Here is a 55,979-nt window from a genome sequence, read left to right on the forward strand (position 1 = left end):
AGGACTAATAGAGTATATAAATGGAATAGCAATCAATAAAAAGTAGAAAGAGTTACGTTATAAAGTGTTGTGAGTAGATGTGCACTTCGCACAGGTTCCAATTACTGTACCCTAGGCTAGGTATAGATAATCTTATGGATGGAAGTAAAATTGACTATACACACTGGGTTATTTCTTGTGTTTTTTATTGGGTAAGTAAGGGTTATGAGATACTTATAAGCTACTAAATATGCCTATTAGATATTACTTTCTTCAATTCAATTAAATTAATTCCGATGATACCATACAGACATTGAACTTGATGGTGATGATTATACTCTTCCATTACTCTTTTTCGCTTTAAATAAATATTTTGACGAAATTACTTAAGCATTGAAAGATAAGTTATCATGAGGCAAACAACAATTGTTGCTGTATGTATGCCTGAATAGCGAAATTACAGTCGTCAGAAGGTATACATGTAAGTATTCAAAAATATACAATAGTTAATCTAATTTCGTTTATTCTTTTCAATTCATCGATAATTTTATGATTGCATTGCTGCGATACGTAAAGTCCACGAAATAAATTAGATTAATCTGATAACTATTGTGCAGAATCGCTCTCTGCTTAACTAAGCCAAATTATTGATTTGTAAATTAAAAGTAGTTTTTATTGTAGACATTAATATAAGCTTTAGCCACCTTAAAAATTCGAGTTATCAACCCGTTTATTTCGTCATGATTTCTTTATCGCTACTAACTTAATCCACCAATAATTCAATGATTTCATAACTCCCTTTTTAATGTCGATATCATAGGAATAATATAAGCAAGGGTTAATAATGCTGATGATAATATTAGTAGTGAAAGATAAAAATGCTAGAATATATAGGAATGCATTATCATAGAGCAATTGCTGATATTCTTTCCCTGTCAAAACGATAGCTAATATTAAATAAATAATGGTCGCGTAAAGAGGGCATCCGCTGTCACTATCAGGATCGCCATCTTGATAAAAATCCTCTTCATTAAGCGGTCTTGACTGAGCTGGATGGGTAGAGCTTCTTCCGGTCTAATGTATAGTTTCATGTAAGCTATAATCCTACTCTACCATAGTTATTGGCCATAATTGCTACAGGTAAAGCGTAAAAAACTGCAGATGTTGTCCCTATATAGTAGCGTTAGCGGTTTGGTTACAGATAGATCGCAGTGTAGTGGATGTGTAGGATAACATCGAACATAGCTGATAGTTGGTAGCGTAAGAATAGTGGTTGATAGTTGGTAGCGTAAGAATAGTGGTAAATATTATTACTAAAGTTAAATTAATAGTTACAAAGCGTCTCTCGTTTCGAATATAATAAGATGACGATGGTTTAGCAATGGCATAATACCGATTAAAGCTGATTAATGCCATTAAGGCTATAGACACTTTAAATGATAATATAGCAATATGCATAAAGGAGCGACAGGAGTGACGCAGTATTTTGCCTGGCATCTGTGATAATTTTGTAAATACGAGTACGGTTGAAAATGTTATTGCTGAAAATGAAAATGCCGCATCGACTATAACAGAAATGAAAACAATTCTGTAAGTTAATGATTGTAGCTTTTTTCTCTCATAATGGCATATGCTAGTATAAGGTTAAACGTAAATCCAGTGATCGTTAGTGAGATGCTAATTGCAGAAAGGACTTTGTAATTATAGGACGCTATAGTGTAGTTATGATGATTCATATAATAAAATAATCGACGTACTTCTACTGCTCTAGGGCTAGCAGGCTATGCTAATGCAGTAAAGCCCAAATAAGTTTAAGGCTAAAATTATAGAATAATGCGAAAATTGATAAATTGTACGCTAGATTGTAAGACTGTATAAGTTTCTAATTGTGGAAGATATTTACAGAATATATAGTAGTAATTGTATTGAGATGCTTACATACGTAACATATATATAATTAGCTATTATAGTATATGTTGACCGCAGGATGATACGATTGCATTATTGTCTACGATTGATATTACAGATTGATCGTTTAATTCATGCTCATAATATTTTTGATTACTAATTATGGATGCATGAAGTTATTTGGGGGTTAACTGATGATAAAGTATACTTGAAGACTATTGTAAAGTACAAATAATGACTCCGAACCTATGAGGTATGAAAAAATTCAAAATTCTAAGCCTTAATGTAAAGAAGTTGTGATGAAGGGTCTATTTGGTTCGATTAATTTCGAAATTTTTTTATTTTAATTTGGTAGTAATACATTCACCGCTATACTGTAGCATTAATGTTCTACCATATTAATTATTCTCCATTTGGTAATCATTAGAATTGCTAAGAGCCAATAGCCTTAATATAGCTAGTAGATTAGATGTAGTGTTGATAAATTAGAATGAAGGTGTTTGCCGTGCTAGCTTGGTTTTCTGTATTTTTTTGCTTCCACGATTAACTTTTTTAAAACCCCATATTTAGAGTATAGATAGATCACAATTATTAAGTACGATATCGTTATTTTTTTATCAGATTGCTTCAGCTAAGAAGTGTTTAAGGCGTTATGGGTATGGATTAAATTTTATAATTAAAGCCTAGTAATCAAGCATGAACATAAAGTTAATTTTTAACACCATCACAAACACTACTAGTCCTCGAATCCCAAAGATCATGTGAAATTTTAGGCAACCTAACGATTCTTGCAGAAAGAACTTTGAGGATATGGCATTTCACTATATGTATTATCAGCAATGTAAGAAATGCGATAGCTTAATCGCACTACAGTACAATACTTCTTTGATAATGATAATCATCCCTTTTGCAGTTCTAAATTTATTCTTTAAACAAAGCTGTTTGAGTTAATGAGCTCCTGATCCAACAGATCACGGATTTTCAGGTTGTTTGTATTGTGCTAAAGAAGGCATTTACAATGAAATGGCTTTGTTTCAACTGATATCCAGGTCATTTATTATAAAATTATTTTTTACATTTTGTTCTACAAATTCTGTGTAACCAAATCGGTGATTCTTAACTTGCGAATATCTAGTTTATTAATTTTTCGTTTTACAGATTTTGGTAGGTTGCTTTATTATAGTATTGATGCAGCCTACAGATTCAATTTTGGCCGTCATATGCACTTATATAAGCAAATTTAAACAGAATCTCTGCTGCACATGCTAACCTAAGTATTTAGATATGTCTTAAACTAATACGCAGAAATCTAAGATTTATCTTGTTTTAATTGATCTAAAATCACAACCGATTTTTACACCCCTAAGTTTGCAAAGAAGAGTGTAGATTATCTTGAATTGATACAGCTACTGCATTGAAATAAAGCTTTTCTTTAGATACAGATAGATCACCTTAGTTCCTACACACGAAAGTCTACCAGAATGTATGAGAGTACATGAGTCTAGATATACTGCAGACTAGAAGTAGATTTAAGTTACAAAAATGATTCATAGATGAAAATATACCATATCATGATTTGATAAAATACTGCCTAAGATCAAAGTTTTCGATATTGTGATTCTTTTAATGAAAGAATTATAATGAATAGCAATGTTTAATACTTAAAATATAAGATTATCTTCATGAAATAATAAAATTTACGCCATTAGTTTACTTTACTTTGCTGTTCTTCAGATGCTTCCTATTGATATAGTCTGCCGAGAGAGCGCCAGTAATCATAACAAATCCAAAACTCAGTTCACTTAATCTGAAATCTTTGATGAGATAGTTAGCTACTAATGTGAAGAACTCTCCCATTAGCCTTCTTTGAAAATAGCTTTCTTGCAACATGCCAAGCAATTTTGCGAATATTGCTATCAAACTGTAGATAAAACAATGGATTTATTACCGCAATACTAGTAGTACCAGCAAATGAGAAAAATGCCAAGAGGTAGTAGACAATATTGATATTTTGAATTTGCTTTAAAGATTTTCCTGTAATTGCCATTCCTACACCCGTGGCAAAGAATGGCCAAGTTGAAAGTAAATATGCGGCTGTGATACAGAATAAAAATCTATTTAGCTTTTTCTTTTGGCGTTCATGACTCATGTTGTGACCGATCCTAACACCAGGTCTTACGTACGTAAATTGGTATCTGATGATGCTGCCATAAGCAAATACAATGATAATACATGGAATAACATACAAGACCAGCACGATGGCTACTAAATAAATAGATATTGCTATTGTAAACTCACGTATGTCACAGAAATCTGTTTCATTTCGATAAACATCATTGTACATTGCGGTAGGAATGGTAGTTATAGTAGCAATAGTGCAAACAAGAAGTTGTGCAATTTTAAGTATTTTGCTTTTATTTTTACGATAAAAGAATGATATTGGCTTGACTGCGGCATAATAGCGATCTACGCTAATAATGCATAATGTATAGATAGAAATAGCGTAAGATGTCAGTATTATATAAAATAGGCCTCGGCATAGAATAGATGCTAAGACGTAGTTCACATTAGTCGTTACTAAAATTATGAAAGCGGTAGCTGATGCTATATTAGATATTATGTCCGAAATAATATTGACACGGATTAAGAAATAGCTTATATTATGAAAGCAAGAATTTGTACTAATGATGTATAAAACAAAAGCATTTAAAACTAAACCTAGTAAAGAAATTGGTATAGCAGCTGCTGCTGCGTAACTTCGAAGTGCTTGAAAGAAAGAAAAATTGATACCTGAAGTGTTCATAACTCATTCTATGTCTTCATTGAAGGTGAATTCTGATGATAAAGCATAAAATTTTTTTACTCTCGTACTTCTATCTTGTAATTCTTTATATAAATATATTATATGGGCAGTTTTCGAAATGAACCCTTTTGCTTTAAAAGTGCTCGAGTAATGTTGGCTTGAGGAAAGTAAGCAAATAAGCTTTTCTTCCAAATATACACGTACACATCTGATTTCAAGGTCTGCTCACTATGGCAACCTTCACAAGTACAGAATAAGATTGGTAGGCTTATTAAATTTATTGATCAATAATTAACTCTAATCCACGGCTTATTTTAATTAACCTATTTGTCGAAATTATAATGCCATCTTATAAGATTTCAATAAAACCAACGTCTTTATGTATATGTCAACCTGAAGACAATTTCATTGTCATGGTGACAATGATTAATCTATTAAAAACACTAATAAAAAGCCATAAATTGCTGTTTATCATAACCTTTCTAATCGTAAGTAAAATTTTAGTTAATACTGACATTCAATGGTGCTCATTCAATTGCTCTAAAGTCAATCTTTCTTGCATTATGATCTCCGCAATAAGAATGGTCTGAAATTGATGTAAAATCATGCATGATTTCTAGAAAAGCTGTAAATTAAAATCACTTGATTAACTATGTTAGATATTATTGTTTAATTATTATTGCTAGAAAATGAGTCAAAAATTTTTCTTCATTATTTCGATCAATTCTTGCTCTATTGAATCAGATCTTAAATCAGTTGTAAACATTCGTTGTGATCGTCTATCATCTTGGCTTAAGTTTGTCATGTATGTGGATTTAGACCGAAATATCCTATTTATTTGCAGCTAATGCCAAGTGTTATAAATTGTCTTACCAGTTATTATTATTAGAACTATGTTTACTATATCACGGATAATAAAACCATCTTTACTAGAGGTTACGTAGCATTCGATAGAATTATTTTTGAGCTTGATAAAAATCTTTTAGCACTATAAGAAGTTATGTGGCAGATCTATTTTGTTGCTTCTAATATTCTCGCAATAGATCAATAAAATAGCGGTTATCAGTTAAAAATTTAAGCTGCTTGTGAGTTACAGCTATAATCTAGCCAGTTTCTCAGGTTTTGGAGATTCTTAAATTAAAGTTCACTTGGTAAATAGTCGTAACTCAAACTTTGCTAAAATAATACATAACAGACAATATTTTAATATTTACATTAAATTTGAAATAATCCATAAAGTATAGTGCGCTCCGTGTAAATACCTATGTGTATGTCACAACTACCCTTGCGACACAAGAAAACAACACAATACTTATAATAAACTTTACATTAATCCGCAGAACTACTTTCCAAGCGTACGGTATAGTAGCTGGAATTCTCGCGAAGTACTAACTCGCTCTACATAATATACTACACAAAACTATCGCACAACTTAACCTTAACCTGAATCACTTTTTATTGATCACAGTCCTTCTTATATACTCTTTCCGGTGTTATAAACATATTTACTATACTATCAACACATTTCAATAACAAAGATGTTATTATGATTGAATTATCAAATACGGACATTCGAGGTAATAAACAATTTCATACATAAATCTTCTTCGACTGTAAGCCCTGTTAAGCTCCTATGTTCACGATACTTACTTGTAACATATTACTATATCATCATAATATATCATAGTAACTTAGCTTATAACTAGCAATAATAATTCCTAAAGTAGTAGTTCATACTTATGAAAAGTTCAAAACAAAATGTTATCATAAACTACACATCCATATTCAAGTTATTTTGATGACTGTGGCAGTGTAGTTCTTTATAAACTTATTATTGGTATATTATAAAATCATCTTTGACCCTATAGTACATTAGATAGCATGGAACTGGGATGTGAATGGAAAATTTTAAGTGTGGTTTAAAAGAATTAATAATTTAACTCTAGTTCCGCATCGTTTTGTACGCTCTTCGTAAGCACGAAATAAAGTAAACCTATTCTATAACTAAGGCTAAATAGTTCTTCACTGACTGTAATCCTGACTTATATATATCCGATATACCACATTACACGATATCCATCCTTGCATATCGAATTCCAGTGCGACATAGAGCAAAAAGACAAGTTAAACTATAGCTTGCAATACGAAATAATATTATATGTTATACAGACTGCATGAGTATAATTAATACAGTACCTTGCTACTACATAAACTCATAACAATTTTATTTAATTATAATTGAAAGACATAACTATACAGTTTTTAAACGTATATTATACAACTTGAGCATGGGAATCACTCGTAAAAATCCGAGAATTGTTTAGTACAGTAATAATTATTTAATTTTCCCGTTTTTTGAGTTAATTTAGTTACACGTTATAAGTATAATTACCTGTGCAGATGAATACGAGAATAATAACTGCAAATACTCTGTCTATTAAGAGTTACAGAATTGGTCATCAAAATCTTGATTATTTTCCTTTCATCTGTCTCAACATAGCAATCCTAGTTATTTAATAGGGATTCGATGTTTTTTATTAGCGTTTCCTTACAATGCAAATTAATTGTAAATTTCTTTGTCATATCTTTATAATAATTATCGGAGTCTATTTCTAGTTATCAAATATTCACATACTTTAAATCAATCGCCATGAAATGACATCTTTAATTGCATCAATTTTCAATTCATAGCACTTATGTTTGAGGTAATTATGCCCAAAATCGCGAGGGAAAATTTTAAGTCATTGGTTACAGTATAATTCTGGCTATGTACGGAGGGGGGGGTATTCGATAGTCATGTTAAGCATTGGAGGTGTAAGTTGAAGTAGATAATTCATCTGATGGAGCTCTTGATTGTTAACAATTTCTCGTACTACATTTATTGAAAGAATCGCATTGCCGTATCAAAATGGTATCTTATTTTTTAATTACATCTCATCATTTGGATACAATGACCTGGACGCATTGCTCCTAATTTACAATGGTATACTTCTCTTCACTTACTTTATAAACGAATATTCACTTTCTTCTCTGTACAGGAAAAAATTCTAAGTATTGCTAAATATTTAATCTATCAATTAGTCGTATTATTACGATGACTAGTGGACACTGATTGCGAAATTTTAGTGATCATTAATAATACGGCTTCATTTAACACATTCTGGCGCAGTAAGTAACTAGTAAATAAACAATTAACATGAGTTAGATGCAGAGAAGTACGCAATTACAAAATAAGGATGAGAATATAACCTATTAGGGTTCTAGTCTTTTAGTAATAAAGATTATTATATGGTGATTAGCTTGAAATTTATAAAATTGCGAAATTCAACAAATTTGATAATTAATCCTTTAATTTTATCATCGTCGCCTGTGTAAAATTAATTTCCAATTAAAGTAAGGTGCTTGAAGAGGTATTGTACGCACCATATGGCCTTTACCAGTGATCATAGTGCATCAAATGAATTTCCTTTTCGGTAGCAGCCTAATCATATTACCTTTGTTATTTGTTTTATAACATCTGCAATGGAAAGGCTCTGAAAAATAAATCAGTAAATGTAGCTAGCAGTGCAACAGTTGCTTTCTTTCAACACCAAAATAATTTTACAAGAATGAGAATATAAAATTTATGTACACGAGTATGTATAGAAGAAAATTTCACTTTACGGTGTTTTGTTTAAGAGTGAAATACATTTGAAAGTATAGAATTTATGAACAAATGAACAAATATATAACATGAACGCTGTGCATGTACTAAGTATTAGCGTCGTATCTAGTATTTATAACCGGCTAAGGAACTACGTACTAATAATTTTAGTATTGATTGACATTTGAAATTCTCGTTTTTGCATATTATTGTACAGAGTGTGCTAATAGCTGTTGCAAGGTAAATTATAGCAATTGATCATTAAATCCGATCCTATCAATAGATGCGAGATAAACAAAGTCTTGTATTTCTGAAACGCAAAATAAAGTAAAATTATTAATTTTGCTTTTCCTACACTTAAATATTTATAAACTATTTCGCTTCCATGATTAACAATTCGATTTAAGAATTTTATTTTATGATTATATTAAATAAGATATCTCGACATAACTGTAACTAATTAGATTGAAATATCAGTGCTTACAGAATGTCAAATATGCATGATCTTCATTGAAGCCTAAAGTTTACTGCTGTTGTTTGGAGATTAGGATTATGAGCTACCACTTGAATTTTTCTGTTATTTTGCTTTAGCAATAATTTCCTTATGAGGTCGTATGACTTATTTCTGATATTTGTATCAAACTTCAAATAGAGATATGGATTTATGACACTTATACCCGTGGTTATATCGTATGAAAGAAAAGCTAGAAAATAGTAAGCACAATTTTCATGGAATAACTTTCGAAGCGATTTTTGGGTAAAGGCTATACCTAAGCTTGTTGCAAAGTAAGGCCAATTCAGAAGTAAGAGAGAAGTTGTAATGTAAACCAAAACTTTTACTTGCTTGCTCTTTTTAAATTCTTCTTCTTGTTTCTTTTCAATGGTTACTTTTCCTGGTCTTACATGATTTTTTAAGTAGTCAATAATTTTCCAGTAAGTGTATGCTAAGATAGATGAAGGAATGATGAATAGCCATACGGTACTCAGAATGAAATAGATTGAAGTTGCGGTATTAACTTTTATAAAATCGCAAAATTTAGGTTGATCAGGATATGTATCCATTAAAATAAGTATAGAAGCACAGACTGACATAGCAATAGTAACAATCATTATTTGTCCAATAAGTACTATTTTAGTTCTATGTGTCCGATAATATCGGATCGATGATTTTACAGTTACAAAATATCTATCAATGCTGATTAAACACAGAGTAAGAATTGAAGTTCCATACGATACAAGTACGATATAAACTAAAATACGACATAATAATCGACCTGTTTCATATTTAAAGTCTACTGCAATAAATAAAAGATAGCCAAAGCTAGCTATTAATGTTATGATAATATCTGATACAACTGATACACGAATTAAATTGTAAGTAATTTTATAAAAGTAGGCGAATTTAATCATAACGTAGAATATAAATAAATTAGTTAAAAAGCCAACGGCAAAAAGTGGTATTGCAGCTATAGAGGCATAACTGTTGATAATTATAAAGTCAATGCTGATGTTAGATTTATTAGCCATTTTTAAGAGAGTTTTAAATCGCCGCCGAAGAAATGTTACATTAAAGATCGGATAATAAATATAAATTCAGATTATGCGTATATGATACATAGGAGATTTAACTTTTTGTCTTCCAGTGCTGATCTTTATAATTGTTATATGAACAATCTAATTTTGAATTACAAATAAACAATATACAGAATGCTCATAATGGATCAAACTAGACTGATTGTCACCTAAAACTAAAGATGGCAAACAAATTTTTATAATAATAGTAATGAATGTGCATATTGTACGGTGCATTGATTAATGTATCTCTGATCTGCTGTGTCCGTTAATAATCCAAAATAGGTAACTTTTCTAAACGTAGAATCTATAAGTACAAAGCAAATTTTATAAATCAAAACAAAATTGACAAATTTGTGATATTCCACGAGTTAATTTCGTCATTAGATCATATATACCGAATACTTTATTAATTGAGGACAAGCTCTTGATTTGATATTGTCCTTATTATTGTATGAGTAGTGAGAACTTATATTTACCGTAAACTAGCGCCAGCTACGGAATAAATATTAAACAATACTAAGATAACATTAAAAGGTTGATTTTATTTCTGCAGAATCTGTTTATTTGTCTGATAAATCAGGAGGTTATTTTGCATAACTAAATGAGTAGAAGTTATTAAACAATAGCTGGTGTCAAATTTTCTTCTCATAAATATCCGACTGATGCTTTCTATGATCCGGCCAGAAATTTCTATCTAGGCAGTTAACGTCTTGATGTCAAAGGTCAAACGTACAGCAGCACTTGTTCTTATGCAATGAAGCCGTAATTGCGGTATTTTGAATCTATATTGCCACATTCACAAGTCTAAAATAAGCTGAAAGAGGTCTGTAGAAATCAGACTGACAGCAGAATAAGTAATACATTATGTTATATAGTAGTATAAAGTAATATTAGTAAGTCTCTTATAACATTTTGTAATTTAGCCAAAAATCGTAGTTAATATTTTCGTGTAGTTGTTGGTCACCATATTCTAGCCTTAAACTGCTGTGCGACTTGTTGTCTCAGTTGTTTGAAATATTAAGTAGACGCAGATTTCCTGAATGCAGATTTTAATGATCCATAAATTGGTTTAAATTCTTAAAATGTTCTAATATCAAAAAATTATTTTATTGAAAATTATATCCTTTGTGTTACAATGAATCAATGTTGATTATTTCTCTTTGAACTGTTATCCTGATCTGCTCCAATAATAATGTATCAATGAGGTATTAAATAAATACATCCAGTTTTTCATAAATAACTTATTAATTTTACGTTTATTAGATAGATTTTCAACACTCAATAGTCAAATTTATCACGTTTCACTTTCATGAACGGTTACGTTAAGTACAATATTTGTTTAATTCGTCTCACTTGCGGCTTTTAACTTTCTAAACTAATAAATCACTTTTAATATTTCAATTATCAATGTAATTTCAATTATGCGAACGAATTAATGAGCTTAACTTAAAATATTTCAAGTCGGAAAGACCGTAAGCGTAGGTACAAGAGCTCATTTGAAGATTACTTTATCTAAATAATTTACAAACATAAATTCTTATCGGCCATCATTATTATGTATTTTATAAGCATGTTGGTAAAGTATAGTCTACAAAGTTTAGAACATTGACTGGATTATTGTCTTATAAGACAGCAAGAGTAAATTCATATCTATATATGCAAATATCTCATAACAATGGAAAAGAAACGAAAAGCTTTATTTGGTACAATGGAATAGACATCATTGGCATAATTTAGCAGAACCCACGCTTTTTCTGCAGAACTATTGGCCATGATTATAAAAATTACAGACATACATATACTATAAAATATTAGTACTAATCTTCAATAGCCCTTTTCTTTATGTAAGAGTTAAACGAATGAATTCTTTGTTATTTTATCGTAGCCAGTAATAAATTTTTTTTAAATCATTAGTATAACTTGCACTATCTGATTCAAAAAAAGGAAATAGCAGTTTTACTAGTAATTGTACTAAAAAATTGTAATGTTAGTCTTACTAGTCTTAATATTATTAAAAACTGCATAAAACCTACCAGATATAAGAACCAAAACTTAATTTACGACATATATCATGATATATATATGCTGTAAATCGTGGAAATCCAGTATATGGATTAAAGTTTTATATGTATTCGCTTTAGTAAATCTGATAAAATGAATTGAATGGAACCTGATATAATGCATAAATATATTATAATTATACTCATTACATTAATTTTCAGATGCCTGACAAAGAAGAGTGTGTCAGTGTAGCGCAGCTTAGAAATACATTTATACTTTTTTCAAAGTCTACATACTAAGCACTAAGCAATTAATTTTCGTTTCATAATATCTGACTAACAAAACTAAGTTTTAGAGAATTTCGACAGAAAGAGCGGTATCAAACTACTGTACTCATACATTGTATCTCTATCTGCGACTAATTAGTTGCATTACGGTACCTTCGGAAGTGGAGCCGAAAAATTTTTTGAATTTTTTGTCTAATGTTGGCGTCATAGGCGTAGTACAAATAGGGATTTAAAATACATATAAGGATATGACTACAGGTCAGGAAAAAAGTTATCAGATAAACGGAAGTAAATTTAAATTTTAAATTAAGATACGAATTTTCATCAAAGGAATGAATAATCAAAGTAATAAACTGCGGTAATATTGAAATTGTGTAAGATGATCCAATAATAATCATCATTTTCGTGAAAGCTCTCTTTAACTGAAGATCTTGATATTGTTTCGGTAAAATCATACCCGGTCGTACATGATTCTTCACAGTCTTAAGTATTTTCGCGTAAGTTATGATCATAAAGACCGTTGGTATAACGTAAAAAGTTATGAATATACAAGCCATATAAGTTCGTAATGGTGGGCTCTTATAATATATATCGCAATGAAGAGATCGATGTGGTCTGTATATAACATAAACCACCGCTGGCACTGCCACTATCATGCTGATTGCTAAGGATAAAATAATATAACTAAGTACGAATTGTGCTTTATATTCCTGATACCATACAGAAAAAGGCTTGACTAAAGCGTAATATCGATCCATGCACATTAAAGATAGTAGCAAGCTTCTAACAGCCATCGACATGATAGCAACAAACATAAATATTTGACAAGCAGTAGAACCATATTTTAGGCTAGGTACGACCAGTACAGCACTGAAAGAGAAAATTATTGTCGTTAATAGTAATATCAAGTCTTGTACCAGCAATAGTAAAATGGTGAAGTAGGACATAGTTTGTAATTTTCGACTAAAAATAATAATGTAAACTATTATTCCATTAAGGAAAAATCCAGTAATTTTAATAGGTATAGTACTTAAAACCAGAAAGGTATTGATAGTAGTTATGTTACTAAAAGAATTATTATAATCCATTTTTTCCTTTTCGATGATGCCGTTTACAACTTGAAAAGAAGGATAATAAATTACTGAAAACTGATGCTAGTGAGTGTTTATTGATTGATATCTTTTAATAAGCTAGTTTTGAACTGCTAGTAACAACTTAGTCCGTCAGAAGTCTGTGGAATTGAAAATTTTAGGGCTTGAATAAATAATAGTGATTCACGCGATATAATTTACTATTCATGGTAGCCAATAAATAAATATCGACAATGTAATAATTCTTCAGCTCGATATAGACAGTAGCATACTGGATTCAAGATTTATTTTGACATGGTATTTCTTTTTGAAAATGATAGGAATTCTTCAGTTTGGAAGTGGTTTTATTGTAGGCGCTGTAATAAAACTAAACACACTTTAGTTGATAATAGCTTCAATTGAAGCAATCGCTAAAAATAAAGGACTTTCAAAAATTTCAGAAAATACCCAGTGTGTTTTTAATCAAGATTGTTGTATGTGACGGACATATATGACGCTGTAAACTAATAGACAATAGCTTTTTGTCACTGATTTTAACGATCTGATTATCATACAGAAATAAACTAATTTCTTTATGTATTCCTCACTTATCTAATTTATGACACCTTAAGGAAGTAATTAACTATATTAAATAACGAAATTCAGAGAAATTACTTAATATGACACAAAACTAAATTGTACTAGAATGATTAATAGTTCAATAAGAGGATTTTCTATTGTGGTAATTGCATTAATTTCAAGAATTAAGTATGTATTTATATGTAGTTTAAGATTTATAAGTATGCGTTATTTATTCTCAAATCTTTCTTAGTATTCATTAAATCTTAAACATGTTGAGTCTCATAATTTCTATTGTACTTTATATTTGATTTGAAAGTTTTTTGACTTTTCTTCATTTCTCGTTTGCACATCTAATAAGATTAACTTCAACAATATCTAATTAAGACTGGGCGTAGATGTAAGGGTGATGTAAACGATCGTAGCACGTACTTTATCTACTGTTTAGATCTAATGTTTCTATGCAAAGGTTCTATGATAAGCTAATGCAACTTAAGTATCGCAATTTAAACAAGTTATTTAGTGTAACAGCACTATCATATCATGTTGACCAGACTTAGCTACAAAGGGTAGGCTTGCGATAATATTTTAAAAGCGACTTTGACCAATAGGAAAGGTTACAAAGTATTTAAAGAAAATATCGGTAAAATATATCTAGAATCTTCAGAGGGTAGCCTAGAAAAGGTGCACTTGTAGTTATTTTTTATATTACCGCTACTCAGTGTTCATATTCTTAATGAACTAGAATAAAGTCGCTAGCAAGCTAAGATAATGGAATTGTGCATACTGTTGAAATTCCTATCAAATTATAGTGAACAGTAAGTCAAACGAAGAAAAGTAAAGAAATTAATGATTCATTGATTAGCTAAGATATGGAATAGTGGCTGAATGGATTTTCTAAATTATTATATGAGCTATTGCTTGTGGAGCTATAAATTTTAATAAAATTCCTAACCTTAAATGCTGACGCATCCAAAATGTTTCATTCAGGAATTTATAGAAAGATCGATCTAATCCTGTAAATTACAGTATTTCTACGAGGTATTCATTGTTCCTTCAACTACAGCTTTAACAGGATTTTCTGTAGATTATTCATTTATAATATTCAATCAATCAAAAGCATTGCTAATTTTACACAGAATTCAGGGGTAGCGATCAAGGTTAATTCCAGTACTGCAATACTTAATATCTATATAGGAAAGGAAACGAGTTCAAATTTAGGAATTGAAAAATATAATCACAATAGAAATTACCACGTTCTATGAAATTCATTATTAGGAATTAAACAAACTTAAAAAGAGCGGTCAGTTGATGAGCAACGATAACAAATTTATTTATATACTAATTGTTTGTTGCTCTCCGCGACATCTAACTACTCTGGCAATCTCATCAATAGAAGATTTCTACCGTTGCAAAATTAATTATTAGCAAATCGATGTGTTAAAGTAAGAAGATGATTATGAAACCAAACCTATAATGGACCTTTATCAAGAACATTAACGACTAGAAATTGTTTTAGATAGTTAAATAGCTTAGGTAAGAGCAACAAAGATCTGAAATTTGCTGAAATGATTATGATTTGATAAATTTAGCATTTTAGTAAAAAAAACTGTAATAAATCCGATAGAGCCACCACGCTATATTCTTTGTTACTAATTTTAAGGTAATTCATAACTATTCCATTGTTATTCACTATGTAATTTTATATCAATGATCGATTTGATAAATTTGTTGCATTTCATCTTCTGATCTATCAGATTTTATTAAATAAATAATTATCTTGCCATACAAACATTTGAAAATATGCAGATATTGTAGTTTAATCAGCGTTATAAATTGAAAGAAACTTACAGTATACGGGCAATAACATAGGGTTAGCAAGATAAAACTATCATTATTCATATTGATTGCATCATATACGAGTTTAATGCAATCTTGCCAATCAATTCTTACTATTTTGATCTTATGATATACTTGTATGATCTTATGAGTAACCTTTAGGAGGAGGCATACTATCAGTAACCTCTTGTACTAATACTTGGAGTACCCAAAATTCTCTTAGTTGAAAAGTATTATCCACTGGCAACATAAAAGCACACTATGCATGAATAATGAGCAATGCGTACATTATGTAGTGATATAAAATAATGATGATAAAAACTTCCAGTATATATAATACAATATATTTTTATACAGTTTTAGAGTGATTAGGAAGTTAATCGTATCATTCCATCTATAAATAGTAAATCTTTAAAAGTGATTTCGATAATTAAAATGGGGAATTTTCATTTTCTTTTATACTGTTATAAAATTTGCGCAAAAGCCAATATACATCGCTAAAACCTTACGTTACTATGCAGAATTTGATAGATGCACAAATTCTGTAAGCGCGATAATAAACTTTAGCACGGTACTATTTGTATGATAATGTCACGGCACGAACTACCGCGAAGAAATAGCTATCTAAATTTGGTTAATATAATATAGTTATATTATATTACAACTAGTTACTTACGATAGGAATTACTCTAATTATAAATGTGTTACAGTAAATTTAATGCTGTGCTGAAATGTGCACTGAAATGATTCTGTGAATGGACATATTGTAGTCCGACTGTGAAAAATTAGTTAGTAGATCACAAGTATTTTTATAAGATAACTCGTGAATGTTAGCTGCTGTAGAAGGGTATTGTCACAAAACAGCTTTGTAACAAGATAACGCAATCTACGATCAATAAGTCAATTCCTTGAACTACGTATCAAGGAACGATATCTGCACTACCACAAACACTTTTGCTCTACTAGCAGACTACACAAAGACTTAAACGCCTCGTATTTTACGTTAAACACTAAGTTGGAGAATTCTCTTTATTTCACGATATACTGCATTTATATACTACTCCTCAATAGTTCATGAGTCATAGTTAATACAATTAACATTAGAATCATTTACTGAATTAGATATTAATTTTAGCTACTGCTCCCTTAATGCAGACAACAGTATTTACAAACATAGACATGTAATGACTAATACAGAATAGTCAGATTACGATATGTCCTATCACGGAACATTTCCATGATAACTTACAGTCTACCTTAAGTAAATTACAATCACAATGATTCGAACTGTAAGCAGATGATTTGCATTCCCTATTATAACTATTAATTTCAGTATGTGTATAAGTGTCACTGTCATAAAAAGTCAGTGCTATATTAAAACACAGTATATCCAAATTAGAAGTTAACTAAATAAGGATAGTCTAACAGAATTATCCTAACATAGTTATTTCTACTGTAATACAGTATTTAACACTGTAAAAAATGGCTATATAGTATCACAATAAATTCGTAATGGCCCCAAGTCTAAATTTATCTCATGACTTCACCCATAAGCCTTTTTGTTTCTTAATTATATTAAGTTGAGAACTATGTAAACATGATTATGTCATTGATTTAGAAATGTACAATCGTATAAGAAACATTAATGTTGTGAGAATTTTTTTAATACGATTAAGTAGATTTCTACAACTTTTGTACCGAAATTATTCGTTTTCCTATAGATGCAGATATTGACAACGGTATTTTATAATAGACTATTTGGTGATTTAGACTTCATTTTTACATAAATTCGCGTACTTTAGGTCGTTGAAAAGTACAGGGAATATAAGTAGATAGGTAAACAACCTATGATCTCTTACTAGCTAAGAGATGGGAATTATTAAAATTCCTTGTCTAATAAAGTGTAACTAATTACTCAAATTGCAGTTAAAACTAAATTAGGCATAAGTTTTAAGACAATCTAACGCTATAAACTACTAAATATTAAAGAAATGAATATTTTAGATATATAAAGTTATATAAAGTTCAGCAACGAGAATTTGTGTCGTTAAATTCAGCTATCTTACTATCACATTGATCCTAACTACTATCTACAATAAAGTATTCTCTTTTCTTAAGCTCCAAGTGCAATTCTCTGCATGACAACTAAAACCACATTATCTGACCCTTCGAACCCTCCATCACAATTGGCGACGAGGATGGGATCCTCATTCAAAGCTTTTCCTGGTCCGTATGATATTAACTCAGATTCGTGGTTAATATATAAAAAGCAATTCGAAAATTTCCTGAAGGGAAACTACGTTGACGATGGAATAGCTCTTCACTTATTTTTGACATTAGTTGGGGCTGACACTACAATGTAGCCACTAGTTGTGCTAACCCAACTGCACCTGAAAATTGCACACTAGACGAACTGCTGGCGATGCTTACGAAACATTTTGTGCCTAGCAAACTTATGCATGCGGAACGCTATCGATTCTAGACTAATGTGCAAAGAGATGGAGAATCCATTCCTAACTACTTTGCCAGAATTCGAAACTTAGCTACCAGTTGCGAATTTGAAGCCTCCTCGCTTCAAACAAATTTGTTGGATGCCTTCATACTGGGGCTACGTGATATACTCACAGTAAGAAAATTCTTGCTAGAAAGAAATCTAAGGCAGGAAACGGCGGTATTTATAGTTACAGCATTAGAACACATGCAAAAAACATGATTGTAGGATTAGATATAAAATATACCATAACAGGTTATAGAATAGCAGATGATAGTAGAAAATAGCAAGGACTGTAATAACTAAATGTAGTAAGCCATATTTGAATGTAGAGCGAACAAACTGTAAATGTGTCTGTATTTAATAGCAATACAAAATATCTATATTTAAGAGTAGATTACAGTAACAGTACAATCAAAATACACTACACTTACTTACAATAGTAAATGTTAAACCAGGTAGAAAGAGACAAAGTTAATAAATGAAACAAGCAATTATTTCATTGTTATTCACAAGAAATTATTATATATTTCAAGAAATCAGTAAGAACAGAACAACACAATAAACAATTTTGCTGCCATCCTTTTTGCAGTAAGTTGCTCAGTAAATGTCGTTAAGCTTTCTAATCTTTACATAAATCTCGTGGAAAAGTAGTTATAAGTTAGTAAACGTTCTATAGGATTTTAAAACTAAATGGCCTCGTTTAAATAGCATAAAGGCATCTGGGAAAATTTCATTATTGGCTGAAAACAAATAAATTTTGTGATATTATATCGAAATAACGCTACCCTACTTTCATTTTTTTCTGGGCTAGCGATAATTAAATTAAGTTCAGAGCAGAATATCTTCACTAGGAGAATTATAAAGAATAAACCTGTTCGGCTGAACTGCATTTGTATGGCCAGTTACTACTGCATCACGATTAATTTCTTGAACTAAATTGTGTTTGTAATGCATTAGTTTTCTTAAAATTTTTAAGGATTTTTTTCTAACATTTTGATCAAATTGTAAACATAAAAATGGATTGATCACAGCAATGCCCACTGTTGACGAAAATGAAGCAAATGCTAAAATATACAAAATTATATGACTTTTTCCGATTTGCCGCATTGATTTGCCTGTAATAGCCATGCCAATGTCAGTAGCAAAGAAAGGCCAGGTGCTCAACAAGAATGATGCCGTGATAATAATTAGAGCTTTTATAGATTTTTTCTTTCTAAGTTGGTCGTCTTCTCGGTTAGCATTTGTTATATTGCCTGGCCTAACGTAGTGTATTTGATGATTAACAATGCTACCATAACAGAATATCAAAATTCCTGAAGGAATTAAGTACATAACGATTGCCATGGATATTAAATATATAGATTGTTGTAGATTAACATTAGCATAATCGTAAAGTTCTGTGTCATCAGGATATACATTATTAAACCAAGCAGCAGGTAAATTAATTCCGATGGCAATAATAACTGAAACAATTTGTGCTATCACAAGAAATCGATTCTTGTGCTTCCTGTACAACTGTGAATGCGGTTTTATAATGGCAAAGTATCTATCGACGCTTATCATGCACAAGGTAAAAACTGATACCGTATAGGAAGTTACCACAATATAGAAAAAGATTCGACATAGATAGCCACCAACGATATAACTATTGTCGAAGGCAGTTATAAATGTGAAACCAAGAACCGCGGTAAAGGTTGATATTATATCAGAAATAATCGTTACTCGAATTAGATAATACGTCACCTTGTAAAAATATGAATCTTTAGTGATTACATACAGCACGAAAATATTCGCCAGTATTCCGACTGTTAAAACTGGAATAGCTGCTATGACTGCATAACCATTAATGGTAGAAAATATGCTTTTATGATCATGATTACTAGAGTTATTCATGAATATATTGAATGAATGATTTCGTCGTAGTCGAAGTACAAATACCAGCCAATTAGCTGATGCACTTAATAATTACAATGATTCCACGACAAGTATGTGTTATTTTCAGTATATGAAGTTAATTTGAGATGTTATGTGAACGATTCGTTTCAAAACTATAATTTCATACTCATCCATACACGAAGGAATCAAACATAACAGTAAACTCGTTGGTCGACCAAAAGTGAATTGTATGAAAGATGTAACTGGAAGTTACGGATAAGTGTTTAATTCCAGCAATTTTAATTAATTTAATTAATGATATGATAAAGATAATGAATTTAAATTAAGCTAAAATAATAAAAATAGAAAAACTATTTATTACGTAGATGAATAATTAGATAAATTTGTCATTTGTAATACTTGTCTGGTGATGATTGTTTGACAATAAACTTTACTGGGAAAATAAAACAATATTTTATCCAGTTCAAACACAAACTTACAACGACAACATCAATATAATTTTATTTTTTGAAATTACTGTCAAAACAAATACAATATAATAGTGATAAAAGCATTTTACTTAAAATTATGATGATTTCATAAGGGACTATTATTACTGATTGTCTCAAAGTGACTTACCCTAACTAATTGTTACCTTATTTTCATCAGATAATATGCTTTGGTATTTGTTGAAATACCGTTACCTATGACGTTATACGTGTTACTGTTCAGTATTTAGAATCGTAATGTAGGTAGACATCAGGGAGGACAAACCTGACAGTGAGCTCATGATGTTAATATTCTGTAATAGTACCTTTTTTCTCGTTACAAATTTTGAATTGTAACATCCATACGTAGAATAATTTGAATACATTGAATAAACTACCTTTAAAACTTTTCAGGTACTACAATAGGAGGACCATGATATATTTTACTCTATTACATTCATACCGTACGTCATTAATCTTTGTTACTTTGTAATAGTATCATTTCTATTTTAAGATTTCATTAAAATCAGTCTCCATTAGCGATAATTTCTGTAAGGCTTACTAAAACCTCTATACTACCTTCCACATCATTAAATAGATATTGATTGTAACTGTTATTTTTTCAGTTTTACGCGATTTATAATATATTTTGTAGCAAAGATCTTTGGTTTTAGCCTGAAAGCGCTCATCATAACGTCGATTAATTCATCATCAAGTTTTCAGAAATTGTTCTCTCTAATTCATGCTATTACAGTGCCTCTATGTCAAAAGGAGTAATTGATGTTAAGTGTTTTAGCCGTCTCTCATGCAATAAACTTGGCTATAGTGAACTAGCACTGCACAGTATGGTATGTCTGGAATAGCTTTTTAATTTTAACCAGTTTTGATCGTATCTGCAATCTATTATCACGTAATAAAAATATCACCTTATTAAGTAAAATCCGTTAAATAACACTGTGATAAAGTGATCTTCGAAACAATAAATCAAGAACAACAGAAGTTAGGTTCGTCTAACTACCAAGGACTATCTGACTATCTGACAATCTACTTATTACAGCAAAATTCACGATTTATATACGATTAGTTACAGAATGCTTTTACTGTAACAAATCTTATCTTGCCCATTAAGTCGCAAGATTTTACGTCTTATAGAGTTGCATCTTTAACGATGATATTATAAAATCTAACTAAGGTTGATGGTTATAGTAAATGAAAGCTAATTGGGCTTCATGAGTAGAAGGAGCATCAAGATATTCAATTTTAAGAAACATGCACATAAATACGACTAGTAGTTAACTTAATAGAGTGTTTTAGGGACCTCTCGATGATTCCAAATGAACAGCTTGATTTAAAGGTTAGGAATAGAAGTGATGTGATGATTTAAATAGCATATTAGTTTAGAAATTTATATGTAAGAGGATAATTTACCATGGTAGGAATTAACTATTGTTGTCATCATGGAGAATTGGTAGCTTTAATTAAGCATTGAATGGTTCCATTCAGACGTTTATTTAGCTGGGAATCATTAAATAACATCAATATATATGAACTATGCTCTGATGCATGTAAACGTGATGTTTCTATAAGTTGAGATAATGAATAAGAGATGAAGTAACAAATACCTTACGTATTATGAAAAAAATCTATCAGGAGATGCTCTTTTCGAAGTAAACGATATTGCAAATAATATTCATTATGAGGAGTACATTACAAGTAATACAATAGTACATGTGTACTATTTAATCCTTAAGCCTCAGCTTTTGAAATAGTTTCGAATATAATTAGCAGTTAACAACGTTTGGCTGAATTATTGCAAAATCTTATTTGAGATTGTCCTCAGGGTTGTTGCTTGATTAATTAATACTACGTAGACCTGTTCTACTTTTAGTGCATGTTCTTTAACTATACTGTAGATGTAAGTGTATTGTATCCTACATTTTTAAGCGGTATAGCATGCATTCTGCGATAGTGCATTAAATGTGGTGTTCATAAATTTATGACGAAGTTCTGAGGGTATGTAATGTATTTCAGTGTATTATTAGTATCAGAAAGAATACTGACTTTATGAATTGTGTAATCAGGTTTGATATTGGGAATACAGTTAGCAATACAGGTCAATATTATCAAATAAAAACATGGAGCAGATTTTTAAGACACCGTTGGTAAAGAATATATATGCTACGTATATAGTTCGATTATATTGAAAATGCCGACATCGAGTTCAGCCTGTAAATAAATGTAAGCCAATATTACTTTAAAGTGGTTTTATGTTAGGTTACAAAGCTGAATAGGATGAAATTCGCTTCAAAGCGAGGCATCATGGTTGCTTAATAGTTGTAATCAAATATTACTATGATTTGCAGCTAGCTAGCTATTCTAGCAAGAGATGAATTAGGCACAATTAAATGTACGATAATACAGCTAATTAGCAACTGGTGTATGCTGTGTGACTTGCATATTTATATTTCTTAAATACATACTGTACATGGATAGTATAATTTATGAATAAAAGTAAACAAAAAGATTATCCTTGTGAAAGTTGAAAACTTAATTTCCAAGTACATATTATATTTATGTTTCACTTGACCTAATGCAAGTAATTAGTTAAATATTTTACAGCTTGTTGCAACTGACATAGCTTAGCTTCGACTTGTAATCTGCCCAATTAAGCATTAATTAGTGAGTATATGCTATAATTTAATAGCAATCTAACGAGGTCAAAATTTATTATTCTAATAATGAAACATAAAACAAAAATTTTGATCGTACTTTATTTAACGTCGGTCTTTATAAGTTTTGGTATTTAGCTGGCTATTATTCGTAGTTTAGAAGTGTTCTTGTACAAGAAGTACTTTTGGATGTAAAGCCAAGCCTTTCTCTTAATATTGCAGTCAAATTTCAGATACAAAAATGGATTTAATACTGATATGAAAAGGGTTGTAGAAAATGATAAGAAAGAAAGAATATAATACGTAGCATTTTCATTTTTTATATCTCGTAGTGATTTTCCTGTTATGATTATAGCTACTCCAATAGCAAAGAATGGCCATGTTATCGATAAATAAGATGCAGTTATAGTAATTAAAGCTTTAGTGAATTTTTTCCTTTTCATTTGCTCATCTTTTTGACTTCGTTCAGAAATATTTCCAGGTCTAATATGGTTATATTGATGCCAGTATATACTGCCATATGTGAATAGTAAAATAATAGTTGGTACGATGTACATTGTGATGATAGCTGTCATCAGAAATGCTCTTGCGAAAGAATCAATACTAACAAAATCGCATAGCCCGGGGTCATCAGGATAGACATCAACATAAAATATTACTGGAATATTTATAGTAACTGACATTAATACGGCACATAATACTAGTGAAGTTAAGAATTTTCTTTTATAACGCAAATAAAATCTCGAAAAGGGTTTTAAAGTTATAAAATATCGATCAATACTTATTATGCATAAAGTAAATATAGATACGGAGTAAGAACTTAATATGGTGTAGAGAAATAGTCGGCAAAAACTAGAACCTAGAGCATAACTAATCTTAACAGTATCGCCGACTAAAACTGCTACACAACCTAATAATGTAACAACAGTGTCAGAAATAATAGAAATACGAACTAAATAATATGTGGGCTTATAGAAATCACGATCATAAGTGATAATACGAAATACAAAGATATTTGCAATGCATCCAATAATTAAAGAAGGGAAAGTAGCAAGAGCGGCGATAGTCCTAATAATATCGTAATTGTTCGTTCCATTTCTGAAGGTGTTATTAGAAATGCTACCGGAAACATTCATGATCTTATTTTTACTGGCATTCCAAGCAAAGCTGCTATCCTATTTAGAATGCAGAATTAAAATAGCTTTAATATGCGTCTTCACAGATACAGGACCCATGTTTACTTTTCAGCTTTAATGTTTAACGACTTGTAATTAGCAAAGGATGCCATCTACAGTACAAAATGTTAATTAATTTATAGCATGTATGGTTGTATTACTTTCAAAATTTTAAGTAATTTGACAAAGGCTTAGAATTCAAGTTTCGTAACTATGTGCTATCGACTGCTTTTACAAATATGCATAGGCTGGCTAGGCTATAATTGAAGTCATAATGTCAAACAGTCATTAGTCTGTTTGAAAGTTATTATAGGCTTATTATAGTCAATAAAATCTATGGTAAAACAAAATGATTCGTATTAAAAAGAACTTATCGTGCCAGACAAAGTTTATAAGTAATTTATTATAAAATACGAAAGTGCGATTGTTACAGTGTTAAATACTGTATTACAGTAGAAATAACTATGTTAGGATAATTCTGTTAGACTATCCTTATTTAGTTAACTTCTAATTTGGATATACTGTGTTTTAATATAGCACTGACTTTTTATGACAGTGACACTTATACACATACTGAAATTAATAGTTATAATAGGGAATGCAAATCATCTACTTACAGTTCGAATCATTGTGATTGTAATTTACTTATGGTAGACTGTAAGTTATCATGGAAATGTTCCGTGATAGGACATATCGTAATCTGACTATTCTGTATTAGTCATTACATGTCTATGTTCGTAAATACTGTTATCTGCATTAAGGGAGCAGTAGCTAAAATTAATATCTAATTCAGTAAATGATTCTAATGTTAATTGTATTAACTATGACTCATGAACTATTGAGGAATAGTATATAAATGCAGTATATCGTAAAATAAAGAAGAATTGTCCAACTTAGTGTTTAACGTAAAATACGAGGCGTTTAAGTCTTTGTGTAGTCTGCTAGTAGAGCAAAAGTGCTCGTGATAGTGCAGATATCGTTCCTTGATACGTAGTTCAAGGAATTGACTTTTTGATCGTAGATTACGTTATCTTGTTGCAAAGCTGTTTTGAGACAGCGATACTTTCCTGTTGTAACTTTTTTTTAAATCAAATGATTTCTGTTCCGCATAATGAATATATTTTAGCCCTATTAAGTGTAGGATCAATTTTTTATACTACATCTTACTTTGATATTGAATAATTGAACAATTTTTAAGAAATTTAAATTTTAGGAGGAGCTTTTTAGGTTATTTGAGTCGGAACCTACATTATTTTCTATTCTATATTTGTAGCCATGTTACAACCACTCTTGTAAGACAGCTACTACCTCCAACAGCGGTTAAGCACTGACACTAGTCTTTTCTAGGATCAATTCTAGAACTCTCTTTACTATAAAAGTAACCCATTTTTATATTTTCTAACTAGATCTGCTAGTTGCTACAGAGTGCAAACAGAAATCTGAACACTAATAAACTTTGTCAGCTGTGCCGTATATTTTTAGATCTAAATTAGTAAAATTTTAAGCTCTACTTTAGTATACGTTAAGCATCCATATAACTGGAGATTAATTAACAATGATCAGAACACGATCTGACTCTTGAGCTTTCCTATAAATTAAGTATCTAGCTAATTCACTTTCCTTTACCGGAAAATGCATTAAATATTTACTAGCAATCTATATACATAACATTATTCTACTCGTTGCTCTACGAGTACTGTGTTAAGCGATTTTTTGATTACTTTTACAATTCAGAAACATAACTTTATATATAAGTTAAATAATTAACGATTTTTTCGTTGCCTTATCACAATTGAGTAGAAACTTATAGTTGTCGCACAAATCAAATACTTATCACCGTTAATTGCTATTAACATCTGGATATCATTATACAGAACAAAAAATTCGAGATGCCTATCCCAGCAGTAGCAATAAATATCTATCTTTATCTTAATATTGTGGTGTACAATAGAAACCGAACCAGTTTTTAGTAAATCAAGATAAAACGATTGATGTCAAGAATGCAACTGTCTATTATGATATAAACGTGATAATAATTATAAGTTTAATAACTATATATTTTCACGCATTTCTAGTGAATACAATGGGTAATATAGAAATTTTAAATTGATATATCATAAAAAATCCATTTAACTGTAAATTGTGAAATAAACGTATGTTAGTCAAAAGATAATTGTAATACTGTAACCTGCAATCATAATTTAGTATTGAGCAAATGGAGAAAACTGCCAATTATTTTCTTACCAAAACATAAATTTTCAATGAAAATGATGAGAATTCGTCGTTGTCACTTGAGTTTTAATTATTTGTTTAGAGTCTTGATTCATATAGTCATTCGTAAAAATCTGCGAGAAGCCTTTTTCTTTATCGAAGCGGATATCGTACTCTTATGTAATAAGTTATTGTCGATGATCGTACGGTGTTACAGTGTTAAATACTGTATTACAGTAGAAATATCTATGTTAGGATAATTCTGTGAGACTATCCTTATTTAGTTAACTTCTAATTTGGATATACTGTATTTTAATATAGCACTGACTTTTTATGACAGTGACACTTATACACATACTGAAATTAATAGTTATAATAGGGAATGCAAATCATCTACTTACAGTTCGAATCATTGTGATTGTAATTTACTTATGGTAGATTGTAAATTATAATGGAAATGTTCCGTGATAGGACATATCGTAATCTGACTATTCTGTATTAGTCATTACATGTCTATGTTTGTAAATACTGTTGTCTGCATTAAGGGAGCAGTAGCTATAATTAATATCTAATTTAGTAAATGATTCCGAGGTTAATTGTATTAACTATGACTCATGAGCTATTGAGGAGTAGTATATAAATGCAGTATATCGTGAAATAAAAAAGAATTCTCCAACTTAGTGTTTAACGTAAAATACGAGGCGTCTAAGTCTTTGTGTAGTCTGCTAGTAGAGCAAAAGTGTTTGTGATAGTGCAGATATCGTTCCTCGATACGTGGTTCAAGGAATTGACTTATTGATCGTATATTGCGTTATCTTGTTGCAAAGCTGTTTTGTGGCACTAATTCAGTAAATGATTCCAATGTTAATTGTATTAACTATGACTCATGAACTATTGAGGAGTAGTATATAAATGCAGTATATCGTGAAATAAAGAGAATTCTCCAACTTAGTGTTTAACGTAAAATACGAGGCGTTTAAGTCTTTGTGTAGTCTGCTAGTAGAGCAAAAGTGTTTGTGATAGTACAGATATCGTTCCTTGATACGTGGTTCAAGGAATTGACTTATTGATCGTATATTGCGTTATCTTGTTGCAAAGCTGTTTTGTGACATACGGTGACGGAAGTTTATAATTAAAGCCACGCAAAGATTGCCATAGCTATGGTTTACTAACATACTTTTAGTCTATGCCTTCGCTAAGAATAAATGAGGGTATTTAAAATTCGATATTACCAATCGTGAGATTGAATTTTATTAACCTTCACATGGCATCTATTGTTTCAGATTTGAATATCTAGCTAGTCACATTTTTAATTGAAGGCAGTCGAGTCATTTCATTCGCTAATGGTTAATTTTTCTATGAAATTTAGATTGCAGCACCAATAATTCAATTTTCATCTCAATTATTTCATCTAAATTAAATTACGCGTATTATCAATAAATTATAAATTATAATTATTAATGTATGTGAAAATACAAAAACTATATAAAAAGACAATGTTTTAACCTTTAGTAGGTCATGAACTACTAGAAGAATACCAGGTATATTTCTAGTGATCCATGAGTAGATGTACCACTTGCAGCAATTTTCTATAGTATATTACAGTTACAGTAGGCAATATCTTTGCCACACTTTTATAATACTGTATCCCAGTATCCAAACTACTAGGGAAATTCCTACGGGGCTCCGGTTATACTACTGCGAGACACACATACATGATTCTATTAATATAACTTATTTTTATTTAAATTACCGATTCTCGATTTCAATACTTTCAACCTTCTAACTTATTCTTAAAATTCTCAAACTTGCAACTTACGCTCTTACACTTTATCACGACTGTCACTTGTCTTCAGATCGACTAACTACTAAACCTAACGCTACATGATATTATATACAGTAGTGTACTACAGGTCTTAATTGTGCATCAATCAAGCATATAATCAACTAAAGTACAATATACTACTGAACACTTACACTTATTTCTCTAGCTATTACTTTATATTTAGCCATTAATTTTATATTGAGCTAGAAATATAATCTAGCATTAATAAGTGTACATCTTTGCAGATACTAGAATGAATCGTCGGCGATATTCGGTGGTGGTCTTTCGTGGGATATACTTTCGTAGGTAATATCGAGATTTCTTCTTAATATTATAATCAAATTTCAGATATAAAAATGGATTTATCACGGAAATACCAACTGTTGTGGAATATGACACAAACGAAAGCACATAATATACCAGATTTTCATCTCCCATCTGTCGTAGTGATTTTTTTGTTATGGCCATAGCCATCCCAGTTGCAAAGTATGGCCATGTTATCAATAGATAAGATCCAGCAGTGGCAATCAAAACTTGATTAAATTTTTTTTTTTTCTCGTGCAAATTAATTCTAGTGAGGACAGAAATATTTCCAGGTCTAACATAGTTATGTTGATGCTTGAATATGCTGCCATACATAAATAATAAAATAATAGTAGGTAAAAAGTAAATTATGATAATATTGGCGATGAGGGATGCTATCGCGGAAGAGTTGATATGGACCATGTCGCATACCACCGTATCATCTGGATATACGTCGTTGTAAAATATTGTTGGAATACTTAAAATTATAGAAAGTATCAAGGCAAGTATTACCATTGATATTAATAGATTTCGCCTATGATTCGAATAGAACTTCGAAAACGGTTTAACAATCACAAAATATCGATCAATACTGATAATACATAAAGTAAATATGGAAAGAGTGTAAGAACATTGGATAATATAGAAAAATATTCGGCACATATACGATCCTAGGGTATAGTCAATATGAGCCATAACGAGGATCGAAAATGATGTAGTACCTATCAACGTAGCTATGATATCAGAAATGAGAGAAATACGAATTAAATAATATGGAGTTTTATAAAAACAACTATTATTACAGATGACATAAAGTACGAAGACATTAACAATAAATCCTATAAATAAAACAGGAATAGACGCGGCAGAAGCGTAGATGTTAATAAGACTGTAATAGTTTTTTTCTTGGTTAGAAATGTTACTGGAGATATTCATGACTCAATCTTTGCGGCGCTAATAGAATGTAAAACACAATCCTATTTGTAGATCATACAACTAAAAATCACTAAGTAAAGATCGTTTAAATCATAACACAATATTATTTAATTTCAATCTAAAATGTAAGCAACTTCGATTGGAAACAAAGAGCTTCTATTGTTTACAGTTTTGCTATTTAAACGTTTTAATTTTAATCTTTTATTCCTTTAATAATATATTATATACGATAGGGCAGACCTAAAGTAAAGATGTTAAATTTAGAGTTTGAGCTCTCGAATCTGGAATAAATTATTAGAGAATAGCTTCATCTCTTTGTTTGTACAAATATTATTAATGCTGACTTTAAATATTAGTTTGACGCCGCCAGTAACGTATATATTACTATGTAATATCTGGCTTATTTATAGACGATATGAATATACGCAGTTCTTTATGTAGGACTATTTTACACAATTACATAATCAATCAGGTATGTAATATTTCTACAAGGCTTTTTAACTAGCTTACTTTCTGTAATATCATTAACTTGAAAGTAAATATGGTTGCATTCGCGGCTCAGACCGGAAAGTAACAATTGAGTACATTAGTACCACCAACAACTAATCATAATAATGGAGCAGTTTACTAGCATTTATCTTGAATCTAAAAAATCTCAAAGTTTTTCGCATTGCCACGATCAAGTGAATTCAATTAATATGTTTGATGCATTTCAAATTGTTACAGAACCGATTAGATCATTTGAGCAGTTAATAACTAAACTCCAATATCGAATTATTTGATGTACTTAAAACTTAAATTTTGTTACTCTAAACGGCCTTTAAGGATAGGAAAAAGAATAAGGCATTCATGTTTACAATAGTATTTCAATGAGAGAATATAAATTTGCTTTAAATTTATTTGCATATTAATTAAATTTAAATTGCGATTTTTGTTAAATCTGGTGATATTTTTTATCAAATACACAGTCATATCGTCAACGGTAACAGAATTAGCTTGAGCAGGAGTTCTTAGTATCAATTAGATATTGGAAGTATTAGCATTGTTAAATATTCAAGGATAGCTTTCACTACAAATGCTGAATTTGATCTTGATATTGGTTGACTAGCAATGATTGATACGATGGGTTCGAAAGTATATTACCGTATTGATGCCACAATATAGTTAATATCATAAAGTATAAATCTTATATTATTGCAATTTAAATATAAAATATATTAAAATAGAGGTGCCTCCTAATGTACGATAATTACGTACTAAGGTAGTTTATATGCATTCGATCACAAAGCTTATTATTGCTAAATTTACTAGAAATTAATATTATTATTAATTAATGATGTAGATGGAGTTACGATACTCGTACATGGGCTTCCGAAACACTGTTTTAGATAAGAAAAAAAAAAAAAGTAGAATAGTGTAGGAGAGAACCTGCTTGTTTGCTAACAAGCTTTATGAACTCTTTTTAATTAGGAATACTGATAGCAAACGTAATTTATTCTTGTGAAAGATTTTACTACGGAACTAGAATTTTTTCATGAAATATGGTGCAGCTGTATTTAGGGAATAATAATCATAGCGGTGGCTATTGACTTTGTATCTAAATTATAAGAAGCTTTTAATCGTTACCATGCTGGGTGTTGACAAATAATAAAGACTAAATATAATTTAATTATACATTACATATCAACTTCTACATGTATCTAATAAATGTAAAGTGTTCATAGGAAATTAATTACTGCAACAATAATATCATCATCATACTTCTGAATAGAAATAGCTAGTATGCAGTTATATATTAGAAACGAACTCGCGCTATCTCAAATTCTAAGGTTGTAACTTATAACCGTTACCTAAGAGTTTAGAATAAAGGAAATCTCTAATTATTTCTAAACAAACTTACAGTTTGTTTAGAAATACTTTCAATTCCTTAGTATCACTGCTGCTTTTGTTATTAATTGTTTTATTGTATATGAATTTATGAATAAATACCTAAAAGAGATTATTAGCTTGCCTTGCTCGAACCGCAATAACAAGAAGTTTCAGTCCGTAGATTGTTGGTTATGGAAGTTCGTAAATAATTAAAATATTTTCTATTTATAGAGAATGAAATATAAGGAATTAGCTATTGAGAGTCACCGATAACAATAAATTCTGCTGCCCGACATAATACATCTGGCGCCACGGAAACTGCATCTACTGACTTCTATTTTTGAATCATATATATATTTATCTCGTTTCATTCACAGGCAGCTAATATATTTTTGAAATTCTGCATTATTGCGCTCATAACTAATTTACGACACTAATTGCATCATAAAATTTAAATTAACCCAGAATATTATTGGAAATGTTTGTGTTTTGTTTTGTAGAAACATATTAAATGTGCAGCTTCGTACTTTAATAACTCTAAAACTCGAATCTCATTTGGAGCATATGTTGTGCTTCTGCTGGAACTGCTTAAAGTGTTGTGCATATTTTTCGCTAGCAATATGATAACATAAATTCTACATTCCGCAGACGCACTTAATATCTGTATTGAAATTATTTCGCAATAATTATTGAACGTGACCCTGCGTCACAACCCTCTCTTGGTGACAAAGGAAACGTTTATTAACAAAGTAAAGAATCTCTCGTGCAAGTATAATAACTCGAGTTACTTCTCCCAGTATCTCCAGTTTCTACGTTAGCGATATACGCGAACTCGATTTCCCAACTGAACTCCGCAGATAACTGAATATATTACACTTTTCTTCACTATAAGAGTCTTGCACCATTCTTGAGCAACTACTAATTTATTCTATAAATACACGTGCTTAAATAGATTTCTATAATGAGTTCCAGTGTCAACTAGTGAGAATTCAGTTAGCGTTATCACTATGATATATTACTAAATATGTACGTCAATATTCTCATCCTAGGATAGCTACAAGCTACCACACACGACATATAGCCTTATTTGAATATTCATCAATTAACAATTGCTTATTTGATAACGGGGTACCGTGACACACACGACATATAGCCTTATTTAACTGTTCATTAAGAGTTACTTATTTGGTAACGGCGTGCCGTGACACACACACACGACATATAGCCATATTTAACTATTCAGTAATTAACAGTTACTTATTTGGTAACGGTGCACCGTGACTTTTTGTTGCAAGGAAAATCAAATCTGGAAAGCTCGAGTAGTATGAACATCCAGATAATAAATACCAGCCGATTTAATGAATATCTTGAGTTATGTAATCTAACGTATTATAAGGCCTTGACAAACTAATTTCGTTCTCACCGATAATTACATGCATATTTAATTGGACGCAAAGGAACCTTTCTGTATTATGTATCTGTTAGAATGGGTCCGCCACTTTGCAAGATATGGATTACGAGATTAGAGTTTTGAAGTTTAGTAAGCACGGAATATATCATTCTGGATACATTGATTTAGAAAACTGAACTATGATAACCATAGGTCCTATGCAAGTATTTTCGTTAACGTACGGTAATTCTTAACAGCCTAAACAATATCTTTAAAATACGTTCTACCATATTTACTTACTTAAATTACAATTGTAATCATGGTAGTAGTATATGCCCTACTACTACAATTATATATCATTTTCAGTTTTTAGTGCAAATTCCATTTCATTTTCCTCGTACGTACGTGCACGGATATATAACTATCAATATAAATTTAACGGAATGACTAGTTTAGAAATTGGAGTAAGATCATACCTAATATTATATGGTATTTAATATCAATTGACTACTGCATATTTACTGGGCTTTAAATAACTTAAAAGTAATCACAGTACGATAAATTATAGAGATGGATGACGCATGTAATTTCATGTATGTTACGCGGGTATCGGCAATGATTACTTTCAAATCATCGAACACCTTAACTAAATACAATAGTAATAGTAATTATTGACAAACAGAGGTAACTGTAAATCCTTGGCTTATTGAAGGACCTGATTCATATCAACATTTTAAACTAATTACAGATTGCTGTATTAGCCGATCAACCATAAGCAAGTTGATACTCATTTATTTAAATTCCCCTCGTCGGTGTTAACGACAATACCATATTTGGCATTAATTTAAGATGATAATGATAGAGAATGATCAATGCCTTGATAAACTACTGATGTGTCCATTACTGTATCATTTTACAAAAACTAAGCAATAATGGGAATAAAGTACACACTTCATCAAACTTTAATTTGCCATTTACGAATAATGAAATTTTACAGATTCATCAAACTTAATTGCAATTCATAAGAAAAATGAACTGGTATGAAGAAACACGTCTTCATTATTTAAGAAATTCGTTAATTTTCTCTTAAATATGATACAGCTTCCATATACAGTATCGGCTACTGGTTATCTACTTCTTAGAATCATTATGTTATAATGTTAACCAATCAGCGGTAGTCATAGTGGCATTATTCGTTCAACACAATATTCAATAACTAATTTAGTCCACGTTTTCATACATTAAGTATTAAAGCATCTTACGAATTATCAATAACTAGCTTTGCAAACGAATACGCCAGTTTATCCAAAAACTACGGCAATGAAGGAAGCAAATCATGGATTTGAGACTTAGCGCTAGCTGTGGCGTTTGTAGTGTTCCATGTATTCCTGCACTAAATAAACGAAAATCCATATTAATTACAGTAAAGATGTAGCAATGTATAGCAAATCGTACAGTTGTAAGAACGTGCGAGAAAAGCATACTCCAGTACTAATAAAGTAAAAAATTCATCTAATGCTTAGTTAAGTGACGTAATTTCATTAATAAGTAATGGTAAATTTACAAAGTTCAAAACTAGCTAAAGTTTGGTAAAGTAGAAACATCCTCTAGTTGAAGCTAGAGAAAGACATATGCAGTCACGGACAAAATTATATCTGTTGATATAGGATAAACTACTCTCCAGCTCATATCGCAAAATAACCTACAGTGATTATGAGTAATTCTACGTTAGCGCTAATAATAATATATATGTTATATATATATATAAAATAGGATATTTAAGGCTTGATCGGAAATAATATCAAAAGTATTAGTTACAGTACTACTTTTACAATTTTACATTTAATCTCCACTTTGATCAATGACTATTTTCCCACGAGCGTGACCACTTTCCAGATATTCATAAGCATCTTGAACTTCATTGAAATTGAATACTCTTTTAATTATCGGTTTAATCTGTAATTCATTAATTAATAAAGTTATTAGGGTCTCAATGAAAACTATGAAGAATGCCATGAGTGCTATTCTATAAAATATTCCTAAAAATAAATAGCGCAAAACCTTTCCGTTATCTATCAGTGAAGTAACATCTTCAAGTGCCAAGCCATTCCCGAATCCAATAGCCCAACTGTAGCAACTATCACGCTTTAAGTTCTCCAATTTTAAAGGTAGCGTCGAGTTAGCTACTTAATATTGAACGAGCAAAATAAATTTATTTTAAACTTACTTGGAACAATGCATTTTTCACAAACTCGACGCCACTAATTGCTGCCCCTGCTGCAATACCTCTTTTATCCATTTTCTTAACAATTGGAGTTTGAATGGAGACGTAAGTTCCTTTAGAGTTTACTAAGGGCAGAGCATGCTTTTCATTTTTGCCTCCGACTGTGTCAAAAATGGCGTCATATCTAGAGATGATCAATTAACATTGAGAAACCCATTAATTATTAAATGCGTTAAGAATGAGTATGGATGCCATTACGCCAAACATACAAGCCATGCTCTTTCATTTCATTCCATGCATCCTCAGAGTGATAATCAATTATTTTGTCAGCATTTAACGACTTCATTAATTCAACGGCATCATTGCTGCAAGTAGTTACTACAGTACCACCCCAGCATTTAATTAACTTGCAGATAATGCAAAAATTGCAATAAGAAACAATTAAATTTTCGAATATAACACAAGTCTAATAGCTAACATACCTGGACTGCTATAGTACCGACGCCTCCTGAACCTCCAAGAATTAAAACTCTTTATAATTAACAAACGTTTCAAAGGGATATTCGTTGTATTCAGAGTAACACGCAATAGATTAAAAGCTACTTTGATGCAGAACTACTGATCATTGCTAGGATTATGGCTAGCATTGGAAAAGTAGATGCTAGATATCTACACCGATATTAAGTGGTACTGACCTTTTCCCCATAGTGTTTGTTGCATTCAGACCAGCTCGATTAGCTAAAGCAGCATATGTGGTGACCGTTACATGAGGTAGAGAAGAAGCTTGTATATGCGATAGGGAATTGGGCTTTGAAGCAACCTTTTTATCAAATATATTGAATATCTTAACATTTATCGGGCCATTTCGAAGGCGGTCAGGACTCATTTTACCTCATGTTGCAAAGCTGCGGTATATTCCGCGTGGGATCCAGGACCAAAAGGTTGGCATGTACCCCATACCTGCAAAAATAGCATAAATTGTATACTTACACCAGAGCCCCTTGCATCCAAATCATCTTGATTCATTTCCGGATAATAACGTTGACGATTTGTTATTTTTAATTAATTGATTATTGCTACTGAATACGGGATTATAAATAAGGTGCTATGCATAAGATAGAATTTAAGAGTTAGTATTGATTAGCAAGGTTTATAACCTGATCACCAATCTTAAATCTTCTAACGCTTCTGCCAATATCAACAATTTCACCACTAAAATCACGTCCTAGCGTCAATGGCCAGATTCCTTGTTTTCCATAGCTGGCATGAATTAACTTGTTGGCATATCCTTGGCGCATTAAAATGTCTACGGGATTCATCGAGCAGGCACGGACCTTAATTATTAATTGATCTGGCCGACTGATTGACGGCACATTTGCATTTTCATTTAGTTGCAAAACACTGTTATCTCCAAATGAGGATATTTGCCAAGCTCTCATACTTTTTGGAAGTTTTGTAATAATCCTAGCCATTACCACTTTTTTCGTAGCCAAAATAGTCGATGAAAGGCTGCAATAGTGCAGAGAATCCAATACTTTTGTTTACGTCGCACTATAAGCAATACACAGTACATAGAAAATCATCATAAGGAAGTAAATAAGAATAAAAATTTCATAATTAAGAATACAGTACTCTACTTGGCAGTGCACCATAGTAACTTGCGAAGCACAATATGAATACGAATTCCCATCAGCCTTTACAGATTACTGAAGGTCTGGGATTAAATAACGATTAGCTACTTTTAATCCTAATCATGTAAATCATATAAATCCTGACTTTATGACTCTAATCATGGACTACTAGATGTACCTAGATAGAGAAAATGTAAAAGTATATACCCTAATCATGAGCGTCACTGGGCAGTTATTGAATTGATTGTGAGCGATTGTAAGCAACTGCATCGTTATTAGAGAGGATGAATTAAGTATCGTAGAGGATTTCAAAATGCACTATCGCATGTAAGGCAAACTAATACTTTGATCAATTGCTTATTTTCATACACTAACAACACCGATTTTGTGTACTAGTCTGTGTTGGTAACGACATTACGCTTAGCAATTGTTAACATTTTTTGCAAGGCAATAATTATTTCTGTACTACAAATTAATTGCAAATAAAACACAGCAATGTTATAGAACTATGACCCTATTCAATGCAGGCAATCCCATTTCATGAACGACCTAGGGTTTTGTTCTTAATCTTAGCTATGGTATCACAGAGTGGAAACTTACAGTTTCGAAACCAATTTCTAATAAAGCCTTATCTCGCTGGGATCAAAACTGTTAACATGGAGATAGAGTCAGAAATTGTACTGCAATATTATTTAGATATTCGTGGCATTTTTGAAATCAACAATAATGATAGATTAGTTCATGGTTTGCCTAATTTTTGCTATCCTTATACAATAGAGATGTAATCAATGTAGTAGCATGGATTTGAGGATTTAGATAGCTACAGGAGTTGCATTTCAAGCGTTTGATCGAATTTATCAAAACTATTTGTTATGGATAAATCGATCGGATATATGATCTCAAGAGCCGTAAACCGTAGTGTGGAGTCAAGTAGCCAACGCCATCTTAAGAAATCAGTATATATCATTTAGCTACAAACAAGCCAAAGGCTTACCTGAGTTATGTTGCTATGATAGAGATGAAATCGAGTCGATTAGCGCTGCAATTCCCCGTTATATGAGCAGTGTTTTACAACTTGCCTTCAATCACTCTCGGACGTTAAGGCTTCGTTACTATAGCAGTACTAACATTAACTTCTCTAGTCAATCACCAGAACTGTACTGACTGACTGCTACTAAAACAGTATTTAGTAACGTCCTTGGTACTTTACTATCTGCAAGTTGGGTAACCCATGGAAGTACGGATGGACTGCAAGCTAGCACTACGTACTGTGATGTATTAGGCGAATGATGACGAAATAGCTCATCATTCGGATTGAATGATCACGCTCGCTACCTTGCGTCCTTTCTGCTATTCTCCCAGAAATAAGTAATTGAGATGTTGCAGCTACGATTACAACACAAACGACTAAAGAATACTATAAAATGGATCACCAATAGATTTCTCAATCGCCCTACTGATTGAGCTAGGCACTAAAGTAGCTAGCTAACTATATGTCCCTGAGCGCTTGTAAACAAGTTAAAACAACAGATAACTAGGTACTAGATCGTCTCTCAGACTATTTTATCAAGTCTCATCCAAAAATAGTCAATAGCTCACTCGTTATATTTCATGTATGGCAATGCATGAAGTCTAGGTCGCAAAGTTGAACGGTTTCATGGAGTGATTTATACGTAATGTACATTGTACCATTTACCGGCCGTAAAATCTAAACCGCACTGATAAAGGATTAATTATAACAAACATGGATGAACCAATTTTACCGATCTTGCATCTTAGCTATTTCCGCTACTGCATCAATTTCGATTTATCGACGAGACATAAAAATTGTTTAAAAATTGTATTGAATTATGTTGCGTGCACCGATAAGGTTTTTACGATGATATTTACTGTAAATCAAAATTTCGAAATAGTTGAGGCAAAGTAATAATTGCTTATACAAAACGGCTTATTTTAGATGATCTTGACTAAATTTTTCAAGCTTTATTTTGAAAGATTGATAAAAATGTAGTACATGGATTGTACTAGTATTCTGCTAAATATTCTCACTAGATGACATCAATTATTCCATAGTTTCCTCCATAATTGCTATTGAGTCGATAGCATCTCTCGCTACAATCTTGACAACATGAACTATGGGCAGTAAAGGAATCTAAATAGAATTTAATTTAAACATTCCTCCCCTTGTACGATATTTGCTGTACTCTGAAGGCACGGAATAGCTCCTTCTGAATTTAAATTACATAGATTTAAAGCAACTGTAATTGTCGCTTAGGTGTTGTGACAAAATAAGTAAACAGCTTCATAATTAGCTATAATAAAGAAAATTGCAGCACCTATGTATTTGAAAGCATTTCCTAAAGAATTTTAAGCTGTTTAGTAATTGCCAAACCAATTCGTAATGATTATCAACTATTTCTTTGAGTTCTTTTATTCCAAGTAGTGAATCAATCAGCATTCGATAAAGTAATGACTGTTTTACCACGAGCGTGACCGGTCTCAAATACTTCATATGCCTTTATTATATCCTCAAAGGAAAATTTTCGTTCTATTACTGGCTTTATCTGAAAAATTTTAGGATTTAAATATTCAAATAATAGTAGCATCGTTAATGTGAAATTTTAACAATGTTATAAAGCCGAAGCAAACCTTTCCATCTTTATATAATACCGCAAGTTTATCTAATGCAGCCCCATTGCCTACAGGATAAAACCAATTATAGCTACTGCCATATTTCCAGCTCTAATGGATAATTATTTAAATAGAAATAATTAGAAATACTCCTTGAGAATTGAACTTGTTACATGATTACCTAAAGATAAATTATTCCTAACACTTACTTGTCGTAAAGATTTACGAAGTAGGATGCCGCTCCCTCGAATTGCACCCTTAAGTACGCCTAAGTCTTCCATTAATTGAATTAGTGGATTATGAAGGGTTACATAATATCCCCGCTTAGCTACTAAATGCACAGCTTTATCCTCGCTTTCTCCAACTAAGTCCAGTATGGCATTATATCTAGGAATGAAAAGTGAGATTAAAAATTTAATCACTGCTATGTCATTTTTATACATTAAGATAGAGCCATTAGGTTCTGAAACATACTTTCCCTCATTTTCGATATCAGTCCAGGCATTTGCTGATCTGTAATCAATGGTAATGTCCGCTCCTAAAGACTTCATGAAAGCCATGGCATCTGAACTGCATGTGGTAACTACTGATCCTCCCCAAGCCTTGACCATCTATGAAAATACATATTATCATTGGATAGCATTAGCATTCTAGGTAGACTCTAGTACATTAGCAAAAACAGAATTGTAATTAAAGGCCCTAAAGAATAGCTAGTGCTATCAAACCACTCTTTAAAGTTCTTTATTAAATACTATACGCCTACAAGGAAGGCATACATTTGATTATAATTACCAGTGCTACTTTTACGTACAAAATGCAGCGTTAGAAATAAATATCCATACAAACTATATCAGTCTCTGCAAACTAGTTTGCATAAAATCTAGCAGAAGCGATAATACGTATACTTAAATTGAACGCATTGTAGTGGCAAACTAAGAAATGTATAATAATCAACGCCAGTTTACTCCAACCTGAACAGCAATCGTACCAATACCTCCTGATCCTCCAAGGATCAAAACCCTGCAATACAGCATTTTTTAACAAAATTAGATCGCGAAAAGAATAAATTGAGACAGCCTATACAAGAAGAAATGTTGAGGAAATTGACCTTTATTGATACTCACTTTTTGCGCGATGATTTCGTAGGTGAAATTTTTGCACGCCCTACTAATCCAGCCCAGGCAGCACTTCCAGCAAAGGGTATTGATGCAGCTTCGACATGAGAAAGAAAATCCGGTTTGATAGCAACCTAGAAATGATCACATTATTCGATGAGTCAGCTAAAGACTTTCATTACATTACATTATTAGAAGGCAGGGTATTACGATTGGCAATAAATTGCTGTTAGAGGGCTCATGCAGTATAAATAAATACGAGCATATGATGCTCTGTGACTCAATCGCGCAAAATAGAGTTACAATTCAAGGATTATTACCGAATTTTGGGTAGCTACTGTATAAGCTGCATGCGCTCCAGTGCCAAAAGGTAAGCAAGTACCCCAAACCTATTCCAAATCATACAACATGCACCTTAATTTCGAAAATAGTAGCAACCTATCCTTCTCGACGTCTGACCATCTAATTACATAGGTCTAAATTATACTGCATATGAATAATGGTGTACTTGTATAATAAAATTGCAATCATTACATTACAAACGTAAAAACAATGAGTGAAAGAATTCTACGTTAAGAGGTAATGATGGAACTAGCTAAACATTTGGAAATTAGCTCAGATAAAAGAAATAAATACATTGTAGCTACTGTCAAGGTAATTGGTTATAATCTCATTACTATCTAAATATTAGAAATGCTAGTAACTGTTGGCTGATTTCATACAAATACTTCCCATTTTAAGTCCTTTGTAACATTACCTTATCACCAACTTGAAGCCTTCTGACACTAGAACCGATTTCAACAACTTGACCAGAAAAATCTCGACCCAAAGTCAGAGGAAATGTTCCTTCTTTGTGGGTCATTCTTTGTATAAATTTAGCGGAATAGCCATTTCGAATTTGAATATCCATCGGATTAAGGGACGTTGCCAACACCTTCACTATCAACTGATCAGGTCTCTTAATCACAGGAATTGTTGCATTTTTATTGAGTTGCAAAACCTGATTTGATCCGAATTTCGGTATCTGCAACGCTGACATATGAGCTGGTAGCCTGGCAGCCATTTCCAAATTGTATCATCTACAGCTGAACCTTTCAATTTATACGGTTATTTCACTCCAGTTTAAGATCACTACCAATTGGCAAACACTCTATACAATTCCAAATGTTAATGAATAGCATATAATTCAATACAACCACAACGGATTCCTGTAAATTTACCAATGAATGGAAGTAAGTTTACTACGTAATTTAAACTGCAAGATTGTCATTGCATGCCATGCAATGATCTAAATCAGCTAAGCCTTGCAAAATTTGAACGTTTATATGCTGTAACTCGGTATGGTTTCGTGATACAGTATCAAGGATACTGTCTGGTGTAGACGTCCGATAGCGGTACTGTTCCTACTTAAAAGGGATTGTGGCGAAAAGGCTTGATGTGATGTGGTACTGTACCGGGTACACATTGTATGTCTATACCGTTCTCTCCATATCAATTACTAGAAGAAGACTGTAATACTAGGTAGACCATGGGACAGTACACTCAGTACCTCAAACTGCTACATAGACTAATGCCAGCCATAATTTTGGATAGCATTTGAAGCATTTTGCAAAATGATGGATTTAGCAAATTGCTGGTAACTTATTACTATCACCATAATTAAAATAAACAGATCTGTCATATAGTAAAACAGTCTATCATTTGGAATGAAGACAGAACTGTTTAAATCATCGTTTTGGCAAAACCAGAAAAGCTGAAGTAAAGATCCGCTATTGAAATCTTCATGAATTAATCGATGTGATGATGTATCTGTCATGGTACAAACTGTAACATTATGATCTTATATAGAAGATGGCTAGTATAGTAATATCCTAATATACGAATACTTATCATATACCGTTTAAGTACTGTATTGTATTACATTCATAATGTACGACATCATGACTACATATAGACGACATGCTATACATATAAAGACATTATCTCAATCCCATCTAAAACCTATAAATACCCTTGTACGCTAACTCGTTAGTCAGTTCCTACATTTCTGCTATCTCAAATACCTTATCTATAACAACCATATCATTGTTAGCCTGTAACTTGTATCTCAATAAAATCCTTTATACCTTCTATCATCGTCTACCTTAAAATACTTTACGCTACTTAAAGAAGATATCATTACACAAACCACCGTGAAGAGTAAATGACTAAATTTAGTGGTTAATATTTATATATGGAGATAACTAATAATGACTTACTGTAAGAACTACGGTAATTAGTATTTTGTTACCGTAAATTATGCTCAACTGTAGTAAGAGTTCTCATAAGGTAACTAATGTTACTTGATTATAGCGTTACGTCTTGTAACGCTTGTGAAGAATATCCTTAAGATATTCAGTTATAGAGGATACTATAAATAATTCTGTGTATGGACATACTGTAATCTAATTATCTAAAATCGTTCAGTACATGTCTAAGATTATGAATAATTTCTGTATTAATTTAGCTATCCAATATGAACTAAATTTCATGAACTGTTCCGACTCATACTGTACAACGAGTGAACATCATAGCAGCTGCCGAAGGGTATTTAACTTCGGCAGACAGTTGAATAAAGCAGAGTTCTATAGCTGTTTAACGAAGAAGCAAAGGCGTCTAAATTCTTGTGAGATAGGTAAGGGATACTTGTTACTCTTGGTCTTTTATCGTAATAATAAATTGATAATTCAGTAGAGCTTGAGTACCGAATAATCACGAATCCAATAGAGCTCAAGTACGGAACTAACATTATTATTATGTAGTACGAGTCGTTATATAACATATATATATGAGACAATTACCATTAAGGTACAGTTATGAGCATACTATGAATATTACTGTCAATCTTCATCTTGTTTACAATAAGAGAACAACTTATTTTTCCTAGATATGCTATCTAGGTCCTAATCAGCATCCTTACAGAATAACTGCAGAAACATACTGTTAATAAAGAAGCATATTCAGTATGACATCTCTTAGCGATACTATCACTACAACAACTTCAGTACTTGTAACAATACTGAATCGCGGAAACTACGGTAATTTAGAGAATTGTTGTATGTTAACTTTGTCAAGAAGCTGGTTTGTGACAATATCGTCTTAAAAATGTAACACAAACGACACTTGTATTGAGATTTTGATTTACGTTATCTTTGTCAATATAAAAGAAGAAGATTGATGTTTTCTGAATAGTTTATTTGATACAAAAAAAGCAGTTGATCAAAATGTACTGAAAATTTTAATTCTCACACTTACAATCATAAATATTTAATACCAATAAGGTTTATTATGCATAAGTATGAATACACTCGTATTCCTGTAATAATTCGTACCTCTAATACGCTATTTTCGGATTTTGATGCTACTACGTTTTCATGTAAGTTAACTTTTCGGTAACTATCCCCTTACAAATATATTTTAAATCCATAAATTGAAAAGATGATTATTGTATGACATTATACCTTTATTAATGGTGATAGCAAACAATTGACTTATCGATGAAAGCCAATCAATTATACATTTATTTAGGCTATGACTACAATATGAGTGCGCAGTCTATATCCGTCCAAGTGTTGATGTTACGTAAGGTACCTATCGTATTTATTTTTTCTTTATGTTCTATAACGGTCGAACCATTCTTTCAATGTAGACTTAAAGCATTTGGTATTTTGCCCTTTTGAAGTAAAAAGATAGAAAAAGGGGTTGTTAAGTTTTAGAAACTCTTCCACTTTGTAACAAGGAAGATTCGCTAGAAATTTCCAGACGAGTCGAGTAGAGCTAGGGTATTGAACTAAACTTTACTGTCTTACTATACCGTTAAACAGTCGAACAAAGTTAAAGGTTTACTAACGGCATATTGAAAATACCAACGAATGCGATAACGTTCTTATAAATAAGATAGCTGCCGATAACTAATTAATAGCAAATGATAATATATCAGAAACGTATTCTGTCAACTATTTTATCTATAACCTCTTCTAAGACCTTACACTCAGCAAATTTTATGCCTAAGTGATTGTGCTACTATAGTCAAACAGAATAAGTCAAAGTTGTAGTAAGCTTATACTACAAAAAGTGTATCAGCATAACTAATGAAATTCTCATTTCGTAACTGGGGCAAATGAAATGTAATAGATATAGCAGTCTAATATTTTGAAATTTGAGTACAATCAAACTTCCTGATAAAAAGCTAGTTTCATTTTTGATTCTAAACTGTAATTTCAGAGAAGGTAAACAATAACTACTTTTCTTCAAATCATACACAAAAACTGATGGTTCATTGAAGCCAATTAATAATAACAATATACATTATTCCAATTAAAAATAGTAATAGGCTGTGGTACCTAATTCAAGTTAATAGCTTTAATATGCAAGCAATATTATTATCTGATTACTAGTATAAATGCTTCATATATACGATAATTATTTTGCTGCTTTATATCGTGCTACTGCAACATTAATTTAGAAATTTATCACTTATACGAGCATATCTCAATATGAAATCATTATCAACTCTACTTATTTTATACTATTATTATTGTCAGGCTATTACAATGCTTCAGAATTTTTGATCTTATTTTTTATTATAGATTTCGCAACAAATTTATCTATCACACTCTTAAACAATAACTTTATGCTTGCACTTTAACTTTATAACGAAGTTATTTCGGTCTATTTTATATTCATTAATCGTAATACTACCTTATTAAAGGCAACATTTACTTATTGCATTCCGAAATATTCGTTGCAATTAATGAATTTCCTATTATATGATAGCTAACTTTCACTTGACAATAGACTTTAAAGATCCAATTATTAAGCCATTATAGGTTAATGATCCTACAGTATATACGATGCATTAAGTAAAGTAGGAAATAAAGTGGCTTATTTAGTCTAATTTATAGACTTTCAAATTGTCTATCCCTGAATGAGCGGCTTTCCTTGAAGGTATGTGTGCATATTCACATAGATCGTAATTTTGTTTGCTACTGCGCGTAATACTCACATATCAAAAAATTCGATACAAATTTTGTTAGATACTTTGATCTTAGTACTACTACTAAATTTTTGTAGTTTTATTCTGTAATTCACTAACTTCACACAATTCTGAGTTTACTGAATAGATTATCTTGCTAATAATAATTACCCTTCTTTAAAATTCTTAGCTTATAATAGCTTAATTGAAATATTTAACCTTTCGTTAAGTTTCCAATGATATTAAACTATTAATTTGGGTAAAGAATAGTAGATGCATATGTCACACACCACTAGTGACAAAGTAGTCTACACACGCCAATCCTTGCGGAGAACGCCACTTACTAACTTAAGAGGCGAGATTAGCTTTATCACCAAATAATTCAGTTCCAACGACCGAATACTATAGTATAATTATAGCGTCACAGATATTACGCATCGTAACAGCATATAATTTAATTTTATGGTTCCTTTCTTATCGTAATTTATTCATTTTTTCAAAAATAATACAAACGCTGTATAGAATTACGTTAAGGTATAAAATTGAATGATTAATAGTTATCAAGCAAGACTTAAGTGATATAATAGCACTCGCATTCTGTATTTAAAATTAATACTGCTATTACTATCACAAAAGCTACAATTATGGTACCCTAAAAACTTTAAACTTACATTTGAGTGTAAGTTGGCTAAGCAATGCTTAATCCTAATATCTTGATAACAATTTAGTTAGTAACATCAATTGGCCATAAAATAAGCTTAATTATTTATTTTTGACTGAAATCTTCAAGATGTATTAATACATTTGTTTAAGGACACCATATTAGATTACCAATGAGGATGCAGATATGATTAAATTGACTGTTACTTTATATTTAAAATGTACTGATAACAATTAACTAAGACATGTTGCTAAAATTATCATTCATCGTAAAATAAGATTTAGATTAGTATGGATACTACTCGCATCACAATTTAAGTAATAAAACCATAAAAGGGTAGCAATAGTACATAAAAGATCAATCATTTTCTAGATCAGTTAATAAATAGATCTGGAGTTTAACCAATGAATAATTTATTGTTTAGAGTGTGATAAATTTAGCTATTACAACATATACACGGCCTGATAAATATCAATGATGTAATAAAATTAATCACCAAAGAGGGCTAAGATTTCCTATGAGTATTTTTAATATCGAAAGAATTAAGCGTGATTATCTGTTATTACTGAATTCATAATGTTTCTTACTTTTAGTCTACGTTAATTCTAAATAATTAATGTGTTATTTCAATTTATATCGCCAAACTCATTACATTAAATTGTTACTAGCTCAAGTGTAAGGTTAAATGTTGATGAAATTAATGAACTTCAATTTTCTTTTATTACCTTTTAAGAACTATATAATGTAACGATATACCGTTTCAAGTGATGTTAACCTTTAATATCGATTTTGTTAGCTAATACAGCAGTATTACGTTTACTGGTCAATGCAATTACTGTATATCTTTTCTAAGTATGTTATCAATGAAAATGATCGTAGGGTATAATATAGGTGGTTAATAAGATCTTATTGCATAATTATGATAGTGATATAAATAATATCCACTAAAACAGGTTTCATTACTAAGAAAATTAAATCTTAATTAAGTTTCGAATCTTTGATTGTCACTATAGGAGACAGATGATCTGAATGATAATGTTTTGCACTAGAAATTAAAATTACTGAATTATTTTCAGAAAGAGACTTGCAACAGCAACGCTTAAAAATCCTGAAAGATTCAGCTCTAATATTTTTATCAAATTTAATGTATAAGAATGGACTCATAATGGTAATACTAAGTGTAACTGTCATAGAGTAAAACAATAAAAGAAAGAGCGTAAGATTGTTTTTGACCAAATTTCGACCGGAGACTTGCTTTATAGCCATGCTCAAAATTGCGACAAAAAATGGCCAAGTAGTCAACAGATAAGATGAGGCAATGCTAGTAAGAACACCAATAAATTTTTTCTTCTTAGTTTCATCACGATAGCGTCTTTCGTCACTAATGTAACCTGGCCGAATACTTTGCCTTTGATGCATAATAATTCTCCAATATGTAATTATTATCGCGGTTGATGGTATAAAATATAATATAAGTGTAAATACAAAGAGGTAAATTGATTTATTCAAAGTAACTTCAGGAAAATCGCAAAATATGGGATCGTCAGGGTAGACATTAACATAAAATAAGAGGGGCACACATACAGCTGCTGATATAATCCAAACTTGAATTTCACTGAATAAAATAATTCGTGATTTTTTAGAATGATAAACTGATAAAAACGGCCTAACAACAGCGAAGTAACGATCAATAGCTATAATTGCCAAGGTCATCATTGATATTCCATAGGATGTCATTGTTGTAAAAATAATCGTACGACAAACGATTCTGCCGTCGTTAACATCTAATCTATATACGACCATCAAGATATAACATGCTGCCGATGTGAAGCATGAAATGCTATCTGATATAACTGAGACCCGTATTAAATTATATGTCGTTTTGCTAAAGTGAAACCGATTACTTAGGACCATAAGCATAAACAAATTGGCTAATAGGCCTATGGCTGATAAAGGACTAGCTGCTATGCCGGCGTATCGGAATACATCAGAATAAGTTGCAGTCCCATTAGTTCCATTGCTTGAAATATTCCCCATTTCCAGGTCTGATAGTTATTAATTTAATACTTTAAATAATAATTTTAAAACCCTACCAATACATTAGCTGGAAAATACTCAATTAAATTGCCTTGACCTCTTACCAAATAAAAATACGAAAGATAATGGTCAACAGCATCTTGTTTAACGAATTAAATACATAAAGTTACCATATATGTAAGGGTGCAATCAAAAATCTTTATTCACTTAGGAATAGTTCTATTCCTATTTGTTTCTCTATTCTAAGATTATAAAGGTAATCTTTCCCATGCATCGATTTTAGCAGTTGCTGTAAATTAGCTGAAATACAATAAGCCTGTAATGGAGGGCAAGTGATAGCCAGTGCAGCTTTAGGTAACGAAGAATACAAACTCTTAATGATATTTTTCCCAGGATCTACTACTCCTTCAAGTACGCCATGTTCACTAGCATAAATGGTTCTGGCAATAGCTCTTAAGCTCAATTCATTCAAATCTATTATTAGATATATTAAGCCTTATGGCCAAGTTGGTAATAGATTTGTTATTTTCTATAGCTACACTAATCAGCATTAAGGTACTTTGAGACAGATTTTGAAGATACCCTTTCCTATTTTATTAATGACATTCATAGGTCTGGTCTATTCACTGCTATTATCAAAATAGTTCTGAAAAGACCCATTTATGTTTATAGCTGTGTAAGTAAATACCAATGGCCGATCATCTAAATGAGATTGATTAGGAAGTGAATTAGTTTAGTATTTATGAACAAAGTAAAATTGTCATTGTCTAATTAATCTTTTCATCAACTTTATTTGTTTTTTTGAAATAAAAGAGTTTAAAATAGATATTTTAATAAAGAAAATAGATTAAAAATATTTAGTGCTTAGTTTGTCCAATAGGCTTTTATGTTTCACGGTGCTGATTTAAGAGATTTATTGCATTTTGTTTTCTCTAAAGCGCATTTTAATTACCATAGATTCTAAAGTTTTTAATGTAAGTATGCTTACATTCAAGTAGCTGACTGCAATAATAACGTCGTAAACTGTACTATCTAGCACACTTTTTATGTCATACTCATATGCGTAGACATGAATTTGATTATTATTCCAATCATAAGGGCTTATATTTAATATATATTCTACTGAATGCTGGAATGTGGAAAAGTTTCAGCTATCGATATTTAAAAGAAGTTAATATGGAATTTCGATGGAAGTGAAAATTAAGACAGATTAAAATAGTACCGTATTATTTTTTCAAAAGCTTTGGATATGGGAAATTTCTATTTAAATTTGCCAGTAAAAATATAGTACAAACACGATTGACAATCATTATAATAAATATTAATTTATATTCTGATAGTAAAATTTGCTTCAAAAAATTTTCTGAATGTTAAAAGTATGCTTAATGCTTTATTCTATCAGTTGATCCCTTTAATCAAGAGAGGGATTATTATTTTTTAATATTTATTATAGAATGGGCTTTCAACCATATATATGAAAGGAAATAAATTATTCAAGCGTGTTTGTTCATCATTAAATCAAATAAATAGCTCTACGATTGTTAAACAGCTCGTTACGGTCAGAAAAATGTCAATGTTTTATCATTTTTATTCCAAATACTTCATTAATAAAAACATTTATTAGTTATTCATTTAATTTAATAATGCGCTATAATGCTATTTTATTCGAAATTTATAAACTCTGATAGCAGATTTTTATCGCAAACATACTTAGCTTGTATAGGTAGTAAATCCCACATTAAAATTTCTTTTCACTCTAGCAATTGCTAAGGCTTGACTTGTTAGTTAATTACCATACAAAAAATTATCATGTGAATTAGCAGCTTCTAAGAACTTCAATTAAATTGATAGCTGGTGATTTGGGTATAAGATAGGCGTCGTATAAATTTTCTTATTTTAAATTACTATTATAATGCTATAGTAAGATCGGTTTTAAAGTTAATAGATATATACGCAATTATATTTTAATTGTTAGTAAATCTGATCTTTTTGTTGATCGTAGGCCTACCAATGGAATGGAAAAGCTAATAAATGGTTAATTGTTTTAAATATAGTTTTTAATTGCTTGGTTAAGCTTACATTTTCAAAGTTACGGCTACGTAAATACACTTAGCTAGATTGCGGCGTACAAATTAAAGCCCTAACGTTATACAAGATCCGGCCTAGAATCGTATGCGATGCATAATGTTATAAGTATGCAGGCAATATTTTAAGTGTACAAGCAATATCTGGTTGCCAGCACTTTAAGGGTGTATTTAGGAAATAAGTAAAAATTTATGGTATCATCCAAAATTACATACAATTAAATGATTATAAATATTCAAGATTCAATATAGCCACGGTACCCTCTATTTATTCATTTATTATTTCAGATTTGTCACTGTTATACTGGCTAGCGGAAGCGTTTGTCCTTAAATACTTCATATATCACAAAATAAGAAATGGCAATGTTATTGAAAACAGCTGCTGTAGATTTATAAAAAAAATAAGAATGGTACATTTATAATAATTTTAACCACCATTGCATAACTTCCGGATAGTTTTGAAACGGTTCATACGGTTATTACTGGTATCTTAAGGCTATTTTTACTTAGAAATAAGGCATTAAATTGTATTTATACAACGTATGTAGGGGCGAAATTTTACGTAAATAATTTTCAATTTACATCCTAGACACATTTGCAATTGAAAAAATTAATCATAACGGAAATAAATTACGGACGGCAGTCAATTTATGATAGTAACGTCTACAGATAATTTATATTCGTATTACATTGGCTTAAATGTATGATAAAATCAAAAATTTATACTTAGACCCCACTATTGTAATTCTATATTGAGGATAGGTATTACAAATGGGTATAATACCCATCATAGCCTTAGTATAAATTGCTACTAGATTCGGTATAGAGAGACTACTTTGTTGAGACATGTAATTAAGTTTATGTAACCAAACATCGCATTGGCACTGTATAACCTGCAGTCGAACGGCCGCTAGACTACATGCAAGAACGCAACGCGTAGCTTGCAGTTCCGAATTCTAGTAGGATAGGTTTATGTGATTTCATTCAAAGAGCAGAGGCTTTAATTGTAAATAAAGAATCATTAACATACATCGTTCAGTTTACTGATTTACTGGAGTACATAGGCAGAACAAGTTCTGTGAATTACAGTAAAGAATTGCAACTGCCACTTTAAATGTTATTACCGTTTATTATCTACATCTTTTTGATTACTTTCGTTCTAATAGAATGGAGAGATACGACATAATGTACTATTATTAATGTGCAGATCCATGACAGTAGAGCTATTTCTCGATTGATTAATTAATGATCAGACGACTAAAATTTAAATTACCGGCATGACTTTAGAGTGTAAACATAGATAGCTCTCGAGAACTAGAAAACAAATCTGTGCTAATATTGTTCATCACTATAATTCGTAACAATAAAAATTTGATTTTCACTACGCTTTGACATAAAAATACCATCACTCAAATAAATTAAGAATAAACAACTTTAATTCATTTATTAAGCAATGTCATAGTAATTTTGCACCCAGCTAAGAAGTAAATTTTTCAATTAAAACATACGTAGATTAAAACTGAAAGTATCAAAGAAAAACAAGAGTAGGCATACCCGATGCAGCCAATCAAACTAACAACAAAAGAAAATTTTAGCACATCACGATTTGTTACTTAATTCCTGGTTTTTCAGGAGCTATTTTCTCTCCATTTCTTTAACTTCTTAGTAACTTATTCATTGAATTACTACAATATCTCAAATTTTCACGGTTCATAAAGTGAAAGTGTCTAGTTAATGACGTATCACTTTAAACTACTTCAAATCAATTGAGCAAATTAATTACACAAGCTCAGAAGATTCTATCCTAGATTTTCTGATGCGGCTAAATAAACAATTTATCCATAAGTTAGCCTGTCTACTATCAGTAACTGTTCGGCAGTATGCTGTAGACATTGAAAAATACAGTCAGTTAAATACAGCCTAGACCCTAGACTGATTCTAGATATTAATACCGGCAAATCGGTATAGCAGTAATACTGATAGATTTTAAGCTGTCTCATCTCATAGTGCTACTATAATAAGTGAAAATTGTAGTCTTTAACAGTTATATCACATATCATTTTCCCTGCTGTATAGAGCAGTAAGCTAAGAAAAATTCATACAGATAATTTAAAATAGTCTAGTTAACTTATAGAGAGAATTTATGACTCATTCTAAGGTATTAGTGTTAACCTGTTTCTTGTAAGAGTTTAACATTTTATTTATTAAATGCTGATTGGATAAGATAGTTTTCCTGAGTGTATTTCAATGAAAATAGTTTGACGATACTTAAAATCAGTACGTACTGATACCTAGTTCTCATCGATAGCCTTTAACGAATAAATAACGAGAATGCTCATAATTTGTAATCTAAATTCGAACCAGAAATCATGACTAATTTAACAATAGCGAATGAAGATATTGCAAATAATTGATTCAATATTACGACAAAAATTAAAAAAATTAAATACTTGATAATAGAATCCCGTTGATAGGATTGATAATTATAATGAATTACCGTAATTAATGCTTTTTACCATTTCAAACTTTATACCATTATTGTACTATAATCGAATTTACTTTGCTCTTTAAATAAAATTAAGGAAATTGAGTCTCTTTTGTAATTTTGTACAGCTACCTACCTATCTTTAACGTTCTGGAAATTAGGTCACAGGAATTGTATAAATTAAATTAAGGACATTTTCATGTTAATTTTATATGCTACATTAAAATGCTCTAGTAAAATTGCTAGGTAAATTAAGGACAATTTATATTTAAAATCAGTAGATCTCTCAGAATTTAATACAATAAGATTGTTGAACTGGCTTGTAAAAGAATTTAATAGCAATTATTGTTTTGGTATTTCTTATAATAATAACAAAATTATTTGTTGTAAGTTAACTTAGTACTGGGATTGTAGACTATTAGCCATGTTCTACTTCCAATAAATTATCAATTACATTTACGTTTGAGTATGTTAATGAGTTGGGAATAAATAACATTGGATAGATAACTTTATTACAACAATATCTATTTAATTTATTGTTGTAATAATGAATAAAGCTAATTTAGGTATAAAATTTGACAATCTTTTAAATTTAATTCGTACTTAATTAACGTCTGGATTTTTCATGGGTTATTCTGAGTAGAGAAGGCGAAAAGCTACTATCGACTCTTGCAGATAGGAGCTATGTCAACTTTTTGGCTTTACTGTAGACAGATCTCTGAGATAGTTAACTGAGTATTAGGCTGGTTCTTTACTGTACTAGAACTTTGGTTTATATTAGTTATAGAATATTTCGATATATCCCAACTTAGAAGTTATTTTGAATATGATAGTAACAGAATATCTAGCAAAGAAGAACTTACTATCAATTTAGTAATATCAGTTAATTGAATAAAGTAAATATTCTAAATAATTTACTATTCTATATCTACTGATTTCATACAAATATGCTTCAATTGAATCAATCATACAATTAAGATAACTGTATTAGTTTAGACGTATAAAATATATTCTATGATATGGATATTTGACCATACAAGAGTATGAAAGTGTTATATTCTGTATTATAGTATAAATATCTATGTTAGGATAATTTTGTTAGCCTGTTCTTATTTAGTTAACTTCTAATTTGGATATACTGTGTTTTAATATAGCACTGGCTTTTTATGACAGAGACATATATAACATATACTGAAATTAATAACTATATTAGGGAATACGAATTATCTACTTTCAGTTCGAATCATCGCGATTGTAACTTACTTATGATAGATTGTAAATTATCGTGGAAATGTCCCGTGACAGGACGTATCGCAATCTGGCTATTTTGTACTAGTCATCAGATGTCTATATTCATAAATACTGTTGTCTACATTAGAGAGCAGTAGCTAAAATCAATGTCTAATTCAGAGAATAATTCCAAAGTTAATCGTTCTAACTATGACTCATGAATTATTGAGGAAGAGTATATAAAGAAAATATATCGTGTAATAAAGTTAATTCTTAAAATTAGTGTTTAACGTAAAATATGAGGCATCTAAGTCTTTGTGTATTCTGCTAGTAGAGCAAAAGGTTCATGATAGTGCAGATATCGTTCCTCGATACGTGATTCAAGGAATTGACTTATTGATCGTACATTACGTTATCTGGTTACAAAGCTATTTTGTGACAAAGAAGCTAATGTGAATTGAAGCATTTTGCAAACTGTAGGCGTGTCATGAAAGTAATTCTCTTGACGTATAATTTATTTCTATATCTCGGAAATGTTTTACGGTCTCCATAATTGTAATTTTAGTGGTTGATATTATTAATTTATGATGAGATAGACTAAAATAGTAATTGCCAACCAGCTAAACTGGATTGTATCTATCATCTCCAAAGTTATTAAAGTTCAAAGTACAGTTCCTAAGTTTAGAGGAAACGCTCTGATAGAATGTCTTTATATGTATCTGTTAAACTATTAATTAGAAATGATTATCTTAACTTTGTTACCGTGAATTGAATAGTATTAGACCGTATCTAATCTATGCAGACAGAATCTCTTTAGGGTATTAATTTGCTAATTTCTAATAGAAGAGATGACTTGTGTAGTTAACCGGTCTTAGGTAGCGAAACCTATCAAAGGCAAGTTCGCTGACAAGAAATTAGATTGTGGCTTTCTATTAAGTTTTGAAGGTCTCTCAGTGTTAAACCCTATCGGCCTTGGAATGCCAATTTTCTGGTATTCTGGATAACAGTAGTATAGGATAGAAATTACTCTTAATCCTTGTTGCAGGTTAGGGCTATTCCTAGCTAGTGACAAGTTAATATGAAATGAAATGCTTATTGGCGATTGGTTCAAAGATTTATACCAGTAGAGATTATGCGTGTCAGAAATTGTATATATATGATATATTATACTACTTTTCCCCTACTGGAAAGGATTTTAAACTAACAAAGTCTATATAGGTAGTAAATATAGATCCGTACTTATTAGGAAAGTCTCTGACATACTACTATGGTGATGGGTCTGAAATACATATAACTTAAGGATCATAATTAGCTTTAAATCGTGTCTTTTTTTCTCAATGATCGAAGTCAATACCATTAGGAAAAGAATTTATAGCTTTTCTCTCATGCTGAATTAATCAATTAAGTATATAAATGCCATAAATAAACTCTGCGAGAAGGGAAAACAAAAAAACCCTTTTATCAATCTAATAATTTAAATGCTCTTTTACTAAGCGAAAAGCACTCACCTAAAGTAACATAAAAATAGGAGCTTTACTAGCACAGACATATTGAAAAAACATTCTTACTCGAATTGTTCCCCGTTTATATAGAAACCATCTAACATGTAAACGACGATAATCTAATTATTATACACCATACTAGGGAAGGTATCTTGAAACAATATATCTGTCACACTGTAGTTTTTTCTATTAATAAATACTTTTAATATACTACCTATGCATTACCTTGATCTAAGCGAGATTACGGTCTAGTCTAACTATCATGACCTAGAATTTGAATTACCTGGCTGTTATCTATATATAATAGCAATCCATATCAAACCTGTAACAGCACAGTACGAATAGCACTTGTACCACTTGCCTTACCTAGCACTACATTTTTGGATTTTCTTTATTTCATTAACTACTACAGCATTATGAACTGTTCTGGTAGTAAAGTAATACAT

General features: G+C 30.9%; 4 protein-coding genes across 4 annotated transcripts; all 4 read right to left on the reverse strand.

The window, feature by feature from the left end:
- Positions 1-19,006: 19,006 nt before the first annotated feature.
- On the reverse strand, positions 19,007-20,843 carry TRIADDRAFT_56624 (uncharacterized protein; the record flags this gene model as incomplete). Its single annotated transcript, XM_002112929.1, has 2 exons — positions 19,007-20,010; positions 20,828-20,843. 2 exons carry the CDS (start codon positions 20,841-20,843, stop codon positions 19,007-19,009), a joined length of 1,020 nt encoding a protein of 339 aa, XP_002112965.1.
- Positions 20,844-23,344: 2,501 nt separating this feature from the next.
- Positions 23,345-25,014, reverse strand: TRIADDRAFT_56625 (uncharacterized protein; the record flags this gene model as incomplete). The annotated part of the gene is made up of 2 exons (XM_002112930.1): positions 23,345-24,385; positions 25,003-25,014. 2 exons carry the CDS (start codon positions 25,012-25,014, stop codon positions 23,345-23,347), a joined length of 1,053 nt encoding a protein of 350 aa, XP_002112966.1.
- Positions 25,015-34,761: 9,747 nt separating this feature from the next.
- Positions 34,762-41,559, reverse strand: TRIADDRAFT_25705 (uncharacterized protein; the record flags this gene model as incomplete). The annotated part of the gene is made up of 8 exons (XM_002112931.1): positions 34,762-34,875; positions 34,981-35,073; positions 35,147-35,327; positions 35,413-35,549; positions 35,626-35,674; positions 35,839-35,963; positions 36,035-36,103; positions 41,278-41,559. 8 exons carry the CDS (start codon positions 41,557-41,559, stop codon positions 34,762-34,764), a joined length of 1,050 nt encoding a protein of 349 aa, XP_002112967.1.
- Positions 41,560-47,173: 5,614 nt separating this feature from the next.
- On the reverse strand, positions 47,174-48,232 carry TRIADDRAFT_56628 (uncharacterized protein; the record flags this gene model as incomplete). Its single annotated transcript, XM_002112932.1, has 1 exon — positions 47,174-48,232. One exon carries the CDS (start codon positions 48,230-48,232, stop codon positions 47,174-47,176), a length of 1,059 nt encoding a protein of 352 aa, XP_002112968.1.
- Between the last annotated feature and the right edge of the window lie 7,747 nt (positions 48,233-55,979).

This window comes from Trichoplax adhaerens, genomic scaffold (genome assembly GCF_000150275.1).
Source record: "Trichoplax adhaerens TRIADscaffold_5 genomic scaffold, whole genome shotgun sequence".
In the NCBI taxonomy this organism is placed as follows: domain Eukaryota; kingdom Metazoa; phylum Placozoa; class Uniplacotomia; order Trichoplacea; family Trichoplacidae; genus Trichoplax; species Trichoplax adhaerens.